At 39.2% G+C, this 69,747-nt stretch overlaps 7 protein-coding genes and 1 long non-coding RNA gene across 11 annotated transcripts in view; 5 read left to right on the top strand and 3 right to left on the bottom strand.

The window, feature by feature from the left end:
- LOC146472012 (uncharacterized) overlaps positions 1-11,729 on the top strand; it is an 11,885-nt gene extending 156 nt beyond the window's left edge. Inside the window, exons 1-13 of one of the 2 annotated variants that reach the window (XM_085120560.1) lie at positions 852-875; positions 2,072-2,328; positions 2,714-2,861; positions 3,151-3,456; positions 4,242-4,581; positions 4,989-5,128; positions 5,473-5,628; positions 5,822-6,040; positions 6,966-7,169; positions 7,857-8,102; positions 8,977-9,108; positions 10,130-10,612; positions 11,037-11,729. In XM_085120560.1, coding sequence (XP_084976686.1) covers positions 2,099-2,328; positions 2,714-2,861; positions 3,151-3,456; positions 4,242-4,581; positions 4,989-5,128; positions 5,473-5,628; positions 5,822-6,040; positions 6,966-7,169; positions 7,857-8,102; positions 8,977-9,108; positions 10,130-10,612; positions 11,037-11,294 — 2,862 coding nt within the window. In that variant the 5' untranslated portion in view covers positions 852-875; positions 2,072-2,098 and the 3' untranslated portion in view covers positions 11,295-11,729. Of the gene's footprint in view, positions 1-851; positions 876-2,071; positions 2,329-2,713; positions 2,862-3,150; positions 3,457-4,241; positions 4,582-4,988; positions 5,129-5,472; positions 5,629-5,821; positions 6,041-6,965; positions 7,170-7,856; positions 8,103-8,976; positions 9,109-10,129; positions 10,613-11,036 lie in introns of those variants that run through there. The other variant, XM_085120559.1, reaches the window with a different exon arrangement.
- Positions 11,730-11,938: 209 nt separating this feature from the next.
- LOC146472011 (uncharacterized) lies at positions 11,939-12,954 on the top strand. The gene is made up of 2 exons (XM_085120562.1): positions 11,939-12,119; positions 12,548-12,954. The coding sequence occupies exons 1-2, from the start codon at positions 11,976-11,978 to the stop codon at positions 12,803-12,805; spliced, it is 402 nt and encodes a 133-aa protein (XP_084976688.1). The 5' UTR covers positions 11,939-11,975; the 3' UTR covers positions 12,806-12,954.
- A 1,687-nt stretch (positions 12,955-14,641) lies between these two features.
- Positions 14,642-20,383, top strand: LOC146472010 (uncharacterized). The gene is made up of 7 exons (XM_085120561.1): positions 14,642-14,862; positions 15,998-16,090; positions 16,229-16,324; positions 17,206-17,238; positions 17,703-18,172; positions 19,033-19,243; positions 20,062-20,383. The coding sequence occupies exons 1-7, from the start codon at positions 14,799-14,801 to the stop codon at positions 20,190-20,192; spliced, it is 1,098 nt and encodes a 365-aa protein (XP_084976687.1). The 5' UTR covers positions 14,642-14,798; the 3' UTR covers positions 20,193-20,383.
- Positions 20,384-23,207: 2,824 nt separating this feature from the next.
- LOC146472009 (uncharacterized) lies at positions 23,208-34,889 on the top strand. 2 transcript variants are annotated; one of them, XM_085120564.1, is made up of 13 exons: positions 23,254-23,344; positions 24,389-24,508; positions 25,877-26,138; positions 27,182-27,329; positions 27,999-28,304; positions 28,743-29,082; positions 29,548-29,687; positions 29,909-30,283; positions 30,733-30,954; positions 31,101-31,346; positions 32,484-32,615; positions 32,947-33,432; positions 33,904-34,889. In XM_085120564.1, the coding sequence occupies exons 3-13, from the start codon at positions 25,885-25,887 to the stop codon at positions 34,153-34,155; spliced, it is 2,901 nt and encodes a 966-aa protein (XP_084976690.1). In that variant the 5' UTR covers positions 23,254-23,344; positions 24,389-24,508; positions 25,877-25,884; the 3' UTR covers positions 34,156-34,889. The 2 variants fall into 2 exon arrangements, with proteins under 2 accessions (XP_084976689.1, XP_084976690.1); XM_085120563.1 differs by lacking the exon at positions 24,389-24,508 and having other exon boundaries at positions 23,208-23,344.
- Positions 34,890-40,853: 5,964 nt separating this feature from the next.
- Positions 40,854-43,904, top strand: LOC146472008 (histamine H2 receptor-like). Its single transcript, XM_085120880.1, has one exon. It carries the CDS (start codon positions 41,494-41,496, stop codon positions 42,514-42,516), a length of 1,023 nt encoding a protein of 340 aa, XP_084977006.1. The 5' UTR covers positions 40,854-41,493; the 3' UTR covers positions 42,517-43,904.
- Positions 43,905-53,887: 9,983 nt separating this feature from the next.
- LOC146472007 (uncharacterized) lies at positions 53,888-55,434 on the bottom strand. The gene is made up of 3 exons (XM_085120879.1): positions 55,213-55,434; positions 54,675-54,815; positions 53,888-54,078 (listed from the first exon to the last, which is right to left on the bottom strand). Exons 1-3 carry the CDS (start codon positions 55,408-55,410, stop codon positions 53,968-53,970), a joined length of 450 nt encoding a protein of 149 aa, XP_084977005.1. The 5' UTR covers positions 55,411-55,434; the 3' UTR covers positions 53,888-53,967.
- Positions 55,435-60,747: 5,313 nt separating this feature from the next.
- Positions 60,748-61,716, bottom strand: LOC146472006 (uncharacterized). Of its 2 annotated transcripts, none has more exons than XM_085120877.1 (2): positions 61,435-61,716; positions 60,748-60,950 (listed from the first exon to the last, which is right to left on the bottom strand). In XM_085120877.1, the coding sequence occupies exons 1-2, from the start codon at positions 61,591-61,593 to the stop codon at positions 60,795-60,797; spliced, it is 315 nt and encodes a 104-aa protein (XP_084977003.1). In that variant the 5' UTR covers positions 61,594-61,716; the 3' UTR covers positions 60,748-60,794. The 2 variants fall into 2 exon arrangements, with proteins under 2 accessions (XP_084977003.1, XP_084977004.1); XM_085120878.1 differs by having other exon boundaries at positions 60,748-60,952; positions 61,464-61,716.
- A 2,922-nt stretch (positions 61,717-64,638) lies between these two features.
- LOC146472005 (uncharacterized) lies at positions 64,639-66,071 on the bottom strand. Its single transcript, XR_014866798.1, has 2 exons — positions 65,814-66,071; positions 64,639-64,834 (listed from the first exon to the last, which is right to left on the bottom strand). It is a non-coding gene; the product is annotated as an uncharacterized LOC146472005 (long non-coding RNA).
- Positions 66,072-69,747: the final 3,676 nt, after the last annotated feature.

Genomic DNA, 69,747 nt, shown 5'->3' with positions numbered 1-69,747 from the left:
GAATCATTGTCCTCGTACGTATGTAGTTGTTGATAATCTCTCTAATTTCGTTTTAATCAAATCTTATTTGGCTAAGCAAAGACTTCTACTTTCCCTCGTCGGTCCACCCTTGAAAACGAAGAACACACATTTGGGTCCGTGTGCAATTGTTCCTCATTTATAATCAGATAAAGTTAGAGAGGACGAATAATTAAAACTATCTTTGGAAAATAGGAAATAACTTTGGAATGAAAGGAAACTAAATTCAAAATGGTATCGTGGAAAAGCTATCTGCTTACAGTTTGGCCAAATTTCAGCCAAATTGGTCCAGGGGATCGTTCATCTGGAACTTACTGATACATGCACAAACTCGACAAAATTTTTGTTCGAGAGAAAGCGAAAAATAATATCGAAGTTTTTCCAAACGAAAGTTGACCGATACCTTAAAACCTTACTCTAACGATCAATTACCAACATTCAGGTAGTATATATTTTTTTCGTGGTTCATTGTCTGGGTTTACATACACCATTGCACCCAAATTTTAAATTATGCAGCCTTTTTGTTTCTCTACTGAAATTGGGCGTTTTTGTAAACAAAAATTGCAGCTGGTTACCTTAAAATTTAAATATAATTATGCTTTATTTAAACACCTTTGGCATTAAAAACACGGCAATTTTATATCTTGAAATGAGAACGAACTTGTAATAAACAGACTGCTAAACACATAACCAAGCTTCTGGAGTAGTAAACGACGACTTGTGTACCCTGGTCCTTGAAAGTTTTCTTTCTACTTTGTCCTCAAACATAATTGCACAGCAAAGCGGCGACAAGGAACCCCAACGCGGCCCACTTCTGTTTGGAGAGAAAAAGAACTCTGGAAACCTATGAAACCAGGGTACGCCTTATGTCAATCAGTACACGATTTGAACTTGCAAAGCCACCTATAAGACCTCAGATGAGGTTACGGCGCCCAATCGATTTCTTCTCAGTTTCAAATGGGATTTGGAAATTCCTATTGTTTTCTTCCAGACAATATGCATGGAGCCCAATCATGCATCGCACCGGAGTTAAAAACTCGAAATAGGGTCATTGCAAAATACTAATTGTCTTTTAGTGTTTCATAATACAAAATTTTTTGTTTCCTAACATTGTCTTAACTTTCGATGGAGTCAGATTCTTTTTCTTAACCACTTTATCTTTTAGTAACAGACAAGTAAATTATGATTCCGCGCAACCGTAAATCCTGAAACCATTGTGATATTTTGAATATTGATCGATTGATTTAAAACTTTGCAATTTCTCTATTTTTATCTTAGCTTATTTTGTTAACTGCGCAATTCCGTCTCCAAATTCCAAACTGTATATTTCCTAACTAGACGAATGATATTTTAGATCATAAGAGGATTTAATGACAACTTGGTCTTTTAGAAGCCGCAGACGACCTCGCCCAACGAGGTGTGAAGTGCTCTATGCAAATCAAAGAATAGTTTGAAATGAATTTAACTTAATACTGTATCTCTGGAAAATGCAATTTCAGAGTTCTGATTTGCTCAGCGGCCATAGGAATCGACTGCTATGTACAAAGGAGGAGTTGGGAGTTGTTTTGTTTGTAAAAACAGAACGCGCCTCTTTAATAACTTAATTTTACTTGCAAATAACTTGTCGAAGGTAAAAGTATTCATTTAGAACGAAGGTTCAAAAGGGAATGAAGAGTATAGATTCTATTCTATGTTATCCTGGATTTCCTGTGGACGCAACAAGATAGCGCTTGAGTCAGGCGGGTTAGATACTTCATATATCACTGTCCGCTTTCTCAGTAGTGGAAATGGGATCTCTGTTTCAGATGTACGTAACTACAGCTCTTAATCTTCCTAGGGAATTTATGAACACTAACGGATGTGGCATATCTTTCCACAGTAGCAGTGAATCACAGTGGTAACGGCTCTAGCAATCGATAAAAAAAAGAGGAAAATAAAAGTTGGACCCTGACTAGAACTTGACTCATGACTCGAACTTGACTCGGGCTCGGGCTTGACTCGCGCTACGAGTTAACTCTACACAAACAAATAATCCATTATTCATTTGTTTCAGCTTTGCTTCTTCACATAAGCAGTCGTCATGTTTCCCCTTCACAAGAAAGCCGCGCGGAAAGGAGCTAAGAAGCAGGACCGGAAAGGAAAAGCGCCTATGTTCAGCCACAGGCGCAGCGTTTTCTCCAAGCGAATCGTTGAAGCCAAACCCTGGGCAGCCGTGGGAACGTGGTTTGTGGGACCTAAAGCCGAGAATGCTGACATCTTTAAAGATCTCATGACAGAAGCTATTGACTCTCATTTTAACTTCCGGCAAGGGTAATTAAGAATTAATTTACACGGTCAATATTATTTTAAGGTAATATCCTTGTTGTATCCGTTTATGAAACAGCCTAACTAAATTTTGGAGAACGTGACAAGTTTTAGACAGACATAGTATTAGTTGAAGTATTCCCCTTCATAAAAATGCGTTGTAGTATATTTTTCTCTCTCTTGAAAAGAACTATTAAAATCAGATTTGACTTCCAGACTCAGTTGCTCGCATGTAATTGGAAGTTCCAAAATAGGCCGGCTTTCAAATCCCGGGTTCAGCGCTAATTTTATACCCGTTTTAATTGTTCCCTAACTCGGCGACTCTTCCTTTTTGCGAAGTGATCGTGATCCATAGATACATATGATACCTACTGTGTTAATTCATTCACAGGTTCTATCCTTGTGATCCCCCGTATGTGACGGATGAGTTAAGGCAAGCACCGTCTTTTAAGCTTTCTTTCACAAGAATGAGGGAAGAATTGCAAAAGATGCAAAAGGACTTGCACAAATCAGTGCCCTTCTTCAGCACAAGATACAAGGTGGGTTAACATGTCCCGTGAGTGAAGTGAAGTTAGCTAAGGAGTGTGTGCAATTTTTATCTGGACCAATTTGAAATAACATTCTTGCCTATGTTATACAATAGCTATGCTGTAACAGGTATGTTTTTGTAACAGTTCCCTAAAACTGTGATTTTCCCCTGTATCCTGAGGCCACCCGCCGAAGTTAATTAAAGAAGAAGGAGGTGGTATTATTTACTTTTTATTATTAAACGTCCGTAAGACATAAAGACAAACGGCTTACCAAGTATTGATGAAAATTAACTTCCAGGGTCACGTGAACTGGGACACTGCAGTGCCAGCTAATCTTGGATACATAGCCTCAATTCTGTGGAACCAAAATAATTGCGCTGGTGAAGGCGGGCCTATGACAACCATGTACGAGGTCGAGGCTGGTAGCGATCTGTGTGAGATGATAGGCATGGATAGAGATGAAAGCATGGGGCACTTGGTGACTGGCGGGTCACTGGCAAACATCGAGGCGGTATGGGTGGCACGAAATCTGAAATATTATCCACTGGGACTTCAAGAGGCTTTGCTTAAAGACGCGCAATTAACGGGAGCACGAGGATACGAGGTAAAATATTAATCATTATTTTTTTGTGATGAGATGAAAGTGTCAAAATAGCTGGAATTTCACGGTGAATTTAACGGGAATTACGATAAAATTTGACTCCTCTACGCCATGCGCACATGACGTATTCACGCTGTTTTGGCTCAATCGCACCGCACATCGATTCTCAATAACGTGAGTAACTTTTTAATATTCGAGCAAACGCCCTGAAACTTCGTGACCTTCTCAAACCTTTATCTGGGACAATTTATTATTATTATTATTATTATTATTGTTATTATTATTATTATTATTATTATTATTATTATTATTATTATTATTATTATTTGATGTGGTCGGTTTCTGTTCATGGAATTTAATGTTGCCATGGTAACTTATTTTTCACAGTCATATTTTTCAGAAAATGGACTATTCTTTTTTTAAATAAAGGAAAATATTCTTTTGCAGAAACTTCTATGTTTTAGGCCTATTTTGTGTTGTGATATTGGTTTTGATTACTTTTCGCTCAATTTTAGCGGTCTACTAAAGTTTTTGGGAAACCCCAGAAAACCAAAAACCCTTTTAAGCTGAAAAACGCTTTCTTTTGTCCATGATCTCACAAATTTGGGCAGGAATCATCTGTTGAATAAATATTGCACTTCGACTGGTGGAATGTATTCAGGAAGTCTCCAGCCCTTTAATTAAGTTAATCTTTTTTCTACGTAGGTACGTAAACCAGCAAAATCATTCTCGGCTTAAAACGAAACATAATTTGCTATCTATTTTTCATTATATTTTCTTAAATGTAGATATACCTACCTCAGAGAGATGCCTGCATTCCTCTGGTGAACGCAACACAGTGGGAGCTACTCAACTTGGATACTGACACCATTGTCAACATGCCATTCGATGTAGCAGAAAAAGCTGGAATCGAACCGGGTGACCTGAGAGGAATCTTGGCCAACTACCTTTACGAGTCCATAGGTGCTCAAGAGTTTTGCCGCCGCCACATGCTGACCAATCCTCCGTGTGTTGTTGTGGGCAGTACCTATCACGTGTCTATACTGAAAGCGGTGACCATGTTGGGTTTGGGAAAAGACTGCCTTGTTACTGTGCCAGTTGACGAGAATGCGCGGCTGGACTGTACGAGTAAGTGCAGGTTTTTTAATACTGTTTCAAGAAACTGCGTTATCTTCAGAGGCATTCATCAGTGCTAATTTCAGTATCACTTGAGGTTAATGAAAGTCATATCGTTATCGTATCACTGGTATATGTGAAAGAAATGAGATGTTAGACAGGAGTCGATTCTGTGAGCTTGCGTTTTCGAGACCGACAATTCATGATCTGTTGGAGAACTACTATTTTAGCCCATCTTTCAATCACACTTCTATTTAATCTTTTTAACTGGTTGTGTTCACGTTTTAGATAACTTCTGACATACTTCCCAACTGAAATCCTTCACTTTATTTATCCATTTTTGAATCAGTTTCGTTAACTTAAAACACGTTCATCTATATTACTCTTTGCAATTTATGTTCACTTTTTATTTTCATAAGAACTACACTGGGTTCTTCATCACAAGTTGAAGAATCAAATTCCTGTGATAAGTGTGATAGGCATTATGGGAACAACAGAGGAGAGTGCCGTGGATCCGTTGGAAGACATCTTCGAAATCAGGGAAAAACTAAGAAAGGAGGTATGTCTCGTCACTAAATTGAATTGCAGTCATAACATTGCCATTTATGGCCCAGCGTCCCTGTATCCGGGCGTACAAAAGTATCGAGGATATAAAAAAGGCGAGTGTCACGGGGTCCTTTTTGGTGGAAATGGTTCACCGAGCAATGCCCTCACTTACAGAAAGAAACTCTACTGAAGCTTTGAAAGGAAGAACTCATCATCTATTCAAACTCATTTTGGAAACGAAGCTAATGCGGGAATTCGTGAAAAAGTAGCCTGACTTTTTTAAAGTTGTAATCCATTCTGACACAGTTCCTCTATGGCCTTGACACTCATAATTTGTTTTGTCTTTATTCCTTTCAGGGTCTTAATTTCAGCATTCACGCGGACGCGGCCTGGGGAGCGTACTTTGCATGTATGCTGCGTGAGCCACCGATAGGCGACCCCATGCCTACCCCTAGTGAGGAAGGCTTTGTCCCTGAACTCTTCCTAAACAAGCATGTGGCCAAGCAGCTGAAGGTTTACTTTTGACTTGTTGTTTATTTGTTAGTAGTTGTAGTAGCAGCAGCAGCAGCAGCAGCAGCAGCAGCAGCAGCAGCAGTAGTAGTAGTAGTAGTAGTAGTAGTAGTAGTAGTAGTAGAACCTTTTGAGTTAGATTCCAGGCTATTTGTATAATTGCAAGTTATAATTAACTAAATTCTATTTTTTGAAGGCTCTCAACAAGTGCGACACCGTTACAGTCGATCCACATAAGTCCGGCTTCTGTCCCTACCCTGCTGGGGCAATCTGCTATCGCAACAAGAACCTGAATAACTTTCTGTCCCTGACAAGTGGTGTCCTCTACTATCATGGAGATGTTAATCTTGGAGATGTCGGGATTGAAGGATCAAAGCCTGGTGCTGCTGCTTGTGGTGTTCTCCTGGCCAATAAAGTAAGTCATTGTGATTACATCCTTCATCCTCCCAGTCTTGAGTGGTGAATTTGCGTATGTGGAATACTTTGGTTTTTTGTAGTTAAAGGCTCACGTGGGTCTGGATTAATTAGTTTACTTCTCGTTCATTGTCTTCTGACTTTGACCTCCCAGAATCGTGACTTACCTGCAGCGAGGGAGTTCATTAGCAAACACGCACCCAGAATTTACGGTCGCGAAGGATGTTTTTCATGAATATTGCCAATTGCTCCCTTTTTGGTAGACATGGACAACAACAACAACAACAACAACCTCATGGCTAATTAGAAAAATTATTAGTTACATTCTTATGGCGTAAAATCTGGTAAAGTGCTTTGCATAAAAGAGAAGGGAGCTTTTTGCAAGATATATATACATTTTTCTTATTTGGTCGGGTTACTGAATGTCAATTTTAACTGAACATTTTTGGACATGATAATAGGGCACGGTATTTTGAGAGGAACTTAGTAGTTTCGTAACCACAACCACGGTCACTTCATTATGGGAATATCTCTTACCCCTGGAATTACAAAAACACACTATTACTAAACTTACACAATTCCTCTTTTAAGACAAACGTTAAGTGTTGAAAAAACGGAGTCTTTTTTTCCCAAGTGCAGTATGTGAGAAGGCTACCGATTGGCTGGTATTCCTTTTCCAGTATGGCATTACTCTTTTCCTTTAGAAAATTGTCCTTTTTGGGAGTTTAAGCTTTCGTCGATATAATATAACGTGGACGTTTTTGAGGAATTAAATTGTTGCAGCTTACTTTATCCCTTCTCCTTTCCCCGGCCCCTCCCCTCCCCCCGAATAGCCTGCGATATACTCACGTTAATGAAAATGTAAATTCAGCGAATCAAAAGTTGCCTCCAGATAATAGTTTTTTGTAAATATCCTTTTTTTCCAGGTAATTGGACTTCACAAGAATGGCTACGGTCGCATTCTGTCGGAATGTATGTTTACTTCCAAGATCCTTTACTGTTATTGGGCCTGCTTGGCAGAAGACGATGACAACTTTGTAGTTGAAACTAACAAGCCTCTACCCAATGAAAATGCTAAGAAGATCATGAGAGAGAAAATCATTGGAAAATCCAACGAGGAAATCGCTCAGGTACAGTGGCGTAATATAAGCTTGTACAATATCGGGGTAAGTGGCGAGTTAGATGTTTTTCTGTTGTTCAGACATTGCGGTTCTTTATTTCAACTTGAAAACCGAGAACAAATTTTGAAATTTTGGTGTTTGAAATATTCCAATTTTCAAACCTAATTCTCAGGAAACTATCCTTTGAATTCAATGCCTTATGATTCAGAACCTATTAGGTAAAAAAAAAAAAAGCGCTGCAAGAAAGTGAAGATCAAAAGGCTGTTATTTCAATGGTAATCCTAAAAAAAATAAATAAAAAAGCATGGAGCCATGGTGCTTTGTTAGAATTCTACGGTTTGGTAACTTTGACTATGTAATTTGAAATGTTTTTTTTTTGGTGATAAGAAAACAGTTAAGTGTCACATTCTTTAACACTTTAACCCCAAATATCAAAGAACAAATTCTCCTATCTTGTCCACACACTTTTCTTATAAAAGAACTGGGGAAAAGTTGTTAAGATATCGGGAAGAAATTCACCTTGGGCGATCATATCTTTAATTCTCACGACCTCAGGGGTTGAATGAGCATTGATATTTCAAGGAGAAATTTGATGCTGATCACTGTTAGCGCTTAAAGGGTTAAAGAGGGTCGATCAGTTAACCTACCAAGCCGTCTAAAGTGGTTTGTTCAGAAGTTTTTTTTTCTTCATTATAGGATGAAAATGTGATGAGCTTTCTGCAAGAAATTGGTCCTGACACGCTGATTCCCTGCTTCTCTGTCAATATCAAAGGGAATACAGATGTGAAAGTCACCAATGACATTGTCAATGCAATGTTCAACGACCTGTGTCACACAAGCGCGGATGAATCGGAACAGCGAATTCCGATGATTGTCACTTCATCCACTATGGCAGATCACCGTTGTTCCGACACCCTGGAGCACTTTAAGAAAAGGCTTGGGGTAAGGAGAGTAAAAAACGATATCATTGTATAATTTTTGTAGCATGCATGTTGTGTTCTGAGAGTTTGTTCCATTTTGTTCAAAAATGGTAGCTCAACCTGGCTTCCCTAGCATCCTTGATAAACAGACAAATGTCGGTGTCAAAGCGTGTTTCAGAACCAGAGGAATATGTTTACTAGAATACTACTAAAATATACTGGAGGGAGAAGAAATACAGTGAAACTATTCTCTATTTTTGGTGGGGATGTATTTTTTTATTGCATTTTTGACTAAAATGGGCGATTTCCAGTTATATATTTTGGGATAACCTACTTTGCTCCTGAGCTCAGGTTTAATCATAAGCCCTCTAACTGACCGACTCCCAGTTGGTAGAGTTCTTTACCGGTAACGCAGAGGTCATGGGTTCGAAGCGGGCTTGCGCGAGCAGACGCCTATTCTGGCTTTTGTTTCACCCGCCTCGAGTGAAACATGCAGTTCCCGCCGCGAGTGAAATAGTTGCGTTTATAACTGCATTGGTCTTTCATTAAATGACGTGCTTATGTTATTACCAAGCGTTAATAAACTAGACCTAGTTTACATCAGGCCCCAGTTGTTCAAAGGCCGGATAACTTTATCCAGTGGATAAGTCACTAGCCGACAGTTTCAATCTGTGCAAAGATTTTAGTATTTCCTTTTGTACAAGCGAATATGCACACTCTAACCACAGCCTAGCTTAGGAGTGTACGAAAACCTTGCACAACGTTTAACGTGAAGTATATTTTAGACCCCGAATAGTGCCTTATCCAGCGGATAAAGTTATCCGGCCTTTGAACAACTGGGGCCAGAAGTAGCCTTAGAATTTATTTCGGTTTTGTTTTTGATTTATCCAATGAAGCTTGACACCAAGAACAAAGATGGAGTGAAATACGTTATAACCACTTGTCTGGACCCCTGGTCCACCTCAATGGAGTTTATGGATGACTTGGCTTCCATCATGAAAAATGCAATCCTCAACGCAATCGGCACGGTAAGAATCACCCTTGCAGTAATCAGCTAAACTGTATGCACTAATATCTGTATAATTTATTGGATAGCGACTTCTGCTCTTTAAACAACTCATTGGGGCCTGGACTTTGCCAGGCGATGGTGTGGGCTGGCTGTGTATCAATATAAATAGAACCGTGGTTGTTGGTGATTGATACATTTCGACCCCGCCTCGCGTTGATTGTCGTTGATCGGAGGACTTCAGTGCTCTTGCTCAGACCAGAACCTGTTCCCCCAGGGGTTTGCCTTGGTACCGATCGGCGCTTTTCAAAACTAGAAATAAACTATTAACTTTATTATGACATGTTTCTAAGTCAGGGGTCTTCAGCATATAATTACAAAGAGATAATCAGTATTTACAACATTATAAAAGGAACAGTAAGGAAAAATATATAAAAAAAAATAAAAAGAAATGGGAATTTAATCAGCGGCTCATCCACAGAGTGGTTATTCTTTCCACCGTTTCCAGATCGAATTGGAATTTGGAAATTTTGGTTTTTGTGGAGGAAGGAAAACCGGGGAACCCGGAGAAAAACCCTCGCAACGGGGACGAGAACCAACAACAAACACAACCCACACATGGCGTCAACTCCGGGAATCGAACCCGGGCCACATTGGTGGGAGGCGAGTGCTCTCACCACCGCGCCATCTCTGCTTAGGAATCCATTTGCTACTAAGACCTAAATCGGTGACTCATTTAAGACATACTACTTAGTGATGCCTTAATCATATAATCTTTTAACATGCTCTTGAACTTGCTAAGTGATGGTGCCTGTTTTAAGTACGTGGCTCTATGAAGAACGATCGTTGGCACGCGGATCAACCTCGTTCCCACGGAAAAGGCCCTGGGAACGAGGTTGCACATGGATGTTCTAAAGAGCGGCATTTGCAACTTCCCGAGATTTATGCAGCTCGGTGTATTTAACAAACTAAGAGATTAAAAATCACAATTTAATACTAATGAGGTTTTACTCTGAGAATGATGTTGTGGTTTTTCACTTCAGGTAACTGATACGCCAGACTACCACACCTTCGTCAGCGTCGACAAGGTTAATGCAAACAAAGAACTCTTTGTTTGCTATGCAGGCAATTTCAAGCAGACTCAGCACCAGTACTTCGCGGTTGCTAGGTTCAAGTTCCTTTCTGACAACGACGCGGAAACTTTCACACAGAAGTCTGGCAACGAGTCTGCACCGATCGTGCTGCGAAGTTCTGCGCAAACTGAGAAAAAACGTCTTCACCACCTCCTTTTTAATGATTCTGAGGATGAGAGGTCGAGCGAGAAGTTTGACTTCTTTGTTGGCCTTCCAACTGACAGTAGCGTTCCTTTCATGACTGCTGACATGAAGATTGTGGATGTCCCTCGTTATGACCACTTCGACAGAGTTGATGACCAGTATCCTGACAACGCTACATACGTCATGTATGGAGATGTGGGCAATGCCTTCTTGTTCCACATTCCAACCATGGACCCAGATTATCTGCAGGTACACCATTTCTTGATTAAAAAGGAGCACTAATTTACTAGCTATAGCTATCTGGCATTTTCCAAGCACCATTAATGGGACTGAACTTATTTGCCAATTTGTTTTCAAAAAGCTTGGGAAAGTTATAACAGTGCTGGTACCCGTGTTTTTCATTTCACACTGTGGAAACGACATGCTCTGATTGAATGTTTCTTTATCGTTAAATTGTGTTGTCCAGTGTCGTGTTGCATCCGATTGTGACCGATCTGCCATCTAACATTCTATCGTTGATATCCTCTCACAACACTGCATAAGGTCGGTTCGAGAGATTTTTCTGCAAATCTTCACGCGCATTGCCACTTTATTGCCAATTGCCGCCTTCACGTCGTTATTCGGATGGTGTGGACAATATGCATTGAAATACAATTTACTTTCTGCTTTCTAGATCGTGTGCCTAGCAGAAGTCCCGCAAACTGGTCTTGGTAACTCTACAGAAAAAGACGTGATTCTCAAGCAAGGCGTGGATGCTGAGCTCCTCGGAGTTCCCGGATCACCAACTGAACAAGGAGGGAAGATCGTGGACCCCTTGAAAGAGTCTCAGTACGACATCAATTTTGTTGGCATTCAGGGGGCGGAAGTCACAATTCCCGTTGTGATTAAAAGAAAGATTTGGTTTGACGGCGAAGTGTTAAACAAATCTTAAACGGCGTTTATCTCACTTAATGACCGTTGTACACGCAGCAACTGACATTGTTTGGTCTGAGAGCGGCGTGATAAGCATAATTCACTAGAGTTATTAGTTGGAGTCCTCACGATGGGTTAGATTGTTATTGTACTAAAAAAAGGTTTCATTGTCTGTGACTGATTTTTGACTATACATGCATTTTGGTAGTGATGGTAAAGATTCCATATCTTTAGCCGTCAGGCCAAACATTCATATTTTGTCAGTTTAGATCATAGAGCTAAAACTTCATCAGTTTGATGCCTTGCGCTATAAGTTAACTAAAGTTAAGTTTAGGATTTTGTATGTCATTTGGTGAAAGTTAGATTTTTTGGCATCTATAACAGGACCCTTCTGTAAATCACCTTACGGTGACTTTGGTATCCTAATAAAAGAAGAAAATGATAATGATGATGATGATGATGATGATGATGATGATTTATGAAACCCTTTCATTTACTACCCATATTTAACTATTAACGTTTGTGCCGAGCTAAAAGGCACCCATTCCAATGATCAAGTAAAGTAGGGTTGCTCTATAAAGCACATGCATGAATTCGAGTTTTATTAAACTTTAATAAAGGGATGGGCAAACATGGAAATAATTATGTAGGGCTGTCATTGGATGCTGGCAGCGGGCTATAGCAAGGGCTGGTACCAAAAATGAAGATTGCGGATGTCCCTCGTTATGACCACTTCGACAGAGCTGATGACCAGTATCCTGACAACGCTACATACGTCATGTATGGAGATGTGGGCAATGCCTCCTTGTTCCACATTTCAACCATGGACCCAGATTATCTGCAGGTATATCATTTCTTGATTAAAAAGGAGCACCAATTTACTAGCTATAGCTATCTGGCATTTTCCAAGCATCATTAATGGGACTGAACTTATTTGCCAATTTGTTTTTCAAAAAGCTTGGGGAAGTTATAAAAGTGCTGGTACCCCTGTTTTTCATTTCACACTGTGGAAACGACATGCTCTGATTAGATGTTTCTTTATTGTTAAATTGTGTTGTCCAGTGTCGTGTTGCATCCGGTTGTGACCGATCTTCCATCTAACATTCTATCGTTGATATCCTCTCACAATACTGCATAAGGCCGGTTCGAGAGATTTTCCCTCAAATCGTCACGCACCCAGTTACCACTTTATTGCCAATTGCCGCTTTCAAGTCGTTACTGGGATGGTGTCAACAATAAGCATTGAAATACAAATTAATTACTGCTTTCTAGATTGTGTGCCTAGCAGAAGTCCCGCAAACTGGTCTTGGTAACTCTACAGAAAAAGACGTGATTCTCAAGCAAGGCGTGGATGCTGAGCTCCTCGGAGTTCCCGGATCACCAAATGAACAAGGAGGGAAGATCGTGGACCCCTTGAAAGATTCTCAGTACGACATCAGTTTTGTTGGAATTCAGGGGGCGGAAGTCACAATTCCCGTTGTGATTAAAAGAAAGATTTGGTTTGACGGCGAAGTGTTAAACAAATCTTAAACGGCGTTTATCTCACTTAATGACCGTTTTACACGCAGCAACTGAAATTTTTTGGTCTGAGGGAGGCCTGATAAGCATAATTCACCAGAGTTATTAGTTGGAGTCCTCACGATGGGTTAGATTATTATTGTACTAAGAAGAGGTTTCATTTTCTGTGACTGATTTTTGACTATACATGCATTTTGGTAGTGATAGCAAAGATTCCATATCTTTAGCCGTCAGGCCAAACATTCATATTTTGTCAGTTTAGATCATAGAGCTAAAACTTCATCAGTTTGACGCCTTGCGCTATAAGTTAAATACAGTTAAGTTTAGGATTTTGTATGTCATTTGGTGAAAGTTAGATTTTTTGGTATCTATCATAGGACTCTTTGGTAAATCACCTTACGGTGACTTTGGTATCCTAATAAAAGAAGTAAATGATAATGATGATGATGATGATGATGATGATGATTTATGAAACCCTTTCATTCAATACCCATAACTATTACCATTTGTGCCATCGAAGACTAAGCCAGCTCAAGGGGAACCAAAACTTTTGTGGTGAATATGCTTCCTCTGAGTATGACTCTGACTCGGATGCTCTCAGCGTAAAATTAGCTCCTAGTTGCGCTAAAGGGAGACATGGTACAAACGCCCAGAACCCTGTATGCTAGACTATACCCCCTAAGAAAAAACGCACCCCATTCCAATGGTCAAGAAAAGTGCGCCACATCGTGATGTCTTTGCGGAACTCAGCATTAAGTTTAATGTGCCATCTTGAGAACTTTGGGAAATCCCCTAGTGAGGTTAATAAAGCGCTGGAGCTCGGTAGAATACCCGACCTGATTGTAGAATTTGGCCTTGCATCAAATTTTACTTGTTGTGAGAAGTTACCAAAGCTGTTATATTTTTTTCACTTTTTTACTACAAAAAATTATTTTGGCCCACCAAGGGACCAACTGGAAACTGAGGAGGAAAGCGTTTAGAGCCCAAACAAAAAGTGTTTTTAAAGCCGTGAACTGGACAAAACGTAATTCATGTGAAAGATTTGAAGCAAATCTATTCTCTGACCAATTTGGCCTGTGAGGGCTTAGAGAGACAGACATCATCTCTCTCTATTAAGATAAATATCATTCTTCATTAGCGGAATGGCTCGGTGCAAAACTTTCATCTACAAAAATTAGCAACATATTGGTTCTTCCACTTACTGCTTGGATACATTATTTCTGGCCAGATAAAAGCCTCGCAGGCTTCATGTAAACGGAACAGCTGATGTTTTATCCCAAATCAGGAAGAGACAGTTGAAAATAAAATAAGTTGGAAAACGGTAGCTTGTGTACAATTTCAGGTTGCACTTGTATTCGAAGAGTTTTCTTCAACGCGGTACTGTTCTATATAGCTAGGGCAGAGAACGTAACCCTGACAAAAGAAACTCAAGACCTCGGGGATAGTTCCTGAGGTGCAACGCTCATGGACAATTCTTGTTGTTTTGCAGTAAGCCCACTCCCACACCAATAGGTCCTGTAGATCTGTGAAGATATCCTTAATCCTCTGACGAGACTCAAGTCAGTTATCTTTCACCAAGTAACAATCGCCTTTAAAATATGATATAACAAAACATGTCGTAGTTCGATAAATCATGACATCCAAAATATCGACGACATATTAAACTCAAGATTATTTCAGCTGTTACGTTATGAGAAGGTCGACTGTTTTTTTCTGTCAGAACTCGAAGGAGTTTTTACTTATTAAAGTTTCCGATATCGGCCCAATAACATCTTCCTTACATGACGTTTGTTTTGCCAAAAGGTCTAAACACCGGGTACCAGTGATATTATTGTTTTGAATCACTTTACACAACAACCCTTTGCTGTCACATGCAATCATTAGCTATTCAAGGCAGTTACCTCAGAAATCGGAGGTACACGCGGTCTTTAACTGCTGTGGCTGAAGCATAAGGGTTAAAGTACTGTGAAATTTGACTCAACCGGAACAAGAAATCGACTTAAGAATGGAGGATCGTTTTCTTGTATCGCTGGTGGTTATTTTGTCCCTCGTTGTTATGTGCACGGCAGGTAGGTCTTTAACATGGCTTATTTATTTTGCTGGTTTATGTAATAAATTGCTCAATGGACCATGTCTTTTGCCTTAGAGAAGTGAAATTTCGTTAATTCTCTAGTAGTTGATATAAAACACTTTAGGGTACACTGAGATATAGTCCATATTCTTTATCGAGGTGAATCGGTACCAAATTTTCATTTACGGTTGCGCGAAGTCCACAGACACAGAAATGCGTTTTACGTTTTATGATTTTTGTTGAAGTTTACTTCCTTTCCGGGAATAAGAACCTTTTAATCCTTATGTCCTGCAGGTTTGGTCAAATTAAATCAAAATAAGCTAAGAGTTATTGGTGATAACAAACTCAAGAGCACCTGTTGTTTCTGACAACCTCTTGCACTTGAGTTCATTTTAAGAAAATAATGTATTAGATAGAGCTTTTTCTTTATACTTGCTTTTGTGACATCTTGAAGCGATAAAATTCCAAGAGAAAAAAATTATCGTAATATTTGTTTTTGATAATATTATGAATTTGTTATAGGATGGACATGTTAGTCGTGTCGATCTCTCTCCAGATCGTAAGGAAGAGATAAGGTGGAGAGAATCCCAGACAGCTCTTAGCCCAGCAAGACACTTACCAGATGCGTCAGTTTAACGATATGACGTGCTGACGTGGATTATCGTCGTCGTACCTTATTTTTTAAGGCTTGATACTGCTAAGGGTGTGCAATGTCATTTCGAAGACTTCACATTTTGCTCTGTAATTGTTAGCTGCAATTTTAAGCACACCGGTAAAGATCATTTCTCATACAGTTGACACCCGTTTTTGCGACCACCGCCAGTGGCTAAAGAAATTGCTTATATTTAACTGGGAAGTCTAATTAACGAAGTTTTCAGATAAAATTATGAATGTATCCAGAAAAAGCAAACTTATTAACAGTGTGGTTAAACAGGGTTGGAAATTTTGGGGCGTGGCTGTCGGGAGTTGTGGAGCCGAAACCATGATCAAATCTTGAATTTTGCTGTCGTGTTCCTTAGAGCTTGCATGTAATAATTCCAATTCGATCTTAAACAAGGGTAGATCAACCGACTCTGTGGTCTTCCATGCACCGCAGTTTCCAATTATTTATCCAACTTGTTCTTCTCTCCAAGACCTGCAGCAAGCGCAATACCAGTTCTCCCGTCTACTTCAAATGAAAGGACAAAACCGCAATTTTATCCCAAGTAGATTGGCTGCGAAGAAAGGTAATTTGAGTAGTCACTCATTTGTCTGTTTTAGTGCATAGTATGCTCAAATTCTTTTTTTATTATCTTTTTAAGAATTATAGAATTTATACGTACTCACGTCGTCTTTATTTCCTTGTTTATTATGAAATGTTCAAGTCGGACATTACCCGCCAGTCCCTCCCGGTACTAGACAGCAGCAGCTTCCTGGAGATAACCGCAACTTTATCCCTAATAGATTCGACATTCCAGCAAGTAAGTTACCATGGAAAAAAAAAGGAAAACACTTCAAAACCGCTGAACTCAAATACAAATTTCTCAATTAAAATTGTCGGATTTTCAAGCCTCGATCTCACGCGACATGGCCGAAATGTTGTATGGGTAATTGTAAACCTTTTGTAGTAGGTCATTTCCGAGTTGTTTTGAACCTCATTATGAAAACGAGGCTTGATGCAAAGCTTTTCATGTAGAAATTAGTTTCGCTTTCATTACTCGGAAATGCCCTATTCAGCTGTTATTTGGAATTCGCAGTTGTCAGTTTCATGGTCATAAATATCGGTCTCTGTGATTTATTTTCTGTACTGGCGATGAATTATCCATCTGACCTTGCGGTCTTATCGCGCTGGCTTTTCCAACAATGATAATTGAAATAGGCTTTATATGATTCATTAAACTCATTAGAGCTTACGTACTTTGCAGTTTTTAGTGATTTTTTTAATCAGTCCTTGTAATTCTTTCTTTAATTTCTGTCTATACTACGAGTAGTCGCCAGAATATTTGTTGTGTCAATGTATTTTCTCTGTAACTGAAGGAGAAATCAAATACTGATTATGTTTTAATTCTATTTTATTATGAGACATCATTGTAAATTTAATCGTTGGTATCACACGCTAACCTCTAATGAGGTGCGCTATAATGTATTGCATGACGAACGATACTAAGAATCGAGGTCATAGGATGCATGGGGGGAAGTGGGATTCGTTCCGTTTTGTGCACGGGATGCTGGATAAAATATTGACATCCAAGTGCATCAGGACGAGTGTTGTGAATTGTGAGGGATAACGGAACGGGACAGCAAAACGGTATCACAGGGTCTATATTATTTATTACCAAACTACTTTATTGTTTTTCTGCAGGTATTTTAAATCGTAAACCAGGCGCTTCAGTAGGTACAGTATGCAGTTTTGGTGTTTTTAAGGGCGGTCACGCTATGACATAATTGAATTAACTTCCCTCCATGACAGGCTTAGTTACCTCACTGAATTGAACAGCGTAATCAACCAAATTGCTTTCCGCTGAAAATAACAACTGACGCTCGTTTAGCACACTGTTTCTCAGTATGAGAAAACAAGGGTTTTGTGAAGTCTTATACATTTCATTCACCGGTTAGGTTTACTAGTTTATTTAAGCCTTTGTATGTTGTTTTAATTAAGTGCACTAAGAATCTACATCGTCATACCAAAAAATTATTTCAGAACTACCATGAAAAATAGCTGACATAAGTGACTGATAGATTATCGCATTGAATGTGTTCAACCTATACTTGCAATTGGTTGGAAAAATCCAAACCGTCTACTACCTCAACAACATAACCAATAAGGTTGCAATATTGCTTTTAATTTCCATTTACCAGGATGCATTGGCGCTTCTCCTTGTGGACTGGTTCCACCGGCTGCTCCTCCAGCTCTTCCCATGCCCCCAGCCTATCCCGCCCCAGCCGCTTATACAGGATACCCACCTCAAAACCCGTACAATCCCCAGGGATTTCCCGTCGATCCAGCTATGGCTGCTAACGGCTATAATGCCAAACTTCTGGCCCAGAACACAGATGCTGCTGTAACAGCTAAAGCAAAACTCTTCGGCGGTATTAAACCACCAAAGAAATTCGTTCCACATCTCCCTCAAATGGGCCAACATCAGCCAGGAAAACCTCCTTTCGATCCACCTCCTCCCCCTCCTGAGCCCCAGGCAGCAGCGTACGGACAAGCGGGACAGCTCCCATATCAGCAGCCTCTCAGCTACAGTCCACAGGGAATGACTCCACCTCAAGCTGGCGGGTTTGCGCCCCAACCTGGCGCAGGATATGCTCCGCCAGCATTTACTGTTAAGTATTTTTGTTAATTCATTCGTTCGTTCGTTTGTTCGTTTGTTTGTTTGTTTGTTCGTTTGTTCACTCGTTCGTTCGTTCGTTTGTTCGTTTGTTCGTTTGTTTGTTCGTTCGCTCGTTCGTTTGTTCGTTTGTTCGTTCGTTCGTTCGTTCGTTCGTTCGTTCGTTCCTTCCTTCCTTCCTTCGTTCGTTTGTTCGTTCGTTCGTTCGTTCATTCATTCATTCATTCATTCATTCATTCACATATATATATTTATTTTGCTTACTTATAGTCATACATTTATTTGTTTCATTTGTTTGGTTGTTTGTTTGTTAAAGAGTCTGAACAGGGAAGTAGAAAATAAGGTGTTCATATTGTTCCCACTGAACTGTCAGTGAAAATTATGTTCTTTTTTCTCTGTGTTCCCCTTGTCTGCCTGAGAACACCGGAGAACCTTGAATGGTGGAGAGAGGGGACTAGCTTTTGTCTGTGTCAGGTGTTTGGATGGTTGAAAATGAAGCGAAGAATTATTAGCCGACCCGGAAAAAAAGAGGACAACGGCGACCCTGTATCCTTGCCTTTCTCACACTTGCATATTAATATTCGTCGTACTCCTCTCTATTTGGCAACTGAAACAGGCAACACAGGCATTCAAACTCAAGCCGTTTTAACTTAGTTCAGATATAATCTCTGAGATACCGAACGTTTCTTGAAGAGCTCATATGTAGGGATACTTGTTCGCCTAAGAAACTGAATACCCTTCCTTATCCTTTGTTCGCCATCCATACCTAAAGAATATTTATTTTATCTGCATAACAGCTCTCCGCTTTGTTTCTAGTTCTTCTAAACTAACAAATTTTGTACAAACTTTCTTAGGCCCCCCAGCCACAGACCCCATTTGCCCCACAACAGCCTCAGTCAGATTATAATCAGGTCCCTCCTCCCATGGGGGCTCAGCAGCAGGATGAACCTCAGCTAGTACCTAATAATGTCCCTCAGGCACCACCTCCACAGGTGTCTTTTTCACCGGAGATGAATCAAGGGCCTGCCGCCTTTAATGATCCAGGGCAACAGATGCCACTTGACGGTAAGTGAGGACTAAGACTGGCCGTGTAGAACAGACACATTTGCAAAAATTTAATGTCCCTGCTTATTTAAGGATTTTTTCTAGACTACAAAGGAGTGATATAAAAAAGAAAACAATGAATAAATTGAAAGAGTAGGTTCGAGTTAGAATGCTTTTACTTGCTGGGCAACGTTAGCTGAAGATACTTATTAATGGCTTTTGTATCTTAGGATTGGCATTTCTTACAAAATTGAATATTATGTTAAGGGTTGCTTTAATGCAAATACATCCCCTGACTTTTCAAAGCGAAACTAAAAATTGGCATTTCCTCTTTAATTCACCACAGCCATATTTATGACTAAATTTGCAAGGGTGACCTCAAAACCATATTGAGGGCGTGTACGGTGTCTCCTTTTGCTACCGCGCAGGCGCATTTCGAGATGGTCCGTGAAACGTGGATTCTTGAGGACGATGCCCACTAGTACAAAGGTATTTTTGTGCGGTTTATTACTGTGCGTGGCAGATCTTAGGCAGGGTTATTGGAATCCAAAAAGGAAAGCAATTTGGGAAAAAAACGTAACACATTGCTATGTTTTTTAAGTTTAGGACTTTTTAGAATTTATTTGTTGCTTATTATTATTTTTTTTTTTGAAAAATGCGTAGTTTCCCCATGCAATTTTCTTTTTGGATTCCACTAACCCTTACTAAGATCTGCTTTTCTCGCATAGTCATAAACCGTGCAAAAAAAATATCTTCCTTATAGACACAACAGGGACTTATGGAATACTTATTTTCTTTCCCAACAACTTGATGCTTACAATTTGAACTTTAATTCACAGGATCCTTTGATATGGCAAAGAAAAGGATGACAGCTTTCAAGGTCAAAGGTCTAACGAAGAGATTTGGAGTTCCTAGACCAGTATTGAAATCGAGACTGGTACCGAAACCCTTATTCAAACGACATAGCTAATACATTACTATAAGACTTATAAAAAGTTTGCATAAAACTTAAATGTTACAGTAATCTAACAGTTATCACTGAAGTTATATAAGGAAGATTTATAAATCCACTGAGACAGCTTGTCTTCCTGTTTTGTTGTTGTTTTTTTTTCGTTTTGAAACAGAATAAACACTGTGCTTAATAAAATTGTTATAAACGGACTCGTATTGATTCCTTCTTGCCGAGCTATTCGATATTCCAAAGTAGTGGAAGTAATGAATGAATCACAGTGCAGTCTTTTGAACATCCCGGGAGATGAGTCCATGATCATGAGAATACAAAAGGGAGGGAAAAAAGACAAAAGACGTTCGTGTGCATCCAGTCATCAGACAAACATATTATGTGATTGTTTCTATTTACTGAACAGGCCTGTAGCGAGGGGAGGGGCAGCCCCCCCAGAATTTTTGGAAGTTAAAAAGCAATGTGCCCAAAAATATATAATTAAAACAAATTAATGTTGAATTCTGACGCTGCAAGTACCTTTTCACTACCTGTCAGTTTCCTTCGCTAACAGGCACTCCTATCTTGTGAATCGGAAATAAGAATCAAAACGGATTGAAATCAACCAATCTGAAACCGTGAAAACTGTCGAAATAAACTACTTGTTTACTAAGACATCCGCTCATTTTAAGCAATACAAATGTCCTTAGTTTATAACAATTTAGTGTTCGCGTGTTGTCAAACAAAAAAGCCACACAAATATGTCCTCAAGACCAGAGAAAAAAAAATTCCCCTGCAGTCTGATTCTTACTGCCCGATTCCAAATTTAAAAAGAGAAAGAAAAAATTGCCGTCGTTTGTCTACGTCCTCCTTCAAACGTGAAATTAGGAAACTTCACGTAGCAGTCCACGTTAAAGAAAAGGCAAAAACATGTACCTAAGAGTGTGATGCAGGTGCAAAGTTATTGTTTTACTTACTAAATCTACCGGGGTTTTTTTATGTTCTCGTCGCATCTTAAACTCCTAAATCAGTCTGTTTTTGAGTGACGGGGGGGAGGGGGGGGAGGGCAGGGGGGTGTAGTTTTGTTTCACCATTTTGCCAAGCCCCCTCAGTTGTTTTAGCCTTGCTACGGGCCTGCTGAACGAGTCAAAATTCGTCAACTTCCCATATGTATTATTCAGGAACTTATCTCTTGGAGCTATGCGCTCCTTTCTGAAATTTTCTGAATTTCATTTTCAGTCATTTCCCAGACTGACGAAAAGGTAGAAGAGATATCATAAAGGTCGAATAAACAACACAATGCCCTATAATCTCAATTCTTTCTTTAAAATCTGAAAATTTCCTCGCGCCACTTCGTCGCGAACATATCACGAAAATATAGTAAACGTTTTGGAATAGCCAACAAAACGGACCAGCCATGCCTACAGAGTCGAGATCAGCAGCCATAGCCGGCTCTGCTCTACCAACAAGAAAGCTGTGAATGCATCAACTGTGTGATACAATAGGGGAAGAAGTTGCTTTTACACAGGAAGGGTGTAAAGGTGGACGGATGTGATTTGGGAACCATGGCCACTTACACAATTTAGACTGGTTCCTGAGCCGTGAGTAAACAACGAGATAAAGAGCTTTTGTATTCTTTCTTTATGAAAATTTGGCAACATGCCTCCAGGTCATTTCTGTTTTATTTTTGTTTTCTTTTTTTTTTTGTTTTTTCGCATGCTGCGTTTGTGTACTGAAACAAGCCTGACAAGAGCAGAAATTACTATTCAGTGTATTCAATTTTTCTGTTTTTTTTTTTTAAAATAAGATCAACAAAATTCCGAGCTATTTTTATTCAGTTATGTAGTGTATCCTCAAGTGTAATATCTAAGGCTCGCTAACTACAAACCAAAAGAGCGTACCACAAAATAACGGCAACTGAAAAAACAAATCATTAGTTGACTCGCGCGCGCCCATTGTCTGTTGCAAAAACTCGTAATATAACGACGGCTATCTCGTTTTCCCGCCAAAATGACACTAGTTTACTCGTGCTCGCTCGTTCTCTATAGCGAAAACTCGTAGTCGAACTCGCACTAGGAATCTAAAGGCCTCTAATTACTTAGTTATCAAACAAGCAGGCATAATATTGGCCTGCTCCAAGCTCACCTCATTTTGGCCTCCTAAGCACACCACTCAAACCCTTATCAACAAGTGGGCGTTTGGAAGCTGTTGTTCTCATGTATATTTTTCTCAGTTTTTATTGCTTCCATCGTATCACACATTCATCTGGTTTTCTTCCACATAGTAGATTTTTACAGTCTATCTTCGACCTTTTTCGTCATTTTATCGTATTACAGGCATGAAAATGGTAATCTTTTTGATGCGTGCTTTTGGCCAGTGCAATAGATAATACATTATTTAATGACCCGCCCTATTCGGTCGTGCAGCGAGCCACGTACTAATGTGGGATATTAGACCCCAAGCCAGTTTTCTTTTTTAGCCATTATCTCGCCAGCTTCACCCCTGACCTGGCAGTCAGTAATCAACAATTACTGGCTTCCTCCGCTGCAATCCTCAGCCAATGGACAGCCGAGAATTTTGATAATGGCTGTAGACAACTCAGCTGAGGCAACATAAACAAGTTTATTCTGAAATGGCATGCATTGGTATTTTTGTGTGCTTGTGATTACATGTGATGAATTTTTTGGGTACGTTTGTGCCTTCGTCGCCGATATTTCTAAGTAATAGCTTAGCACCCGATCGCGTGGACAGGATATTTCAGATCTTAGCACCCTAGCCTTTAGGACAATCTGGTTAAGTTTGTATAAAGATGCTCGCTTGCTTGCTTTCTGCGAATAATTACGTCCTGTGCAAGAGTATTGAACAATAGTCTATGTAAACGAATTGAAATTAAACTTGTCTGTAATCTATGTTAATGATCTAGTGATTCAAAAGAGCTTCAGGAGCCTCGCGGTAGTTTGAACAACGCCCCTTGCCTAAAAACAATAGAACTAGACCTAGTGTTTATAAGGAACCAATGAAAGTAGAGCTCTTGGAAAGGCAGTAGCTAACTGCTCATTTCGCTTGAATTACCGCTTGTAATTCAGGCTCTGCACTTGTTGAACCAACAAGCCACGAGCTGAATAGCATCTCCAGTATTTGGAATCATAAAACTAACCAAACCGAGGATTGTTACGTGTAAGGTAAGAGGTAAAACAAGATGGTAGAAAATGCTATGTGGCTCTTTCGTTTTGCAAAAAGGAGTTATCGAGCGGGAAACTGATCAGCCTAAGTCACGCTTGTCGGACACTCGTATTCTTTAGCGTGTTGAACAAATTAATCAGTAAGGGAATATTTTGTAGTTTAGGCAAATGCTTTCAATAATTGTTATGTTTCCTCGGCTAGGCAAATAAATAATGCATGTAAAACTATTCAACTGGTGAAATTTAGATGCTGAAATAGGTATGTGTACACTGAACGGATCGCAAACGTAGCCAAGTGGCTCACAGTACAGTCTGAGAGCTTTCATAAAAGTCTAAATAAAATCGAGCAGTCAATTTTCTAAGAACAAGGTGCTTTCGGTAGACGCTCAGTGCTTAACTTAATCTACACCCCAGAGTTAATTTTTACCGACTGCCTACATGAATATAATCATAAAGAAACTTTGCAGCCCATAAAGGCGACTCTGTATGGTGGCTTGTCATTGTTAAGCCACATTCACAATAATACTAGCCAAACAAGGAATCTGTCTTTTGATCCTTGTTTTGCACCAAGCGTCGTACAGTAGCCAAATTTAAACTGAACAGGTTGTGTTAAAGAAATATTACATTGGCGCTCAGCCTATATGGACATCCCTTCTAACCCAGCATTATTCATGTCTGAGTTTAAGTTGTAGAAATTTTCCAAAGTTCGTTTATATCAACATCCACGGACTCAAAAGTTGAAACTGCGTTGTAATAAAAAGTTTTCAGCTGAATGGGCACACCAATGGGCTCCATGCACACTTGAAGTTAGAAACAGGCATTAAACGTGATTAAGGTTTACTATGTATTCTTTAAAAGTGACAACAGATGGATCATGATTGCTTAAGATGTCTCCAGCGGGCTTAATCGTAGCTTAGATAGCTTAAAGGCATTCTTTCTTGTCTGAGTTATCGTTGGCACCCTAGGGCATGCAAATACGATGTAACTGAGATGAATAATACCTTTGCAGAAATTAGCATTTTTTTCCTTACCTCATTGTTTAAGGTAACACAAAGTTTGCCACCAACAAGCACGCGATAGGTTGGAGGCAGTTTACTCGTAAGACCAAAGAGTAAACAAGGTGAAAACGATAATTTTGAAGGAAACGAATTGAAAGTATCGCACGTGAGCTTATTCGAGTTTAATACGCTACTGACATGATACAAACAATCTAATAACAACCAACAGTTATAAATAAAATGAAAATTCAAATGACCGTATGTTTGAAACGTTATGTGAGCTCAAGACGTAGGTGTGGATTTTAAAAACATTACGGCAGCACTTTCAAATGTCGAATTCTCTAAATTTTGATCGACTGAGCATGAATCTACAATTAAAGGGGCGTTTTCTGGGCGTTTTGTTAACTGTAACACCAGCAACCTAAGTACCTTTGTTTACGTCATACAGTCAGCAGTCATCGATTGGTGATCGGCTGATTTCGTTCATTGATTTCATGCTGATAATCAATGAGTAATCGATGACGGAATAATCGATAGCCCACAAACTTAGTAATTGATGTAATCGATTAGTCATACATTAATTAATCAGTGATGATTACTGAACTACCCGTCGGTGTCATTGCGTGACATTATTTCACCTAGTTATGACAGAATATGACTAAAATGAACGTTACGTCAACGATATTAACTTTGGCCGAGGTACAGGTGGCTGAACCTTAGACGCTTGTCACTTAACCAAGCCTTCATTGCTCAATCAATAGGTAATCAATAATATCGGTGACTAATCGATGAGAAATCGATGGTCCATGAAAATGTGTGTTTTCGATTAGTTATCGATTACTCATTGGTTATCAGTAGTAATCAATCAGGGCCCAGTTGATCAAAGCCTGATTAACTTAATCCTGAATTAGTTGAACTTTGATTCGAGTTTAATTACTAATAAATAAGGATTCTTCAAAATACTTTTTGTCCCTCAGATTTGACGCAAGCTTTTCTTTACCGCCGTTAGCTTAAAATTAGCCATTATGAACAAGATGAAAACTTCGGTTAGCTTTAATCGTGGATTAGCGTTAATCGACTTTCGTAGAACCGGGCCCCGATCGACTAATCAGCTGATTACTCATTGACGTCTTTGATCATCAATTTATACATGTAAAAAAACACCATTTGTTCACCCACTTTGTCACTCGTTGATCAGGCTTTTTGGCGGACAAAAATAAAAGGCGACTTGAGGTAAGTCTAACGGAGAACCAAAGAGCTTTCTACCGAGAAACCCAATTTAAAAGCATCCGTGTGTTCCGGGTGAAATTGGAATTTCCGGATAAGTGTTTGTTGGTTGATTGGTTATGTCTGGTTGTTAACATCTCGAACTTTTCGGAGGGAAATCCGCGCTTCGATTGAAATCAAACGATAACTGAAAAAAAAAAGTTACAAAAACACTGAGGATTATGTGACATCTTTAATCCATTCTGTTGTATAAGAAAAAAAGATCGCCTTGAGCACTAGACTGGGCTGATTCCATGCTATTCTTAAGCTGCAGAAATGCTTCAACACCGCAAAAGGCCGACCCAGCAAGCTGGCGGAGCAGGAGCGAAGAGAAAGCGCGTGGCTAGCCCAGCTTCCATATACAACCATCAAAACAACATGTTCGCAAAGCGTGATCTCTCTCATGGCCGTCACAAGCCGTGGTCTGCTCTTGCAGCCTGGTTCATGGGACCCAAGGCAGAAAATGGAGACGTGTTTCAAAATCTTGTGACTCAGACTATTGACTCACAGATCAAGTTCCGGCGCCATATGTAAGTAGGATTCCAGATAATTCTTTGAGTTAAGAAGGTTGTAAAGAATATCTAACATGTTCTTGGGGACAATTCAAAACACTTGTTATTTTCTAGGATGGCCTCTCTTTTTAAATGCGCACCCGAAAAGTTTTGAAGTGGGATTATTGAATACCTTATCCTGACATGTGTGTGGGAAGATATTTTAAAAAAAAATATTCCAGCACTCCTAAAAGCCTTAAAACAGCACATCAGTGATGTAATTCAGGAATCCACTACAAACAGCAATTTCAGGTTGTTACTGAAATCTGACGGAAAAGTGAATGGAATGGTAATCAGTGCATTTATATACCGCACATATCACATAGACTCATGGCGGTTTACAATTGTTCTGTGAGATGAGATCGGATGTCAGCATGTAAAGGAGCCACTGGCAGCTGCTATCAGGCCATATTTTGATCTCACCTACCCACCCAACCCACACATGAATGTGAAAGACAGATGAAAGAGATAGACCACCCCACTGGAGACTACGACTGACTCGATCCCAGTCGTCTCTTATGATATCGTACGGTCGAGAGGAGACTAGGACGGCAACGCAACGTAGAAGACGATGGGAAAAAGAAAGAGAGAAGGATCTTCCCATCTTCCCCTGAGCGCATCTCTCTCGCGCTTCTCCTCTCGACCATGAGAGACTACTGGGGACGATTCAGGGACTATGGTCCCCTACTCGTTCTGAACAGTGTGTGATTCTTTAACGTTTCACAGATTATTGGGAACAAGTGTTGTTGGACGGGACCTACGGTTTTATCGTCTTTATCCGAAAATATTAGAAAGTCTATCTAATTGCAGATGTCATTACAAAGGCGGCACTTTCTCCTCGGTTATTTAAAGACCTTGAGTGTTGGTGAAGCTTGATTTTGAACCCGCTCCCTCTTGCACGGAGTCCATTGGCTCTTCCAACCATGCCAACCGTAACGGATCTAACTGGTTGGCGGTCAATTCAGGAATGCATCTATAAACCGACAGTGAATGTTATTGAATTATATTTCTTTTCTATCCAGATATTATCCTTGCGATCCTCCATATGTGACTGATGAAGTTCGCGATGCAGAAGCTTATCAAACCGCTATGGATAAACTGAAAACCGAAATGGAAACTCTTCAGAAGGAGATGCAGAATTCAGTACCATTCTACAGCTGCCGATACAAGGTAATATAATTTACGCGTTACTGTTCCCTTTTGTCCAAAGAACTTGTGAAATTAAATGAAATAATATTTATTGTAGAAGCCCATGTAGCCACCCAACCAGTACAGACACACCATCAAATAATAGGAAACAAGAGGAAAACCAGCTGGCTGTTTGCAATCGAGGAGTGAATTCAGGGGTGCTAAGAAACAACTCCAGGGAGCTGCCAGACCGAGACTTGAACCCGGGTCTTCCTGATTATAAGCCCTTCAGTTCGGTCGATTATAAATCGTTCGGTCACGACGCCTTTAATTTTAAGATAGCTCCCTCAAGAGCGAGCGAAGGCCTTTCTCTTCAACTACGAGTGTATTCAGTACTAACAGGGCCATACCTAGGATTTTTTGTCTGTGGGGACAAACTCCGCACAACCCTCCGGCAGGGGTCTCCTGTTTACAGAAAGTGTTTCTAGTTGGAAGTTTTTGTTTTCACCCCTACACAGAAAGTTGCCTATAAGACCTTTAAAGAAAACAAAACACACTGAATTCATGTTAACGGGAAATTTTTTTCAGTCAATTAGTCAGCAAACTAAAACACTATTTTAGAAAAAAAATTCAGTTTTCCTGGCGGGGGCAGCTGCCCCCGTTGCCCTCCCCCCGCTATGTACGGCCCTGACTAATTATACTGTCCTACAGGGTCATGTCAACTGGGATACAGCAATGCCGGCCAATCTTGGTTACATCTGCGCCTTGCTTTACAATCAGAACAACTGCGCAGCAGAGGCCTCTACTGTCACCACCTCGTTTGAACTGGAAGTTGGCACCGATTTGTGTGTCATGATGGGATATGACAGAGAAAAGAGTATGGGGCATTTGGTGACTGGAGGAACAATCGCCAATATTGAAGCAATTTGGGCGGCAAGAAATGTGAAGTTTTTCCCACTGGGTTTGCAGAGGGCATTGAAGAAAGAGAAAAAATTGTCTAAGGCGAAGGATTACAAGGTATTCAAATATCTTTAACTTTTGTTATACAGTATCGAGATCATAATTGATATTATTCCTCGATATTGTTTCTTCTTCGGAGACCTTGTGTGTAAACTCTTGATGAAAATAAACAATTCATCCAAGGTAAACAGTTGTAGGTTTGAATGTCATGTATGCATGCAAATTGTGACATAAAAAAGCGATAGCACAAATGGTGTACTCCAGCTAAGCCATTTCATTGTAAGAGCACCCGTTATCATCTGCTCATGATCCGGGTATAAGGCAACCAAACCATTTTGGACCTTTACGTTCATTGATATAGTTAATTCTCTGGGCGATATGGGGGATTGGTCTGAGTGGAATCAAACCCCACCCCGGTATAAATAGGGCTATAAAGTTATCAAAATAAACTCACTGACAAATGTCAAATTTTGATCCCTATTTTTCGTGTCTAAGGTCTTCTTTCCCCAAAGAGGTAAGAAAGCTGAGCTAACAAGCGGAACTGAATGGGAACTCTTGAATCTTGACACCGCTTCCATTCTTGGTATGCCAACTGACATTGAGAACCAGACGGGACTGGAACATGGGGAGTTCATGGATGTCATGTCGGATTACCTTTACGAATCCATTGGAGCACCAGAGTTTGCCCGTCGGCATCCGCTCATCGAGAAGGCGTGTGTTGTGGCTCCCAGCACGGCTCACATTTCCTTTACGAAAGCAGTGACTGTATTAGGAATGGGAAAGAACAGCCTTATTCCAGTAGCTGTTGATGACAACTCAAGAATGGATGCAAGCGGTAAGACAAATCACGAATCTGTGTCTGTCTCAATCTGCTAGTTGTACCCTCTTGAGCGCCTAGTTGGTCACTCATTTAACTTTAATGATTGTGCCACATGGGAGTGGATCCCAACGTGTACTGCCAATTACAATCAACCACTGTGCTACTTGTATATTGATATACAGCCAGTCGACACCATCACTTGATGAAGACCAGCAGTATAATGGTCGAAACTTTGCGATTTACAGCTATGTGACACAGTTTGGGACGAATTTTTAAAGTTATGAAGAGATGCTATAGAACACCCATTAAAAACCGTTGTAAGATTTCAAATTTCTAACTTGTGATTCCACTCAACAAGAATATAGCTAAGAAAAATAATCATACATGTGTTTGTCACCTTACAATTCACATATATGATGAACTTAAAAATCAGTACAACATCACGACTCTTAAGGAAACTATTCGAATTCGTTCTTTTAGTGTTGAAGGACATTTTGGAGAAACATTTGGAGAAACAAATTCCGATTGTTGCGGTAGTTGCTGTTATGGGAACAACCGAGGAAAGCTCCATTGATCCACTGACTGAGATCGTCACACTACGGAAACAATTCAGCAAGAAGGTGAGCTAATAAATAAAACAAACTCGTAAATTTGTTTCTTATTTATGTAAATGTTGAAGTGGTTCAACAAGTGAGAAGGTTTTTTTTTTGTTTTGTACGTCATACAGTTCGGTTTGTAATTAAAACACAAAGCTAAAAGGCAATAGATGGAAGTTGTCATTTAAACATTATCAGTCAATAGTATTGCAATACCGAACCTAGGCTTCAATTGTCCTCATCAGGGTCTCGACTTTGCCATCCATGCTGACGGAGCCTGGGGAGGATATTTCTGCAGCATGCTTCGTGAACAGCCCCAAACCCATTACCTAAGACCCCCTGAAGACTCAGGCTTTGTTCCCCAGATGTACCTCAGTAACTATGTCCACGATCAGCTCACAGCTATCGAGCAATGTGACACCATAACTATTGATCCTCATAAATCTGGCTTCTGCCCATACCCAGCGGGAGCAATCTGCTACAGAGATAAACAGATGAACACCTTCCTTCAAATCACCACGAGTGTGGTGTACTACCATGGTGACATGACTCTTGGGGATATTGGACTGGAGGGATCCAAACCGGGAGCAGCGGCCGCAGCTGTAATGCTGGCAAATCGGGTAACTTGATTTAATTATTGCGTCTTTCAGTAAAATGCGAACTCTGATCATGAAGTTCAAGACTCGTTTAACCGTTACTTTTTACACCACCGTCGATCACTGCAGCTTAGCTCGACGATGATTGCGGATTTCGATCCATTTTGCCAGCTTCTCCGGTTTTGCGGCCAGCTGGTTATCAGCGGAATTATTATAAACAATAGTAAAAAGAAAAACAATAATAACAATGTTCAGAATTTCTGAATCTTCTCGGGGCCATAGCAGTTTGATTGGGTGTCATTTCACGAAGCGCACTCAATTTCATCATCGGACACCAGTTTTAAAAAATTTTGGGTAGATATATAATAATAGTTTTTTTCTGAGACACGAGTATGTATACCGTTTAACAATTAGCTAGCTACGCTGGCTACAAGGACTAGTTTAACACTGTATTTTTAATTATTTTCAAAAAGGTTATTGGTCTCCACAAGAATGGGTACGGTCGTATTCTTTCTGAATGTACGTACACTGCCAAAATGCTGTACTGTCTTTGGGTGACGCTACCTGAGGAGGATGACAACTTCATTATTGAAACCACTAAGCCTCTTCCAAAATGGAAGGGTATGTCCGAAAATGAGCAGAAACAGTTTATCAAAGAAAGGATTCTTGGGAAAAGCAACGAGGAACTTGCAAAGGTAAAGGCTAGGAGTACTAAATTAAAATCGAAAACTGTTATACAGTTTTCTCGGTCGCTTACATTTAATACATAATATGAGAAGCAAGTTTATTGGAAAATACCTAGAATTCATTCTTTTATTGCAATTTGATCTCTAACACACAGGATGAAGAAGCCATGGAGTACTTAAAAGAAGTTGGTCCAGACACTTTAGTGCCTTGCTTTACTGTCAATCTCAAGGACAACAAAAACGTGGATGTCTGTAACGCCATCAACATGGCTATTTTTCAAGACCTCAGCCATTCCTCTGGCGAACAAACTGCTCATCGAATCCCGATGGTTGTGACAGCCTCAAGCATGCTCCACCACAAACACAGTTCTGCATTGAAGCAATTCAAAAAGAGGTTGGGGGTAAGAAAGAAAATTAAATAAAAATGGAGCATGAAAGACATATTCATACAGATTTTGTACGTACGAGGTTATAAATAAAAACCGGTCAGTGTAAAATGCAGACTGCAGACTGCAGACTGCAGACTGGGGGTAAAATGCAGACTGAACACTGCAGACCAGGGGTAAAATGCAGACTAAATTAAATTAAATTTTGTTTGGTTGGGCAAGTTGTATCCCGGAAAGTATTCATTCATTTTAAATCGTGAGAATTGTTTTCATTTTGGTCCGTCTTTTACTTCAATGTTGAAATTTGTGGAAATTGTAGCCAATTTACCTGCAGATTCCACAGATTCACTGGACAAGGAAGAGCCGGCCACATCGGTGGAACAAACAAAAGAAGCCTTTGAGAAAACTTTCATGACGGCGTAGCCTGCGAACAGCAGACGTATTTCCGGTCGTACCTCCGAGCTCGAGATCGCAGACGTTATTTTTCGGAGGTACGACCGGAAATACGTCTGCCGTTCGCAGGCTAATGACGGCGATGACGTCACTTGCAAACCGAATGCTTTGAAGTGAACTTGATTTTCCAACGGAAAAGACAGGGCCCAGAAGAGTTCAATTCGAGTTCAATTCGATCGTAGATCGCTGAGTTTATATTGCGTTGCGATTGCGTTACAGAAAATATTTACCGCCGGCCAAATTACTGTGGGCTCGGAAGTTGCGCCCGGGAGCCGGTAATTGCGGTTTGTGAAGTAAAAAAAACAACATGGCAAACGAACGTGGGGGCCGATCGAAAGGATATTTATGACAGTTTTATGGCAAAAAGGAAAGCAAAAAACGGTTAAATTGGATCCAGGAGTTCATTGTACAAAGCCATGATCGAATTGAACATGAGTACAGTCCTCGAGTGTTTTAACTTTAAAAAGATAGTCTTTAAAATTTAGTCTGCATTTTACCCCTGGTCTGCAGTGTTCAGTCTGCATTTTACCCCCAGTCTGCAGTCTGCAGTCTGCATTTTACACTGACCGAAATAAAAACGTTTCAAGACACCGTTGCCATCATATCTGCATTTCTCAGGGGTCAAACTGTATCAACAATCAATTGCAAGATCGGTAACTCCGTGATACTCCTTCTTAAATGCCAATGATTTTCTTTCAGTTGAACCATAAGGGCGACAGTTCCGTTAAGTTTATCATCACCACATGCATGGATCCTTGGTCAACGTCCACTGACTTCTTGGACGACTTAGCTTCTGTAATGAGGAACACCATTCTTTGCGCCATTGGAACGGTAAGCACTCTGCATAATATCTCTCTCTTTCTCCTACAGCTTGCAATTGTTCAAGGACGCGCGCGCGCAATGCTTGGCAGCAAATACGGTGATCCGTTTTTTGCTAACCCTAAGCCTAACCCTGAAAGTAAATGTAATCACTAATAGACTATCCTACCGGCACAATGCCAAGTGACGTACACGGTCATTTTAATTTGAATAAATACTCAGAGCTGTTTTAGAAGGAGTTAAACACAAATCATTGGCCAATATGCATGCTAGGTAAACAGAAATTCGTTTTACTACGGCCTATCAGTTATGTTAAGTCATGTTTTGCTATATATTATTGCAGGTCAAAGATCCAAAATCCCACCACGACTTTGTGAGCGCAGGCGTTGTCGACGATCAAAATCGGGTGGTTGTCTACTATGCTGGCAACTTTAATAATAAAGCCAAGCAATATGCAACTGCTGCCGTATTGAAGTTCAATTCCGACAGTCAAGCGAAAGAATACATCGAGCAACAAAGCGCACTGGAGAGGACAAGTCTCGAGCCACCGCCAATTGTCTTCAGAAGCAAAGCTAAATGCAACCTCCACGATGTCTTCTTCGGAGAATCAGAGTATGGAGACGAATCGGAGAAGTTTGATTGCTACGTCGGAATGCCTTCTGACGGAAGCAAACCTTTCATGACGGCTAACATGAAGGTGGTGGACGTCCCCCGCTTTGTGCACTTTGACGATGAAGACTACCCAGAGTTCAGTTCATACTTTATGTACGGAAACAAGAAAAATGCTTTTCTGTTCCACATTCCAACAAAGAAACCAGACTTCCTCCAGGTATGAACTCGAGGAATAGAGCCGTTCTTTTCATAAACGTTTCTAAGTTTCTAGACAAGCTTGAATGACTGCAAAAGATAAAACTAGTTAGAAATATCCAAAACATATCTCACACTTGACTCGATGTCCTCTTTTTAAAAACGTTCTGTTTAGTGTCCGGTCTGTCGTTAGCTTCCTTAGCTATATCCAAAGACTAAAATAAAGTTGATGACGATGATGATGGTTGTGGTGGGATGTGCATTGTCTTGAAACTTTTTTATGAGTGATCACGGCTGGGAACACACCTTCAAAAGCACCCATAGCTGCTTCAAACGTAGTGACTATTAACAAGTTCCAGCCTGTGGAGTAAGCCTGTGCCATTTACTGATTGATACATCATTCTCAAGTTCCAGCATTTAAGGATCGGCAAGGGTACACTTGCAAAGGAATCATTATTTTCCTTTAATTACTTTTGAATCAACGTCTTTATAGGTTGTGCAGCTGGATAGCATTCCAAAAGGAGTTGGTGCAGAGGACGACGAAGACCTGTTACTCAGGCACGGTCTTGTGGTCAAGATACCTGACATCTCTGGATCGCCAACAGTGATTGACGGGAAAATCACCGATCCACTGAAGAGGAACAGGTACACCATCAAGTTTATTGGAATCGATGGAGAAGAAATAGAGAGTAACGTGAAGATTGGAAGAAAGATTTGGTTCGATGGGACAGCAATCAACCAATAGAGTTAAGGATTTTCTGCAGAGATTGATGGCTATCGTTAATAGAGCAGTTTTCATTCAAGTGTCGAAATTAATTTCTCGTTGGCTTTGATCTTGCTTTACCACGCTCTGTGAATGATTAGCAAACACCGCGCCACTTTTTAAAACAATGAATGAGAAGTATAACCAAACCAATCGTGACTTGCTCGCACGCATTTTCCCGCGCTTGGCGCCGGTTGCATGCAAGCATTTGCTTCTTGTTCTGATTTGTTCTTTTCGCTGTCTGCGTCAGCTGACTGACCAAAGTGACTTTTACGACACTCAATTGAATACTGCTCTAGGACGCGCCTTTATGATCTATGCCGGTTTCTACAGAAAACGCAGTGGTGGGCAATCCGTAGAGTGATGAAAAGAACTGAACCGTTTTTTCTTTTTTGTTTTTCTTTAATTAAATGCAATAAGTTTTTTTAGCTTCTTACACGAATACTAAAAACAGGTGACCGGTAACAAAGTGGCAAAGTAAACTTTCCATTAAAAGGTTAGAAAAACAAGGTTGTCAATGCCAACTTCCTGTGAAGCTTGAGCCTATTCGAAATCAATATTTTGTTAGTAGAGAGAATGCATCTAACGTTGGCAGACATCTGTCTCAGTGGAATAACTCACTTGTGATAGCAGCTTCGTTTGTTTGATAGTGAGTTAACCAGTTAAGCTTGTTTCATTTTATTGCCTTGATGTCAATAAAGTAGCCTTTAGACTTGTGCCTTTCCTTGTTTTCCAGAATCACGAAATAGGCAATGAAATTTATTGCATAGAAAACCCACAATGTCCTTCCAATTATGCGTCGATCAATATTTAAAAATTGGCTTGCTCAAATTCACACCCACGCCAGCGCCGAATTTGACGATCAAATGCCCCTTGCCAAAGGATAATGTTCCAATTTTTTGTATATATAATATAATATGGATTGTTGTCGATTGGTTCATTCACATTCAATCAAGCTTTCTATAAATACGTTCGAAAGCACTGCAAACTTTGTGGATACCGCCCAGTTTAATGAAGCAATCGTTAACAAAATCGCATTTTCCTCCTTGAACTCGTCCATAAGGTGTCAAATTCCCCACCAACCTACCCTGGGTACTGAGAGACTTTTCATGCGCGGTATCCGGTTTCGGCCAATTCTTTTGTTTCGGTTTGCGCGAAAAGCCTCTGGACCAGAGCACTATTGCTTTGACAGCGCCGGGCCAATCTTAGTTAAATCTGTTTAGTCCAGATTCTGGACTAGAAAGCTGATTGGCTCCCAACGACCACCTGATCATGAGGGAATTTGAATCTAACAGACGCTGCAATTGGTCGACAAGAATTGAACACCGCGTAAAAGCCAATTTGTCAATAGAACGAGTTGTCCTGTCCTTTTTGACGTTAATGTGAGATGAAGCTATGATGGATCGAGGCACAGTCACCTTTGTGACCGCGCTGACCTGGACACTAGTTTTGTCAATTTTGAAAAACGTCCACCTCAACCCGAAATCAAAAGTACGCGTCGAATACATCTAAATCCGCTTCAATCTTCCCAGTGTTTTATTGGATTTTCAATCTTTTACTGGAAACCTGTTTCTGAGTATGCTTTTGCTCATCCTATGGTATTATTTTATCATATTTGGTTAAAAACAGTGTGGATCGCATCTCCAACGGAACATGAAAAGAAGAGGTGGGAAACGTGAAGGCGCCGGGCGGAAAAAAATTGCCTCCCTTGAACAATAAAACGAGAGAAATCAATCAAAAACCCTGGAGAACAAATCTCCATTATATATAATTGGAAAATCGCATTTTCTCTACCTGGCGAAAGCTTCGTCCGCGGAGGGAATCTTCGTAAACGATTCGAACTTCGCGTCATTATTAGCTGCTTGGTTTGGAGCTCAGACGAAGACAAGCTTCGCTACACAGTCGATTATCTCCTTGACAAGGAAAACCTCTATTAGAACCTTGTTTTCTACGGGTCGAGCAAGCGTTCTTGTAGTGACATGAGTTTGGTTCCTAAATTTAGATAACGGAGAAGTTGTAGAAACGAAATTATAATAAACGCAAAATATATGATTGAAAGCAGAAATAAATAAAGCTTACCGGTAGTTTCGCTACAAAGTCGTTTCGCTACACTGCAGTTCAGGCGATTCGCTAATATTTGAACTCAATTTGCTTCTTATGCAAAAACTGTGAAACGTAGAAACAGCTAAGATAATTTTTCACACGACCGGATACCGAAATAAACAATTAAATGATTCTTCGACTTCAGAGGTATATTTGTTGACGCTTGGCTTTCCCTGGACAAGTCCATTGATCAGTTAAGTCTCCATGGTATCAAGAAAATGAGTGTTTTAATATGACATTAGGTCTATAATCACTATAATAATTTTGACTGGCAAACACTTCGACTCGACAAGGTTTGCTTCGATTTTTCAAAGGATGCGCTTCTCAGCGCGAGACTTGCGGATGAAGTGTGATATGGAAATCAGCTAAGAAATGGTATCTAATGCGCATGTGCACCAGGTGACTGTGTCCCTTTAAGGCTGCAATCTGTTCTTGCGATTCTGAAAGTTTTGACCAGAGGTTTTTCTCGCAGCTTCGCCGCTCGTGTGTTCGGCCTTCGGTCGAAAAAGTGTTCTCGCCGCAAGCAAGAAAAAAGCTCTGGGTACACCCAACTAGGTAAAGTTCAAATCCCGGACCCACTGGAAGGCCTTTCGCTTCAAATGCTCTACTCCGCAGGCATGGGAAAAGGCTGAATGACCGCGCTATGCCCGGGGATGTTGAAGGTTTGAATTGATCGGCTGATTAGGCCCAAGCCGTACTATAGAACAAAAAAATGTTCACTTTCGTCAAAAAATGTTTAAAATCCATTGTCTCTTGCGTATGACAAAAACTAGTGCGACTGATTTGTTCGCCAAACTACACGGTTTGGTTTCCGACGCACTTTGAAAAAGCTGTTGAGTTAAGATCAATTTGTACTGATTAATAGATTCAATTACATTGCCAAATTACGCGTTACAATTTGTCGGCCGATTTCTTTTTCTGCTGATACATTTGACGTTGAGACCCCTTATAAACACTTTATATTTTTTTAGATTTCAACCGATCATTATTAAGGCTCCAGACTTTAGTAATCAGCCGGTTGTTATTTGAAAATTTAAATCAAAAGCAAGAGCAATATAAAAATTTACTTTTTAAATATTTTTTTATCAAAACTGGAATTTTTGCCCCTTTTCCAATATCTAATATTTAACCAATTTCTCTAGTTTCAGGAGGACACGTCCATTTAGTTAGTTTAGCCCTCCGTATCTGCAAGCCTGCAGTTCAACAAATCAATTCAAAGATCCAAAAACTCGTCCTTGTCTCTAATACCGGCCGACCAATCTTTTTTTTTTTTTTCATAATTTTCTAAGCAATGCATGATGCCAGCATAAATATTTAACTCCCCTACCAGTAGTGGCTCATACTTGGAGTAAATGCGTTAGCTTTCAAAAGCGTTGACAAAAGCACGCGATGCGAGTTATCTTTCCTGATTTATCCGTATATATAGAGAAGTCCAAATTAGAAGCCTTAAATCTGCCAACTCTGTATATAAACGCGGGTAGAACAGCTTTGACAGCCCATCTGATTGAAGAATTGTCAACTGATGGACACCACAAGGTACATGTACTGTTGCGGCCTTCGCAAAAAGATCACGAAAAACGCAAAAGTTTCCGAAAAGCAAAACGAACATATTCACTGAGAACAGTTTTATTATACGCAGTTCCTCCAGATGTGCCAACTAGTGATACTCGATCGATCCTTTAGCTTTGTATTCTATTAGTATGTTTAAAAATGAAATTTTTAAATCCAGTTTAGCTAGTGGCATTGGTATACAATTATTTGCAAGGTTTATTGCATGTAGATAGTTTTTAGCCTTTTTCAGTTTAGCCGTAGTATTTTCAGTATGATAACAGATGTAAAAGCTTATCGTAATTCAGTCGGCCTAAGCCGCTGTAGGGTACGTATCTTTCTATCAATCTAACATCGCTAGCTAGTATGCGTGGGAAAATCAACCTGGCTGAGTTTATAAATTTAATTAATTTTTTCAAATTGCTTTTAAGCCATTTTCATTCAGAATTTTATATTATTGATAAAGTTTAAAAGAAAATAATCTTTCCGCCGTGAACTGGGATCAATTGGTTTTCTCCCTTACGCTTGATCACAGCGAGGGTATAGAGTTCCAATTTTCTACCGTGCAAGGTGTGGATATTGAAAACTGTCGTACGTATTCTTATTTCTAAGTGAGCAGTACAGTTGATTAAACAAAGCGAGGCAATGCAAATAACACCAGTCTTAGCCTAAATCAGTTTATTTGTCCTCCTTTTCTTTACTTGCTGACATGACAATTAAAATTGAAATTGAAATTTGGTTTTAAATTCGTAGCTTGGATCAACAGCTGACTTGTGACGGGTAATCACAACAGTGTATTGACGGCTGGTAAGGAATCACGTTCGCTCTCGAAGCAAAAGATGGCAGCATTCAGTCCTCTTGGCCTAATTCAAATTGGACACAATAACATGTAGGGCTGTTGAAGTGGGAAAAGTATACCTGGCTAACGCGTAAGCTACGTTTAATAATTGAGGTATTGCATTTACAGTTATTTTTTATTATTTATTTATCTATTTATTTTTGGCATTTATTTTTTCCTTGAGGTACTACATTGGGCATTTATTTTTTTCTCTTAAATCATTTTTCACAGCACAGGAAGAGCTTACAGGCGGGAAAAATTGAAAGTTGAAAGTTGAAAGTAATTCGAAACCTATCCACTTTGTATCAAAGAAAGATTTCGTGCAATTTTCCTCGTGAATAAATTCAATGATCCACTGTCTTGAATTTGCAATATTTTTTTGTTTGTTTACTGAGAAATTTGGGGCTGAAAGCAGCACTGAAGCCAAACAAATTCGGTAAGGATTCAACTTCATTAAGAAAGTTGCTTTGAAGACTAAAACAAAAACAATCGACCAAATGAGTTCGCCTTTGATCTTAATAAACGATTGCTTAAATATATGCTTAGTCTCGACACCATCATAGTCAGTATTTTCGCAATGGCGTGCGTTTAACGTATACCGGGTAACATTTTTTGCTTCAGTTTTTCAAACTGATTGTTAAAATGGTTTAAGACTGCGTTGCGACTAAGATTGTCAAGAGCAGTAATGCTCAGCTGCAGCCCCCAAAATAGTCAAAATGGGCGTAACTACACGAAATAAAAAGGGTGTAAGCTAATTATTGTATATGGTTTATAAGTTTTGATTAATAGTTTTAAGGCAACAGCTAATATAGTATTACTAAGCATATTCATTTTCATTTGCTAGATGTGCGATAACTTCCCTGCTATACTCGGAAGTATATTTGATTAAAACCAGGTTGTAAATAGCAAAACTCTGCGGCCTATGGCAAATGCAATAAATTATGGACACATGCTATCTTACTGGAGGCAAAAACCAATTCCGACTACGCATGCTTCTGTAAATATGGGTTATCGTAAAAGACCGCGTGTGTACAATTAAGATTTACTTTGTATGCTAGCAGTTTGTCAAAACTCCGAAAATGCAGATGAAAGTCACTGTTTATGTCATTGGAAACAACGTGCAATAACTCGACTTTAAATTTAATAAAGAAAATTTGTCCTGAAATTGAATGCATACGATCCGCTCCTAAACTGGCATACAGAAACAATTTCTTTTTTGAAGCTTTAATGAATTACAGACAAACAATGTGAACTGCGTCGGACATGAAAGCTTCCTGTTGCTAACTGCAAACAGTCAACAATGCAAAGGACTAACTTGTAGGAATCATTGGATTTGACCCCCGGCCATCAAAAAGAAGCAGAATTTTCTCCTCAAAAAGACTTTGTGTACTGCTCGGTGGTTTTCAGTAGGACGTTACCCACAAATTTAAAATTAGGTTTAAAGCACCCAACTTTATTCTGATCTCTGGGCAACATTTACAAGATTCTGACCAGAATAGCACTTGACTTCATAAAACTGGAATGCTGTCAAATCACAGTAAATTGCCTAGAAAAATCCCAGAACTCTCCAATGAGGATTGGAATTTTGCTCGTCTCCATCAATCAAACGTCTGTAAAATTTCCTGAATCCAAGACAGAACTTCATCTTCGCTATTTTAAAAGTAAGACCTTTTCATTCATTTTTTATTGCTTTCTCCCGACCAGTGGTGATAATTGATTTTCGTCACCTGGTCTGTAATCAAAATTTAACATTATAATAATAACGATCCATACAAATAGACTTCTTTGAAGTGAGGAAACGGATTTCTCTCCTGAAGACTTTTTCTTAAAGATCGCTTTAGCTTACTTAACTTGTTTCTGCATTCTTGAGTTGAAGGTTAAGACGTCCCCTATTCTGGACTAATAACACAATCTATGTATGAATTTGTATTTCTCGAAAACCACCAGTCTTTGCATGATTTGTTTTTGCAATAAAATATAAGCAGTCATAGACCCAATGCAAAAGTGGCTGCCATTTTGATATTCTTTGGACTACACTCAAATTGGCCTCACGAGCCTCGTTCTTGAGTTCAAAAATCAAAAGAATATTTTACCTTGAGTGAGGCTAGTGAGGCTAATTTGAATATAGACAAAAGAATATTAAAACGTCAGCCATTTTTGCATTGGGTGCATACGCTCAACAATTCTCATCTATAAGCTCGAAATTATTTACTGGTTTACAATATGAGGCTTAAAACCGTCACTAAACATGGTTCGCAGCAAATTTGCAGTTTGTGTGTCCCGCACATAACTATGCTATTCCTAAAGCTTTGGAAATGTTGCAAGTGATGTTGCAACATAAGTCCTGAGGAGAGCTTTACGAAACCCTCCTACTAGTTTAGATGTATCCTAAGTATTGTTAGTAAACAAAGGTCTTTTGTTAGGAATACAATAGTCTATTGTTAAGAAACAATAGTTAGGATCATAGTTAATAAAATATGCAATGGTTATGAAGCCTGACAAATTTCTTTGTTATATGTTTTTGTTAACATTTTTGGCCTTGACAGTGCACAGACGACAATAGATTTTGAAATGTGTTGGAGCAACTGACCAGTAGAAACGTTCGTGTTAAGATATTCAACTGTAGTGTGAACATTCAAACAAAGGATTGTGCATTGTCTTGGCCCTTCCAACATAAATTGCAGCACCATTGTTTTCAAGGCAAAGTTTCATAACCAGTCCCTCAATTAACTATGTTAGGATGCATCTTAACTTTTTAGGGCTTGGTGAATCCAGCTCGCGGCGTTCATTTTTGATTTTCATATCATTTCACAGGCTCTGACAAGTTCAGGATGGAATGCGATACTGTAGCACCACCAACTCATCTGTCCTACATCTCCATGTTTGTATCTCTGTTACTCTCTATTGTCACCATACCAGGGAATGCCCTCGTGCTGTTTGCAGTGTATAAAGATCCTTACAGAGAGCTTCGAAAACCCTTCACTGTTATGATAGCCAGCTTGGCACTGGCAGATTTGACCGCAGGCGCTATAACCGATCCAATGGCTGCTTACTTTGTGGTTAAGGAAGTTCGTGGTGGTCACGTGCAGGGTTTTACCGTCTACCTTACTCATCTGAGCTACTTTATTTCATGTACCACTTCCGTGTTAACTCTCGGTTTACTCTCGCTGGATAGATATTTGGCGATATCACACGCGCTGTGGTATAAGGCCCATTTTACCCCGGCGTCAACCATAAAAATATGTATCTTTGTGTGGCTAATATCCGTAGCTCTTTCACTAGCGTATATAAAAACTGGCTTCATCCATTTCGCGTTCGTTTTTGCCAATACTGCCGTGCTGTCTACAGCTTGCGTCCTGGCATTCTCATATTCTAGGATCTTTAAATCTCTGCGAAACAGAACGAGGCAAATCGGTGTCATGCACGAAGGGTCGAACCAACATTCTGAAAGACAAAAATCAGCCGTTTTGGAAAATAAACTGACGAAGCTGTATCTACTGATGTTGGGAGTATTCTTGCTTTGTTTCGTCCCCTCATGCTCATTCATTTACGTCATGTACTTCTGTTCAGCGTGTGATTGCGTTACAATTCATTGGCTTCGAGACATGAGTTTCCTGTTGGTGTTGACCAACAGCTCATTAAATCCAGTTCTGTACAGTTTAAAAATGAAGAAGTTCAGGAAGGCATTCGTGAGTATCGTAAATTGTTCAAAGGAGCCACAGAGAGGAGAAAACCTGACAGGAGAACACACACCCGGGCAATCAACAGAAAACCCGCTGGGAAATCCCGTAAGAGAATCTGTTGTTACGGAAGAAACTGTCATGAGCGCGTTGCCCAGATTTGAGAGCACTTAGCGGGGAACTTTCGCTAGTAACCGAGCATGATATTAGCAGCGGAAATGTAGCATAAAATTACTCCTTTCGCTCCTTAGAGAGTCGGGTTCTTAGCTCTATCAACATGGCGTTTCAAACTGAGAATTTAAAGGAAACGACTCACACCAGAAGTTCTTTTGTGTAGAATAACTGGACAACCTTATGATACCATGAAATCCAAAATGCGACAGGCAGAAAATTTAAAAGCGAAAATAGGTGATAATAAAGTCCAAATTTCAAGAACGCTTTTTCAAGCAAGCTTTGAAATTAAGATACTTTTTCCAACACTTAATTTGTTTCAAGAGTGGTGTTTCCCTTTAATGGTTGCGCTTTAAAACATCAGTACTCAGCGCTTTAACATTAAAAAACAAATTAACGCCTTTCAAATTGTAACCAGCAGATGAGTTAATTTTTTGTAGATCTCGGTGTACCTACTGTCAAAGAATCCGCTTTTTTGAGAAAATGAAAACCAGATATTAATTCAATTGCTTAATCAAGAAATTATATCCGCGTTGTGCTATCATGATCAAGAACATGATAGTTTCTGTTTTAAAATCATTTTAGATTCATAAATAGGAATTTAGACTTATAAATCGTTCTGGGCATTAGAGAGAAAGTCAGTCATTTGAGTACAGCTTGACATTAAAAGTACATCCCCTCTCAAAACACTTGTTCCTAATAACCTAAGGGACATTAAAGAACCAACACACTGTTCGAAAAAAGTAGGGGGCGTAGTCCCCGGTGTGGTGGTCTATCTCTATCTCTGATTTTATTTGTATTTCACATTGATGCGTGAGATCAAAATATGGACTGATAGCAGCTGCCAGTGGCGCCTTTACATGCTGACGTCCGATCTCACCCCACAGAAGAATTGTAAACCGCCATGAGACTATGTGATATGTGCAGTATATAAATATATTAGTTTCACATATTTGTGTGGGAGCTACTCCGCTTAACTACTCCCTTTTTTTCAGATGTTATACTAATAACACTATTGATAAAATACTAAATTCTCCCATTTCTAGCGAGGCACTTATACTTGGCCCCTAGAGTTACTGAATATAATGTATGCAATAAATCAATATAATATTATGCATCGTTAATATTAATATTAATATTAATATTAATAGTATGTAATAAATTATGTATATATACTTAAAAGTATAAATAAGGTCGTCCTATAAATAGCACGAGGAAACAAATGGCAATTAATTGTAATTTTAGTTGGACAATCTGATTCATTGTTGTATAGTGGCCTGTATACTTAATCTCCATTTTGGCTTTAGCAGTTAGCTTTGCTTTTATTAATGATGTTAAAGGAGCAATGTTCACGATTTTTTAGTATTAGCTTGCATGGAAAGTCAAAAAACTATTTCTGTATCAATAAAACATAAATGCTCTAGTTTTGTTGATAATTATTACTATACTAGTGCAAGGAAAGTATTACCTTTACTCTCGCGGGATTTGTCAGAATGAAACTGGGTGGCAAACTTGAAATAACTGGCCAATTTTTTTCCAGGTGTTTCTTTCCTTTTTTTCTTTTCTTTCTCCAGGCTTAAAATATTCCATCACATTTATTCCACTGTCTTATGTTTTGTTTTCTTTTCGACAGGAATCACTTGATATTTTTCTCATCGGTGCTCGAAGCTCTATGACCACTTTGAAAATGGTCACATCCACTCAGCCAATCAGTGCCCAGTATTTGTGTGCTCTATATCCCATAAACTGTCTTAAATTATGTAAAGAGGCGGGGGCTTTGAAGCGCTGGGAAATTGTGGGGTAAATAGTATGCTCTATATAGGGCATACAATGATTTCTTTTGTTTTCCTTTGTCTAAAAGCCCAATTAGTATTCTCTATATAGAGCATATTAATGAGTATATAGACCACGGGTACGGGTGCGGCCTGCCATTACCTCTCATAACTTCCAATATGAATCTTGTAAGCCAGTAATTTACCTCTTCTACGGGGATGGTGCCCAAATAAACTGGAACGGACCTATTCCCATCTCCAAGGGTTTCAATTTGTGTATTTCGGTATTCATCCCAGGCTCGATAGACCACGACCACGCGGTACGTTGTTGAGTTTTCTTTGGAATTCTGCTTCTTACTTTGCTCAATTTCGTTCACTGTGGTAAGCTTTTGGAAACGTGCACTTTTATGGAATTCCTCCCCCAAGCACTCAGATATGTCTACGCTCTCAAAAGCAAGTAACTCTTGAGTGGCAAGGAAGGCCTCGAGTTCCTCGAGCTCTGTATACTGGCTCACAGCCGGAGCAAATAAGCCATCAAAACAACAAAGAATAAACAACGCTCCAAAGAAAGAAAAGCATTGTTATTCATAAAATTCTACCAACATTACGGCGACATCCAAAACAAAATAACAACGTGATTCCCAAATGTAAATGACACAATTAAAATACGCTCATAAATAGAATCAGCGTAAAATATGGTTTCTTCACGGATGTGACCATGTTCTGAGACGGTTGGGATATAGCGCCTCTCGCATTAGATAGAAGTGCCACTCGGCCGCCTTCTATCTCACTCGAAGAACTATATCCCATAGAACACTCGCGTTCATTTAAATTACAAAATAGCCATCTGCTGTTATACTCCTGTTATATTTAAATAAGGAATTGGTAATTCTCAGAAGAAATATCGAGTGGTCTGAATTCGGTAAGCAGAAAGAGAAGAAATTAGAACAAAAATAATCAATGATAAGAAAGTAGGACATTTCAGAACAGATGCCCAGGTTAACTTTGAGGTCAAAACCAAATTTACTTGTGAACACTGCATTGCTACCTGGGTTACGGTGTTTACATTGTGCACGGTTCGGTAATTTAACAGTTTAGACATACTTTGAGTCAGAAAAGGCAGAAGACAGCCATATATATAACATGTATAGACAATTTGGCTCTGTACTGAATTCCTGCCAGGAGAGATTATCATTTGATCAATACAGGATCAATACCGTAAAGGACAAAATAAAAACGGGCGTATGTCTTTTCATTGCTTGCATTTTCATTGTTTTTTAACTTGAGAAATGAAAACTCATTGACGTTTTTCAAATTCAGACTCTAATTAAAAAGCAATAAGCGTTAGCCTTCTTTTAATTTGAACACATTTTCGAGTGTGGGTCTAGAATTTCATAGCGATCTTCGTTAAATTAACTTAAATGTTTTCCAAAATCAAACAGTAGAGGGACGTTGACGAAATTTTCGCAGGATCATCACTTGAGGATTTCTTGTATTTTGACCGTTTTTTTTTTTATTAACAAGCAAACATTATGACCAGGCATAACGTTATTAATATGCACGAATGGCCCTAACGTCGGATAATGCATGAAGACACTGCTAGTTGTCACCAGAAACAGAGTGGGGATCTTGCTAGCATTAATAAAGGATTCGTCCTTTTACCAAGCTATTACACAGAACAGTCCACGAGGGCTAAAAAACTGGCCAACCAAGGACAAAAAATGCATCCAACACAGTTAGCCGCTTGATGATATTTGATATTTTATACGTTTTAACTGTATCAATCAGATGCTATTTTAGCTTAAGACTGAGCTGGTCTTGAGAGCACATTTTTCGGTATAAATAGTGCTTTTTGCAAACTGTGTTTGACAAGATGTTAGAAATCTTAAAAGGGGTCAATCAAAACGGACAAAAGCAGCAGTATGCTCTTAGTGTGCATATGCATACTGTCTTCTAAGGTTATCTGAACATGAATAACTTGTTTAATTTGTTTTAGTCTTTCTGGAATTAATAAGTAATAAGACAAATAACTGTAAGCTAAATAAACAATTGTCATTGATGTATTTTGATCTCAGGGTTCCAAAATCAACTATCCAATCGGATTCGATAAAATGTAATATCACTCTTCTATATAGAGTGTTATCCTCTAGGACATAAATAACGCTGCCTAGGCTGATCGAAAGCGCGTTTACTCAGTGAAGTACGAAAGAGGTAGAAAGAAAAAGGAAAGAGATCAATGAAGAAACTGCTCCAGCTTGCTCTGGTTCTGGCCTTCGCCAGTGTTATCAATGGCGAACAGGCTCCTTTTGAAGACACTGAGGACTTGAGAGAATTAGTTCCACTAGTAGACGAAGGTCTACAGGAAACATTTGACTCTGAGGTAAGTCCGTATGTGACTTCAGTAAGAACTCACTTGTAATTAAAGTACAAAGTTCCATGCCAGTTTCTTGGGTAACACCAAATTGTTTCGATTTGCGGTCACTGATTTCTAAGCCAAGGTATTATTCAGTTCTGAGTTGGGGAGCAGGGATGGCGCAGTGGTGAGAGCACTCGCCCCAAAACCAATGCGGCCCAGGTTCGATTCCCAGATCAGACTCGACGTCATATGTTGGTTGAGTTTGTTGTTGGTTCTTTTCCTAGCTCCGAGAGGTTTTTCTCCGGGTTCTTAGGCTTTCCCCTGTCCTCAAAAACCAGCATATCCAAATTCCAATTCGACCTGGAATCTGAGGGCCACAGGTTTGTTAGTCGTAACAGACTGTTAAGTGTCACCTTCGTTAAACAAAGTTTATTTTAATAAGGGTTGGGAGTACACACATAACTCATACTGCTATGGGTAACCAATACATCAGAAATTCTGGTTTGGTGACGTTCTACTTGTTGGTTGAAATTAATGGTCCTATATTGTTAAAAATCTGCTGAAATGCATAAGAATCAGCGCGTCACTGAGAAACAAGCCGGCCGATTTCAGAACATTAGAACCACTTTATTCTGGTAAGGTGGACGAATCAGGAAACCCAATGAAACGAAACACGAGTTGAATACCACCCGCGTTTTGAACAAATTTTAAATACGTGTGTAAAATATTCCCTAACCAACATATCCACGACCAGGAAAGAAAAAAAATATAAAGTTTGCAATTTTTGGGGCGTTCCTCTTGCACAAACAATGCAAATACTAATTTGTTTCCGCCAAACAATAATTTGAACAGCTTCACGCTATTGTCTCTTAGATTTGTGCGGTTTTTTCCCTAAGTCTTTGAAGTTAATTGTACAACAATTCACAGTAACCAGGCTGTAACAGCTAAAAGATAATGGATAAATAAAATGTCGTTTGTTTGTTTGTTCAGCCTTTATGGAATGAATTGAAGCAATCGAAGTCCTTGCCACTTCCCAGCTTCCCAGTGACCTGGACCAATAAAAAAACTTGTCTAGGGTTGCTCCGTTTCGTAAAAAAGAGCCGTTTATCAGGCAGATGATAGATTGCATTACACACGAAGAAAACGTAATGTAACCAGACTATCCAAATCGGACAACAAAACCATGTTCAATTATTTGCTGGAGAAATACTTTTAAAAACTGGTGCTTCGTATTTCCAACCACACGCCCTTATAAATAAATAAATTTTTTCTGGGCCTGCAAGTAATGTTAAAAACCGCAAATAATCTCTCTTATCGAACCCCGGAGACAATGTTGGATTTGTTCCCTTTTAATTCTGGAATGAGATCATAAAGTAAAGAGACTGTCAGTGAAATATGCTTGCTTACTCTTAAGTGATTAAATAAATTTCATTTCTTAAAACTAATGTTTTAAATTCCTCGTCCTTTTCTATTTTTAGGCCAACTTATTCTTCTCTAAGTGAAATAATTCGGTAGAATCAAACGCGGAATATAATTCTTCAAAATGTTCTCATTCCAAAATGTCTGTTTGAATTTTTCACACATGTCAAACTCAATGGACTCTCAGAAAGCGCAAAATTTCCATAATTTCTCTTCGACCTTACTACATGACGACGAATGTCTTAATCTCACTCACTTATCACTTACCGCCTGTATTTTTTAACAAGAGGCTTAACTCGTCTCCTAAGTAAAGAGAACGTAAAGAGAAGTTTATCCCAAACAATAATGCTAACCTCGCGCAAACACCGGAACTCAGAACTCGTTCGTAAGTATTGAATGTACATTTCATAAATTGAAAACTGTGTTAGTTCGAGTACACCGTTTGTAGTAAGTTTACTGGCTTGAATGTGTGTAACTGAGTTTAATAATAGCAGCACGTTTGTCGTTTTCATGAACATAGATGCCGAAAAACCACTTAGATATTTAATGTTAAGACTGATGTAATAATGGAAAATAATTTTATCAATTTTCGTTGTTACTGCTATTAACGAAGTACATTTTTGAAATAGTTCTGCTGACAAGCATGGATTTGTTTTGCTTCACAAAGTGGTCCAAAGTCAAAATAAGTCCCTAATTACACGGCGATATTTACTATCCATCATCCCAACAACTCTCATGCAAATACATTTGCAGAGTTCTTAAATTAAGGAGGATATGACAAACTGTTAGGGTGAAATGACTTGCCAGAATACGAGCAAATTGGAGTCTTTTAAGGTTAGCCCCATTATATAATCCGCAATTCAAATATTTAACTAAGTCACCCAGGTAGATTATTCTGTGTTATTTGTGACCAGCAGCCCTCATATGATCTCTAAAGTGGAACAAGAAAGCATTTGTGAAACATCCGTGTTTCGTTCTTTGATTGAGTTAATACGCTAATTTTTATTACTTACATATTAACGGTACGCAATTCAGCCCTTGGCTGCCATGTATTGTTTTCAATAAAATCTTTATCTTATCTTTTATCTTTATCTTATGTGTAGACAACCGCTGTTAATAAATGAACATGGGTATTAATGTAGGCTTATGTATGCGAATTTTCGTTTAAAAAAGATGACTGTGTCTGACTAAAACACCGGATTTTTACTCAGCAGACAGTCTTGAGAGATGCAAAGCCCCGACCGCGTCCATCAGGCTGGCCGCTTCCATCTGGTTGGCCTCGTCCATCAGGACGCCCATCTCGTCGCCCACGTCCGTCAGGACGTCCATCTCGTCGCCCACGTCCGTCAGGACGCCCATCTCGTCGCCCTCGTCCGTCAGGACGCCCATCTCGTCGCCCTCGTCCGTCAGGACGCCCATCTCGTCGCCCACGTCCAACAGGATTTCCTCGTCCATCAGGCAGGCCCCGTCCAACAGGGTTTCCTCGTCCATCAGATTGGCCCCGTCCTTCAGGATTTCCCCGTCCATCAGGTTGGCCCCGTCCTTCAGGATTTCCTCGTCCATCAAGTTGGCCCCGTCCTTCAGGATTTCCCCGTCCATCAAATTGGTCCCGTCCCTCAGGATTCCCTCGTCCATCAGGTTGGCCCCGTCCTTCAGGATTTCCCCGTCCAAGCAATTGGTCCCGTCCCTCAGGATTCCCTCGCCCATCAGGTTGGCCCCGTCCTTCAGGATTTCCTCGTCCATCAAATTGGTCCCGTCCCTCAGGATTCCCTCGTCCATCAGGTTGGCCCCGTCCTTCACGATTCCCTCGTCCATCAAGTTGGCCCCGTCCTTCAGGATTTCCCCGCCCATCAGGTTGGCCCCGTCCTTCACGATTTCCTCGCCCATCAGGTTGGCCCCGTCCTTCAGGATTTCCTCGTCCATCAGGTTGGCCCCGTCCTTCACGATTCCCTCGTCCATCAAGTTGGCCCCGTCCCTCAGGATTTCCCCGCCCATCAGGTTGGCCCCGTCCTTCACGATTTCCTCGCCCATCAGGTTGGCCCCGTCCTTCAGGATTTCCTCGTCCATCAGGTTGGCCCCGTCCTTCACGATTCCCTCGTCCATCAAGTTGGCCCCGTCCTTCAGGATTTCCCCGCCCATCAGGTTGGCCCCGTCCTTCACGATTTCCTCGCCCATCAGGTTGGCCCCGTCCTTCACGATTTCCTCGCCCATCAGGCCGGCCCCGTCCTTCAGGATTTCCCCGTCCATCTGGTTGGCCTCGTCCATAGGACGCCCATCTCTTCGTCCACATCCCTCGTGGGATTATAAATCTCTGTTTTAAAATTTCACAGCCGATAAAATGAAGTTGGAATAATTGTTTAAGGGAATAAATTTATGCAAGAGCAAGCTGTTTTTGTATTAATTTAGCATTCTAAATATTGTAAACAGTTGTTTACACAGCTCTTCCTTGTGGAGTTACGAAGTTGGCTGGGAAATCGGTTACTTGGTTAACCAACTACCCCGTTATACTTTGCGAATTCATTTATGATCGTCTGTTTATAAATTTTTCAATAATCTTTCAGTGACTCCTTTCTTAGCTGATGCGACAGAAAAAGGTTAATAAACAGATTATATTGCACTTTGAGGGCACGAACACAATGAAATCATGCTTATCGCTTCTATATTACTACCGCTGGATTAACATAAAACTTGCATACTCGAAAATGTATTGAAACATATATTGGTAAAATTACTTTTGGATAAAACATAAACTTCGAAGTTTTGAGATTTGTTTACGCTGGGCTTGCAAATAGATTTGGTGCTTTGCAAAGTAACAGGGTTGTTCATCGCCTATAAATTTCACAATGAACCTTGCATTGCGTGGTTACTGTAAGCAATTTAAAACAAAAAAGACTGCGCATGCATATCGCGGATGAAAACGGCATAGCGGTTATACCATTAAGTCAAGTTGCTGACCAATGATGACTGACCTGTGATGGAATAAATTGTTTCGGAAATGCTGCAATTGCTAATGCAACATGAACACCTGATTGATTATGATGATGTCGATGGTGGTGTTGATTATAAGGATGACGACAATGATGACAACTCTCAACACTGGCCACTACTACTAATTAATACAGCTTAATCGAGAATAGTGAACGCTCGATTGTGCTGATTTCTTCAATAACACTTAGCTGCTAGTTTTACTGTTGCTATTCAGCATTTTTACCTTCAGGAGTTGCGTTAGTTAACCATCAGAAAATCTTTTCAAAAAGGTGGTCAGTTGTTTATGGGTACTTGTCAGAAATTAGCAGGAGGGGAAGGGAAGGGGGGGTGGAAAACAGGGGAGGGTCACAGTTTTGTTGAGCCCTTCAAAAGGGAAGGTTATGAAAAAAAATGACAAGGAAAGAGGGAGAGTCACAAGAAATTAAGCCACCATGATGGTAAAGGGATGCTTTAATATCATGTTTTACAAGATAACAAATTATGTCTAAAAATCAAGGCATGCAATTATTTGACAAGACAAGCTATTGAAAGTATAAATGCAACAACCCAACTTATAAAGCAGCTTATGTCTTGCTTTTAAACATCAATATATTGTTAAATATCACTCATAAGAACTGATCTCTCTAACAGCATCACTATCAAAAGTGCTACCATCCGGATCATCCTCAACATTATTATCACCATTGCCATCAACATCATCATCGTCATAGTCATGCCCACCATCACTATCATCATCCTCAGTCTCGCTCATGGTAAATGTCATATGTTGCTTGATAACGTCTTTTGCAGTCACAGTGAACAGTCCCTTGTCAAATGCATATCAGATGTAAGGCAACGGTTTCTTTTTTAGGGTGCTTATTCCCTCATAATAGAGTTCTAGGGGGCCTATGGGCTCTGTATCACTATCGGAATTATGTTGGGGTGCACTGGTTTTAATTACCACTTTACAGTTAGCCTCCATTCTTTTTTGTTTTGCTTTTTTAGCCTTCCTCTTGTTTTGTTTCTGTTTATGTCAGTCTACCTTTTGGCTTCGAGCATGAACACTTAAACAGTTGAGAGCACTTTTCTTGAAGGAAATTAAAGTTTCCTTCTCTTTCTTGTGTAGAAGGGCAACTTCTCCCAATTGATTTTCAAAGAACTTGTGAGTAGCTTCTTCTCCACTTTTCAGTTAACCATTAGAACTAAAAAAATTGCTGTCAAAAGTTTTTATTTTGTTATCAATGAGACTTACTTGCAATGATTTGCATAGCCTTTTAAACGTTATTGTTGATTCTAATATTATCACTAGGATCAAGGTATGATCTTCGTCAAGAACAGCTCCTGCAGGATTTTCTTTGTGCAAAAAGAAAAGCTTTCTTTTGTCTTGTTTCTCCAACACAGAGACCACTTGTATGTTCTACACAGGTTTTAATTCAAGTTTGCTTTATTAAAAGTACTGAATCATTTTCCACTGTATATAGAATTCGGACTTTTTATTTATCCAGGGGAGGGTCATGGAATTTTAGTTCCAAGGAAGGGTTGTGACATTCTAATCCCCTTCCTTGAAAGGTTCATTTTATTTTCATCGCTTCACTAAAAATCCCCCCCCCCCTCCCTGCTAATTTCTGACAAGTCCCTTGCAATAAAACGTTTCTATCCAGAGGAAATATTTAGAAGAAAATTATCACAGAATTGACTGTGATAATCAACGATCACACTGTTTACCTAAACAACATCGGAAAAAGGTGTCTATGTCTTTTCATTTGTCTAGCACTACACTTTGTGCACGGCGTGAATGGCACCATACACTATACTTAACTCCACTGTACTACTCTGCGTCACTTTGTTCATATTACACCGTACGATACTATGCCATCAAAGGTTTGCTAGAAGGTATGCTTCTAATATGCAGAGGTGATTTTAAGTTAATGTTCCGTAAGTGAGAGGAAAGGTTCCCATTTTTAAGTTTTAAGGTCTAGTTTTTGTTGTTTTTACAGCAATTTAACGGTCGACTTGAAAGGTTTTCGTACATTTTTCTAATAGTAGAAAAGTAGAGGCACAGGTTTTATTTCATTTAGAACGGAAGATACACGTAATCGCATTTGGTACATACTCAGTTGAGAAAATCAAATAATTCGTTTCCAATCCCCCACCGACGCATCACCACAGTTTCTTTACAACTATCCCGCTTGTCACTTTACTGTTTAGTTTTTCTAATATTTGTAACACTTCTCAGTTTCTATATCGTAACTACTTGAAGGCTAGAAGGCCAAGCAGGCCTTATGTACAATCTCACTCGAATATCGATTGTCCGTGGTCATGAGTTCAAAACGTAACCATCCAGATTATCACTTCCTTTTGGATTTAACACAACCATGCTAATAAACCAATGAGATCTAAACAACCATTGTTAAATTACGATAAGTATTAAAAATCCTAACATGCATACCTAGGCCAGTTTTGGAGGATTTCCTATTGCTTTATCTTACTTTAGAGGCCTTCTTCCGAAGGACCGTGTATATAAGTGAACCTTCTTTCTTTCTATCACAACGAAATGAAAAAACCTTTAACACAATTTGCCTAACCAAGAGTAAACACAAGTTGGGTAAATTTAAAACTATTTTTCTGTTTTGATTTCATTTAACACTTAGTGTGTTTTTAATCATGGAAATCTCATTGGTTTATATTTTGGTAAAATAGAAGGGAAACCTCATTGGTTTCTCTTTACATTTTCCCTAATTTAGAGTTAAACTAGTTTAGTTCATCTTTTAGATATGAGAGACACAAAACATATTGCTTTGATAGTTTTATTCCCATAGTTGCCTGCGTATTTACACAAATATAAGAAAAAAAGAAAACAATTGAGCCTGATTGCACATCATCTTGATCAATATCTCACTATATGTTGCCATGTTAACAATGTAACATTCATCCGGGTGCTCACTCTTTTTTCATATCAAAGCACCTCTTGATGCGTACGAAACAGCAGAGTTCACCAGCACAGGTTGGACTTTTCTTCCTGCACAGATACAGCAGTCCCACACAGGCTTTCTGCAAGTGGAATACAATAGTTTGGGAAAGTAAGAATACACGGTTGTATTGTGGTTTCAACTTATCAACCTGATACATATCTATTTGAAAGTTTTTCAAAGAAACTCAGTTGTTCACGAACTTTGAGGTGAAGATACCCTGACTATTTATGACCAACCGATTATTTTCCACGCGTTCCGTTTCTCATTGGCCACAACATACCAAGTTGGCACAACATCGGACAGCTGCTGCAGACGATGACATTCGTGTAGCCCGATTTTTCTCCACGAGAAAAAAACAAATAAGAGACATGGTCACAGTTTTAGGTCAACTTTACATTTTTCGGACAATCGTTCAGTCATAGGTCTTATCCTTCGACATACCAGCCGCCTAAAGGGGTTTTATATTTATCTTCGATATATGTACGTTGTGAGGTCATTTTAATTATCTGTAGTTACGTGGCGTGCTTTCTTTAACTATTTTCCTGTCTATTTACTGTTGTTGTTGTTGTTGTTGTTGTTATTATAGTTACTTTTGGTCGTCACAAAAAGTGAACGGTTTTGCCATTTTTACGTCACAGTGTTGTATCATGTACTTATCTGTTGTTTTATGGTTACCTCCATGGGCGGAAGGGAGGGGAGGGGAGTTGGGTGATTTTCCTTGCAACACTTGAAGAGGTTATCAATACAGGTCAGCTTCTTACAGGCATCGTGTCCCGCCATCTTCCAACACATTTTTCCCCTCACAACGCAAGGTTTCTATACAGAGAAAAATAAATCAGTACATCCATAACCTCCCACAACTCAAGGTGGTACGGTCACGCAAATGCGTAAATTATCACCGTAATGCTATTGTAGTTTTCCTCATCCATCTTTTAAAATTAGAAAAAATTATGGAGCGCTGTGGAGAGAGAGAATGTGACGTCTCTAGAACGTGAAGTTTGAATAAAATTTTCAAATTTCTCTCGAGACAACATACACAACAATTTAAACAAACATAAAAAATTAAATGAAATTTGTCATATCTATAAATCACGTAATCGTCGATATTTACTGTGGCTAGGTCAATGCCAGGGAAGGTACACCAACTTTGTAGTTAAAAAGAAGCAAGAAAATAAAAGAGCTAATAAAAGAACGAATCAGTCATTTTGGTTACCATCCATTCTGGTGGTTCGGGATGATCGCTGGCAACCAAGGTATCCTCGGGAAGTCCCTGGTCTCTTAGAACCTGAGCCATTCTCTCATCATGTCGTTTGTCCAAGAATTGAAAAACAGCTTTGTGAAAAGCCATCTCTTCAGTGGACACATAAGCCACAAAGGCGCTGATAAGGAGAAGAGCTGCGAAAGTCTTCATGTTGTTTTCAAGAGGTGTGTGATTAACACTGTAATTTTATGACAAGGATGGCGCCTTATATCAAAATTAAGAACAATGACGTACTTTTGCATTTGCTCAGCCGAAAATTTACAACTGTAAGCTAAAACAAAAGAGTAACAAAAGGTCACCTCACAGTTTAGCCAGCTTTGCTTGACTATCGTTAACTGATCTGGTAGTGTTTGTTAGTGCCGGGTCATCTAGTGAAGCCCTAGTTAACGAGATTTGCACAGGTGAACAACTATGTGGACAAAGGCCCAACTCAACTCAAATGAGGGCTCCTTTAATTTGATTGCCGCCTTTGGGGAAATTTTTGTTCATTTTAAATGTGCTGTTGATCAAACTAAAGAGCGGGCTAATGACGTTTGAACAGATGTTTGAGAATATTAATTTTAATTACGGTGGGTAGAAGACGCGCCTTCTACTAAATTTAAGGTTCATATATAACTAAGCGTAAGATAGAATTTGTTTTGAGATAGTTGGCAGGAAGCTGCAGTATTCTCCTTTCCACTGTTAGAGGATTAAAGAATTAAAGATCATGACAGTTAAGGCACGTAACTTAAGCCGTAGTGCGAAAAGGAAGCCTGAAGAAAATTCAGGCTTGAACGGGTTTGGAATCCATGAAATCTGCAATACCGGTGAGGTTGGAGCTATCAACGACGCTATCTACGAACCAGTTATTTTGTAAAAATTCTTAAGAGGGAAACCTTTAAATAATGACTAAAATAAGGTGAAAATTTGAAATATATATTTGAATTCCGATGAAAAAAAAAAATGACAAAAAATGAAATTTGTACAAACTGGAGACAGCGCACAAATATTATTTTTAAAATATTATTTTCAACTATTGGTTGGTTAGTGATAATAGTTTTTTGTATACTTTTCTGTTATTTTCCCTAAACATTTTTTGATGCCGTCCCCACAAAAAGTCTCGTTTCCCTTTACCCAACCCGTACCAGAGGTTTCCAGCACTTGCGCCAAACCAAAAGACTTTCGTTTTTCACAAGATATTTATCCCATCTGTTTTACAGACAATAATAAAATGCCTAACAAAAAATGATGTCTTTTTCCCTAAAGCCGACTGAGGTTGAGCGGAAAATTAACTTAAATGCACGGCATGAAAGACACACTTTTGAGAAATTAAGATTAATTGTAATGTTAATTTTTGTATAATTAATTTTGAATTTCTTTATCTTTGAAGACAGTATCTTGGAAGGCCTTGCAGGTCCAAACAACGTATATTTGACTTATATTTGATATTGGTTTTGAAAAACAAATACCGTGGGTGCCTTTGTGTCCTAATAGTTACCTTCGTTTAATTTTAATGTCATATATATACGTGAATATTTTGTCCTTTCCTCCAGGAAAAACAGCAAATAATGCCTTACTACTTTCCAAACTCAGCTTAAAATGAACAACTATATAGCTGGATAGATCAAAACTTGGACGTGTTTGAGTTAATTTTACGGGAAATTACTTAACATTTTGTTAAACCTATAATGAAACAAAGTACCAGACGGGGAATGCAGCTTGCAGGTCAATCTCATTGCCATCGAGACCTTTTTGCCCATAAGGGAATTGGTCCAAACTATTATACTCGAACAGGGCCTACCAAACCAAAATAGATGGTGGCCTCTGTCTGCACCCCTCTTCCTCAACCTCTAGAGACGGTGTCTTTATTACAAAGCCACCCCTCTATCCAGCAGTAAAAAATGACAATCAGATTCAAACCTCACTTTTCTTGTTTATCAGTAGCAATATACTGACTCTCACGAGCTGAATATTTCTGTGTCAAGTCAAGTTTCAGTTCAAAGACAAAATTTTGTTGGTAATGTTCGAGAGATATACAGGTGGTAAGGTGGGTCATCTTCAAACAAACTTGTTATGACCAGTTTCCTAAGGTCATTCTCTGCATGTAACCTGCACGTTGCACGAAGAAGCAAGGACATAGAAGACAGTCCTACACTGGGGTACTGAGGAAGGATATTGGACCAGAGACACCCGGTGAGCTTGGTACCCTTAAAGGAGCAATGCTATCAATTTTAGTGTCTTTTTCAATAGCCAAAAAATTGTTGGAAACGTCAAAATAAAGGTTCAGTTTTCAGGTACCTCATTAATCAGTACACAGAAAATAGACTTAATTATCTTTGGTTGCTAATGGATAGGATAGAAACAGAGTGTAATTTGAAAAAAATGGCTAAAGTTTTCAGGTTCGTCCTGTGTATTTTAGAGTAATCGCTAGAACTGGTCATAGTTTGTTTTTCCTGGGAGAATGAGAGAGACCGATAAGACTGAGATAAGAGCTCGTGTAGAGACGCGATATCAGTGTAACCTTGTAAGCAAGGTATTCAAGCCTAGCTGTGAACTCGATTTGTATTACAAGGTTTCGTCTACTACTTGAACATACTCACTTTCAACAATTAAAACGGGTTATTTTCGCTTCTGTAAGCAAAAGTTTGGCGATTTCTTTCTAAAGATTTAATTAATAATCCGCCCGCTCCCCCCTTTAACCTTGAGAGTGTTAGAGCTATGACAATGAGAAAAGTTTGGTGATTTGTTTTTAACTATTTAATGAAAAGAGAGGTATTAATGTCTTTCTCAGCTAACAGTTAAGCCTATGCAAACGCTAAGCCAAACATACCCTCTGTATTGGGCCGTACGTCCACGTTGGAGGCCAACAGAAGAAATATCTCCCAGAATATCTTGGGTCAAGCATATTTTCTTTTGTGTTGCATTTCAATGTGTTCACGTGATTAATTGTCATCCGAAAGATAAATTCTATGAATCTCGCTTAAAATGTTTAGACATTTGCAGATAAAAATGTGTCCTGGGAAGTAAGTTGTTCTCTTGGGATTAAGAATACAGCTGAAGATGAACGGCCTTCTCAATAAGATATTGACAGGCAGTCTCCGTAAAAACTTAGATTTCGCTCATTTCTTGTGTGTTGAGAAAATTTTATGTACTTATCCCAAAACTAAAATCATCTTGATCGGATCCTTCAAGTATTGCAAGTTTCAAGGAACATTTGCTTTACCCCTGAGAATCACCGTGGGGGCTTATGTGGAGGCTTAAATCTAGCACAACAAACACCACAGTCAGTTCCATTACAACGTTTTTACTTGTAATTTATCATAGAGACTTTTATGAACATTGAGTTTGAATGAAGCCGAAAACAAGACTTTAATGACACTACTATCGAACCGAATGATCAACACTCGAAAATAACTCAGGTGAGGCAGGAGTGATTTTCAACCAAACCAAGGCGGCTGTAATATAGGAACCATAGAAATTGTTACTAAAGAAAGAAACCTTGCGGCTCGTCCTACATAGAATTTTTATAGCTACGTGAACTTCCATAATTTTGACGAATTTCAAGTTTTGCCTCCATTTTGAGAGACTCGTCAACATGAAGCGTTGCAGCAGCTTATCTCGAAGGCAGATCTAAAACCATCAGAAATAAAGGGAAAAACAATTTAAACGCATCACAGTCCAACTGAAAGCGAATAAATGATAAGAAAATAATTTACCATGCATTTATTTCTCCCGGACACACGTCTATTTGGTGTTTGAATTTCGATGGATGATTGCTCAAGATCGCACAGCCTCTGCTGCCAAAGCTTTCGCTAGGGGAAGCGCAATAATCACGTTAACGTATTTCTGTAATATCCTCCTTTCCCGATTAGTCCGGAGTGGATGTTTTTAGGCGATGAAAGAATGAACGTCAACTGGTAAAGAAACAACCACTATGTTTGCCTCTAGAAGACAACCGTTGACTAATATTAGAGTAGAGCTGAACAGAAAGGCAAGAAAAACTTATTTGGTGCTCCTCCCCCACCCCACCCCCCCCCCCCCCTGCAGTAGTTTTGGTGCTCTCCCCAGGGTGCGGTTGCCATTACAAACTAAGATGGTGCCATGGAAGCATACCATTTTGCCAACTAGTATTTTTCCAGTGTTTCTTAGATATGTTTTGATAGATGCTTGATCCAGCTTGACAAGCTCCCAGTATATTAAGAGCCGGAATTATCTCCATTAATGAACAAACGTTTCGGAAGTTAACGAACTTGCTAAGTTTGCTTCCGCTCTGAATTCCGTGTGAATTGCGTAGAATTGCACTTTACTCATTACGGACAGAGTTTTATATCGCTTTCTGTTATAAAATAGTAGTATTGTGGTTTTCTAACCTGATAGGCTGTGTCAGCATTATATGAAGCGTACCGTATTTACTCGAATAAGCGCCGCCCCCGAACAAGCGCCGCCCTCGATTAAGCGCCGCACATGGAGCGGAATGGTTAATAAGCGCCGCCCTCGAATAAGCGCCGCAGCACCGGTGCGGCGATTATTTGAGTATTTCCATAAGATGATAAAAATACACTGTAATCGCTGCAATGCGGTTCTAAGCCAACAATGGGAATTTATTTTCATCAATAGTGATGTTTTCAGTTTGAAGTGAGTATATCTTGATGCTCTTTCATTTAGTTCTCTCTTCAAAATGCGTGAAGGCTGTAAACTTTGCCGGTAAGAGAAGCCCAACCTCCCTCTTTCTCTTCCCTGTAACTGTTGCAGTAAGGAGATTGTCAGCGTTTGCTTGTACAATCAAAATGTTTTGGCTATGTGGTATGAGCCTTTTAATAAGCGCCGCCCTCAAATAAGCGCCGCCCTCGAATAAGCGCCGCACAGGAGACACGAAAAATTAAATAAGCGCCGCGGCGCTTATTCGAGTAAATACGGTAATGAGATCAATCCTTTAAGGTTAAAATTTATCAGTAAAACTAGTTGCCTAGATGGTATAATGGAATGCTTCTTGTCCAAGCATCTGCAGCTCGGACTGGCAATCACGGTACAGGAAGAAAGACGCCAGGTACTGGTCATAGCCTGCAGGAAAGAGAGAGTTACAAAAGAGGAACTGCACGAGCCCCGCTCATTGCTTTCCTCCGAAGGGAACAACTGACATCTCTGGCATAATATTATGTCATCTGAATGGAACTAGGGCAGCTCAACTCTTTTGGGAACCACTGGGAAAACAATTCTGGGAACCACTGGAGAAAGAACAGTCGGAAAACAACGCATGCGTGGAGAGGACACACCTGTTATTCTCATACGCAAAAATCTCAGTCTCCCGTGATCAAGTAGTGAGGACAGCTCAAAACCGGAAGGAATGGTCGAGGTTTCTGGAGGTGCTATGTGGGTCAACCACTACAACATTGGAGTGAGAGAGTGCAGAATGACAATAAATGGATGGGAGTTTGGCTGACCTTGATCCAGAGTAATTCCACTGGAAAAATTGACGGGCTTTTTAAAATCAACCTTTATTTTTGCATATCTAAGTCCATCAGCATTCATCTGATTAAAGTTGAGAACATTATACTCTATAGACTGCCATTAGAAATCTCTAATACGCGGCGACACCTGTCGCTTAATTCCTTGTCCCTGCACTCCCTAAAGCAATGCTTGCAATTGTTCTTCCTCACAATGACATCACCTGCTTTCTCTATACTCTCCTCCTGTTTCTCTTCACACATTTCCTGTTAAAATAGATAAGAACATTTTGTGACCTTATCAGTAGAACATTCTTGGCGGGATTTGGTGAGTGGACGCACTACTTCCCTTTAAACGTTCGACCAAAGCAAGCTTAAACTGGTTACATAGGTTTCTTTAACTTCACATCACTAATGCTTTGAGAGATCAACAGAGCCATTCTTTATCAGTTGATGCAACAACAATGGTGTCAAAACACCCCTAAATATTTGTGAACAACTTATAGTCATTTTCTCGATATAACAGGTTACCCCTATTTTTTACCTTTAAGTGGTTCTAACTTATCACGAGCTCGGTGATCCTCATTTTATATTATAGAACTGTAATCGGAATGTTTAGGTGCAACTGGCGATGGCCGGCCACACCGGTCAAGTCGTAAACGGAATGTACCAATTTGAAGGATCAATTTGAATCAAGTTCTGACAAATGGAAGGCGCGCTTAGTTTTTGGAGACTCTTAGAGAATACGTACTAAATGAACCGTAAGATCTAAGTTTCCCTCGTCAGCGAACACATCCATGATTTCATTTTCTTCGTCATCTGAGATCTCGTCAAGGGCTGGACTCGCGAATGCCACCTCTGCCAAGACGAGCGAAGTTACAAGAAACAGGATCAGTAGCAGAGAATTCATCTTGAGTACAGTGCTTTGCTGTTCTGCTCGGCAATGTGATCGATACAACCTTGTACGCTCTTTATAGGAACGTAAGACTGACAGCTTCACATAACACAACAAAAGCGCGACAAAAGGCGTCTTCGTTCAAACAGTGTTATTGCTTTGACGGCAACGAAAGAAAGGAAACATTTTACTTCTAAACTTGTGTAAACATCGTAACGTTGCCCAAGATGACCGCTTTTACTTAATTTTGGGAAAAAAAGTTCCCTCTTTAGTTTTCGTAGAAGCTGTTAAGAAAAAAATATTAAAATATCGAATGTCTTTTCCTACTTGTCTCGTTGAAACGTAGGAGGAGAACTAAGTGTTCCCTTTTAAGTAAAAGATTATCACCAGTGCTTAGACACATAAACAGTACACATGTACAAAACTATTGAAAGATCAGTTGACTTACAGTTATGACAGAAAGAATACCTCAAATATATCTGTACAAATTTGCTCCCGTTCTGCGAGTTATTTGTATTAGAAAGAAAAGCACAAAAGATGTTTACAGTTTTAAGCAAATAAAATACATCTGCGTTTTATTGTTCAGAAGGAAGAAAAGGCGACTTTACAGAACGGTTTATTTTCCGTTTGTACGATAAGTTAAAACAGCTTGCAATATCACGTGACAAGAGCACACATTCTGCAGCGTGCTTTTGTTAGGACAAAACTTACTCACCGTATATTTTTTTACATAGCACGTTCTTCTAGATTTTAAAGGGGCGGTGCCACATAATTTTAGCATCAGTTTGAAAGTCCAAAATACACCTGTATCAATTAAATTGTTTAAATAAAAGTTCGGTTTAGTGCACAGAAACTAGTGCCAATGATCTTTGCCTTGCAACTTAAAATGTTCCTTCCGTATATTTTAAAGAAATTAAAAAAAATGATTATACATCGTTCTTCCTCTAAGAAATCACTTCGTATTTTCCTCTTGGTGTTGTTAGAGTAATTTCATGTTAGAAAATTTGTGCTTGTCAAATATTTGAGCAGTTCTTACTAAACTACATGTGAATTCAAAATATTATAAAATAGACGCTGTAAGATATTTTAAACCGACGTTTCGAGAATGCTGCCTTCTTCAGGGCAAAAAACTATACCGTTGAAAAGTTCGTTAAATTTGCTCGCATGCCCAAATTCATAAAAGCGCGCGTGCGCGCGACACACGTGAGAGCGCATACCAGCGCGCGAGCAAGTAATAAACCAACAATTCACGCAAAACTAAAGTCCTGATTAAGTCCACTAGGACTAACAGTTCCATATTTGAAAATGAACCGCATCTCCTTCTTTTTCCGGTATTCTTGGTTAGCTAGGCCTGCCCTCAAAACCGCAACCTTCAGATCTTCAAGTGTGTGGTTCTCTTGGTTGAAATGGGCGGGCACAGGAAGGTCATTTCTCCCGTTGATTATATCTCTACGGTGCTCTCTGAACCTGTCCGCCAACTTACGACCAGTCTGCCCGATATAAACTGTCGATGGACATTTGGTACATGCCAAACAGTAAACCTCGTTGTCCGTGATACAGGAATAATGTCCTGTGGCATTAACCTGCCCTTTGGGTGTCACCCATGACAGAAAGGACTAGGCTCTCTTTGTTCTTTTGTTTGAACAACTGAGTAAGTAGTAAACAAAAAGTTTAAAGGGGCGCTGTCACGGAGATTTAGCTGTAGTTTGGTAAACCTTGTGTAAATAAAGATTGTAATACTGCGCAACGTAGTTAATAAATGTGAATTCAAAATATAATAAAATAGACGTTGTAAGATATTTTAAACCGACGTTTCGGCAATGCGAAGGATCTTTCTTCTATTTGATCTTTCATCCGCAATTCAAAATATATGTTTCATATATTTATATTCATTTTCGTGTTTCGTATAAAGAAAACATGTACTTCTGTACTGAATACAGTGTAACTCCACTGGAAAAATTGATGGACTTTTAAAATCAACCTTTATTTTTGCATATCGAAGCCCATCGTTCATCCGATTGAAGTTGAGAACATTATACTTGGTAAACTGCCATTCAGAGAAATCCTCTCATAAGCTTTGTAATTTCACGACAAATTTGCCGATACTGTAATTAGAAGGGTTTGTGTGGAGTTCAGTTTTAAATTGTTTTACGCTGTTATAGCCCGAATCTGTTCTCTCTTTTTCATTAAACTAACTTTGATACAATTACCTTTTCAAAGGCATTTTTGTAATTAAAATGCGGCAAATTAAAATGAAGTTACAGGGACTCAAACTCAACGAAAATCCCACATATTTACTGTAATTTTAGCCTTTTTTCCCTCACAACCAAGATGGCTTCTGAAACCGTGAAAAGATTCACTGTTTGTGATTGCAATTCTTCAAATAAGTTACCTGATTCAAAAACTAGAAACAATTTCTCATTAGGTTTCGTATCGACGGGAACTTTGAAGAAGGGAGGGACTTTTTAAATAATAAGGTTAGACAGGAAATAATTGATTTCTGAGGATTTTGGGCACCTGTCTCATTTTTTATCACCTCACATGGAGAACACTCGTATTTCTTTACCGTGATGTCAGTAACTCCTAATCTTTAACCCTTGAAAGGTAATCGTTTTAACTGGAGTTTGTTTTGCGCTGTTGTGATTGTATTTGCTGTTGTTTTGAAGTCATCGGAGACAAACAAACATTTACGAACAAAGTTTTTTCCATGCCGACAAAATCGTCAAAAAACCTCAACCTGGGCACCCTATTTCAGTAGCTAAAGAATTACTTGACCAATAATGTGTGTTTGGACTGGACACAAAAAAGGTTGTATTGCATCTTATCAAATCTCTTCTTCATAACAAAAGGGGTAGAGCTTCTCATGGCCACACGAACAAATGGGTTATAAATATATAACACACGGTTCGCTTTTCCTACCAATCAAGCGTGGGATCCCTATTTTATGATAACAGCAGGAAAAAAAATTCAATTTACATATAAACCTGAGAAGAAGTTGGAATTTGTTTTCAATGCTTTATTCCCCATGATTTAACACCTAATTGACAGCTAGTTTCCTTTTATCTCTGAATGCATTTTATCCACGAGTCCTTCAGGCAAACATAAGAGGTTTCGAAGCGGGGGGGAGACACTTGTCGTTTTTTTTCCCTACCAAGCACGCAGTGTAGCATTCGCCGCATTTCGTATTCCACTCCTCGTCATCACGTTTATCACGTTCTTCCCCTTCACACTCCTCCTTTTCCACTTCACAATCTTTCTGTTAAAATGGATAAGAACATTTTGTGACCTTATCAGTAGAACATTCTTGGCGGGATTTGGTGAGTGGACGCACTACTTCCCTTTAAACATTTGACCAAAGCAAGCTTAAACTGGTTACATAGGTTTCTGTTTTTGATTTTCTTTTTTATTATTATTATTATTTCAAGTCCAGGGATTTTACAATTAACAAAGCATTTCTAAATGCAGCAAATTACAAAATTAAAGATGCAACTAATTTGAATGACTAAACAAAGAAAACAAATATTGTCACCAAAAACAGAAACGTACGAGACTAAAATGAACAAATAGATCAAGCAAAAAGTATATACATATAATAAAATAAAATCACACTAAAGGTCATACAAGATATTTGATTTCAAGTCAAGGTATTCTACGTTTTACGCGTCTTATATATTGTTAATGCAACAGATTTTGTGAGAGATTATTTTGCAAGCGAGACCATTTCCGTACAAAGACGATGCTTTTCTTTACCTTCACATCACTAATACTTTAAGAGATCAACAGAGCCATTCTTTATCAGTTGATGAAACAACAATGGTGTCAAAAACACCCCTAAATATTTGTGAACAACTTATAGTCATTTTCTCGATATAACAGGTTACCCCTATTTTTTACTTTTAAGTGGTTCTAACTTACAAACGAGCTCTGTGATCCCATTTTATATTAAAGAACTGTAATCGGAATGTTTAGGTGCAATTAGCGATAGCCGGCCACACCGGTCAAGTCGTAAACGGAATGTACCAATTTGAAGGATCAATTTGAATTTCTTCAAAATAGCGCGTACTATTTTCTGAGTGATTATTTTCAAGATTTTGCAGCAACATCCCGTCAAAATGACGCATTCGATTTACAGACTGACCGCTGTGGCCGGCCAGTTCTGACAAATGGAAGGCGCGCTTAGTTTTTGGAAACTCTTAGAGAATACGTACTAAATGAACCGTAGGATCTAAGTTTACCTCGTCAGCGAACACATCCATGATTTCATTTTCTTTGTCATCTAAGATCTTATCAAGGGCTGGACTTGCGAACGCCACCTCTGCCAAGAAGAGGGAAGTTCCAAGAAACAGGATCAGTAGCAGAGAATTCATCTTGAGTACAGTGCTTTGCTGTTCTGCTCGGCAATGTCATCGATACAACCTTGTACGCTCTTTTATAGGAACGTAAGACTGACAGCTTCACATAACACAACAAAAGCGCGACAAAAGGCGTCTTTGTTCAAGCAGTGTTTCTTGCTTTGACCACAACGAAAAAAGGAAACATTTTACTTCTGAAACTTGTGTAAACAACGTAACGTTGCTCATGACGACCGCTCTTACTTTAATTTTGGAAAAAAAATAACACTTTAGTTTTCGTAGAAGCCGTTAAGAAAAAATATTAAAATATCGAATGTCTTTTCCTAATGGTTTTGTTTAAACGTAGTAGAAGATCTAAGTGTTCCCTTTTAAGTAAAAGATTATCACCAGTACTTAGACATGTGAACAGTACATATGTACAAAACTATTGAAAGATCAGTTGACTTACAGTTATGACAGAAAGAATACTTCTCAAACTCATTAATTATTCATGCAGTCAAAAGCCAATAAATGACCTCCATTTCGGTCAGGTGGATGAATCTTGATACCCCAATGAAACACCAGATGAAACACCACCAGGTTTTCATCTGAGATGAAACATGTTTTTCATCTGAGATCAAACATTTGCATTTTAATGAGATTAATTTCTTATTGTTTCATTTGAGAAGACATGTCAAAAACTCGGGCTTCGTGCTTTATCACGGGTTCCAAATACCTCGAAACAGATGAAAGCACTCGGCCTGCGGCCTCGTGCTTTCATCTGTTTCTCGGTATTTGGAACCCGTGATAAAGCACTCGCCCTCGTTTTTGACATATTACATCAAATATATCTGTACAAATTATTTCCCAGTCTGCGAGTTATTTCTATTATAAAAAAGCACAAAAGATGTTTACAGTTTTAGGCAAATAAAATACATCTACGGTTTATTGATCAGAAGGGAGAAAAGGCGACTTTTCAGAATGGTTCATTTTCCGTTTGTACGATAAGTTAAAACAGCTTGCAATATCACGTGACAAGAGCACACATTGTGCAGTGTGCTTTTGTCAGGGCAAAACTTACCCACCATAAATATTTTTACAGAGCACGTATTTTTAGATTTTAAAGGGGCGGCGTCACTTAATTTTAGCATCAGTTTGAAAGGCAAAAATACACCTGTATCAATGACATTGTTAAAATAAAAGTTCGGTTTAGTGCACAGAAACTGCCAACTCAAAATGTTCTTTCCGTGTATTTTGAAGAAATCACAAAAAAGCGATTATACTTTGTTCTTCCTCTAAGAAATCACTTCGTATTTTAGTTCTGGTGCTCTTAGAGCAATTTCATGTTAGAGAATGTGTGCTTGTCAAATATTTGAGTAGTTTTTACCAAACTACGGCTGAATCTCCGTCACAGCGCCCCTTTAAAATTAACGTTTACTTACTCAGTTGTTAAAACAAAAGAACAAAAATAGCCTCCTTTCTGTCATGGATGAATTAGCAATGCATTTTGTTTGACATTCAAAATGATCGCACGAAGAAATTTACAAGAAAAAAAACTGTACAGTTCAACAAAAATGAAAATTGCCCTGTGACAAGTTTGGACCTGACTCGTGCCCAGTAGTCTTCATCTTTATCCATGGCGCACGAAGCAGGGATAAATGGGTAGCGACAAAGGGAGCGCAAGGTGCCTCACGCTAACTTTTGCCGCGCGCTGTATGAAGACGACCAAACGAGTCAGAGATGGGTAGTGATAACTTTCAGAAGGGTTACGCTCTGTATTTTCATACCAAAAAACCTATATAACTTAAGCTTCATTTACGATTTTAATCCCAGAGAAATGCACAAGATCCAAAGAAAAATCATGTTCAATTCATGTCAAAAGAGAAACGAGGAAGTAACTCTGCTCAGTTGCCTTTGTAGTGTACTTGGTCGAGTAGTTTACATGTAGATAACCAAATATTTGTAGTTACAGTTGAAACTCTCCTAACAGGCACCGGTCCCCAGATGAGGAACAGCTCACATGTACTAAGAAACTGAAATGAATAAATACACTTCTTCTTTCACTTTAAACAGTGTCAAGTTGGTGTCTGTATTGAAGAGGTTCGACTGTAAGTCATCCTGGAAATCATCTTGTTTGACTCAGTTCGGTAACCTAAAGTTTGAAATGTTTTTGTCAGTACTAAAAGGATATTGTACTTAACGTTTGGGTTAATCATTCCCTTGGTTATATCTGTATTTGTGCCTCTTAAATTACCAAAGCACGCTAATAACTCAAAAATTAGATGGGCCCTATATATGGTCTGACCTGATCTTGCTTGCAGGATGTTCAACTGTTTTTTTCATTTACAGATCAAAGGCTCTCAAAAACCGAAGAGAACGTTTTCTGTCTGAATTCTACAAATTCAGACATTGAAATGTAACCTTTAGAGCATTTTTATTGTAAGGCTGCTCAATTTTCCAAGCAGTGCTGCGACATACCTCGACTGAATTTTAATTAGCCTGACTGAGTTGAGTTAGTACTGTAAGGCGGGTAATGTTTTAGCTAGGATACTCGGATCACTTGCTCTCCATAAAAACGGGGCCTAAGAAACTTTCATTTTTTGTTTATAACCACATCGAAAAATTTTGATATATATTTTTTTCGCATTAAAATGTTTTCATCTTCCCTCAGTTATTAATGCTATCATTCTTAATGTTTACTTTCCTCATAACTTATTTATTTTTATCAAGACTTCAAACAGGGTCTTCGTGGTCTTTGCGTTAAGTCAACCGCCCTCGTAAAGGAAATTTGCGCAATAATATGTCAGACGTGAGTAAACTGTTCTTTTATTAAAAATACTGATTCAGGGTCACATATATTACCGTACAAAGTTGCCCTGTGAGTTGTCTCGGCTTCAAGAGTGCAATTGCATATAAACTAGTTTCTAGTTTTTGACAAAATAGAAATCTTCTGGGAAACATTTGCCCATCCTAGAAAACGCAAAACTAATAACTGCTGTTTAATTATTAAATAGAAGAAAGATCCTCGCAGTTCGTACTCAACTTAAGCAGCTGCGAAAAGAAAGCGTGATAAAAATTTCGACTTGAACGGGATTTGAACCTGCGGTGCCGGTGCAGTGTTCTACAAACTGAGCTGCCACGCCAACTGGGAGCTGGTCATATTGTGAGTTCGTAATATACTCGTGAAGGATGAATAAATGAATGTAAATATATGAAACATATTTTCAACTGCGGATGAAAGATCACGTTCAAGCCAGAATTTTTGTCAGGCTTTCTTTTCGCAACTGCTTGTGCGTACTAACTGCGAGGATCTCTCTTCTCAGTTGATCTTTCAGCCGCAATTCAAAATATATGTTTCATATATTTATAATCATTATCGTGTTTCGTTTAATTAAAATATGTACTTCTGCGCTGAACACTGTGTAATTCCACTGGAAAAATTGACTGACTTTTAATTCAACCTTTATTTTTGCATATCGAAGCACATTATTAACCCGATTGACGGTTGAGAACATTATACTTTGTAAACTTCCATTAGAAATCTTCTAATATGCTTTGTAATTTCACGACAAATTTGCCCATACTGTAGGGGTTTGTGTGGAGTTCAGTTTAAAATTGTTTTACGCTTTTATAGCTCGAATCTGTTCTCTCTTTTTCATCAAACTAATTTTGATACAATTACCTTTTCAAAGGCATTTTTGTTCTAAAAATGCGGCAAATTCAAACGAAGTTACAAGGACTCAAACTCGGTCAAAATCCCACGCATTTACTGTAATTTTAGCCTTGTTTCCCTCACAACCAAAATGGCTTCTAAAACAGCAAAAAGATTCACTGTTTG

Source organism: Pavona decussata, unplaced genomic scaffold, assembly GCF_977016875.1.
Source record: "Pavona decussata unplaced genomic scaffold, jaPavDecu1.1 SCAFFOLD_102, whole genome shotgun sequence".
NCBI classification, from domain to species: Eukaryota; Metazoa; Cnidaria; class Anthozoa; order Scleractinia; family Agariciidae; genus Pavona; species Pavona decussata.
Note: the sequence above shows the minus strand (reverse complement) of the source record. Positions and strands in the feature narration are given on the sequence as shown.

What these genes read in the sequence shown, in the direction of transcription:
- LOC146472011 (XM_085120562.1), top strand. Translation starts at nt 11,976, where the DNA reads ATGAAGATTGCGGATGTCCCTCGTTATGACCACTTCGACAGAGCTGAT. An exon ending in TGGACCCAGATTATCTGCAG is followed by an intron (nt 12,120 to 12,547) that starts GTATATCATTTC and finishes ACTGCTTTCTAG; the next exon opens with ATTGTGTGCCTAGCAGAAGT.
- LOC146472010 (XM_085120561.1), top strand. Translation starts at nt 14,799, where the DNA reads ATGGAGGATCGTTTTCTTGTATCGCTGGTGGTTATTTTGTCCCTCGTT. An exon ending in CGTTGTTATGTGCACGGCAG is followed by an intron (nt 14,863 to 15,997) that starts GTAGGTCTTTAA and finishes CTTCTCTCCAAG; the next exon opens with ACCTGCAGCAAGCGCAATAC. An exon ending in TAGATTCGACATTCCAGCAA is followed by an intron (nt 16,325 to 17,205) that starts GTAAGTTACCAT and finishes GTTTTTCTGCAG; the next exon opens with GTATTTTAAATCGTAAACCA.
- LOC146472009 (XM_085120563.1), top strand. Translation starts at nt 25,885, where the DNA reads ATGCTTCAACACCGCAAAAGGCCGACCCAGCAAGCTGGCGGAGCAGGA. An exon ending in ATCAAGTTCCGGCGCCATAT is followed by an intron (nt 26,139 to 27,181) that starts GTAAGTAGGATT and finishes TTTTCTATCCAG; the next exon opens with ATATTATCCTTGCGATCCTC. An exon ending in TCTACAGCTGCCGATACAAG is followed by an intron (nt 27,330 to 27,998) that starts GTAATATAATTT and finishes ACTGTCCTACAG; the next exon opens with GGTCATGTCAACTGGGATAC.
- LOC146472008 (XM_085120880.1), top strand. Translation starts at nt 41,494, where the DNA reads ATGGAATGCGATACTGTAGCACCACCAACTCATCTGTCCTACATCTCC.
- LOC146472007 (XM_085120879.1), bottom strand. Translation starts at nt 55,410, where the DNA reads ATGAAGACTTTCGCAGCTCTTCTCCTTATCAGCGCCTTTGTGGCTTAT. An exon ending in CCGAACCACCAGAATGGATG is followed by an intron (nt 54,816 to 55,212) that starts GTAACCAAAATG and finishes TTCTCTGTATAG; the next exon opens with AAACCTTGCGTTGTGAGGGG. An exon ending in CCTCCCTTCCGCCCATGGAG is followed by an intron (nt 54,079 to 54,674) that starts GTAACCATAAAA and finishes TTCCACTTGCAG; the next exon opens with AAAGCCTGTGTGGGACTGCT.
- LOC146472006 (XM_085120877.1), bottom strand. Translation starts at nt 61,593, where the DNA reads ATGAATTCTCTGCTACTGATCCTGTTTCTTGTAACTTCGCTCGTCTTG. An exon ending in TAGATCTTACGGTTCATTTA is followed by an intron (nt 60,951 to 61,434) that starts GTACGTATTCTC and finishes CTATTTTAACAG; the next exon opens with GAAATGTGTGAAGAGAAACA.